General features: G+C 38.9%; 2 protein-coding genes and 1 pseudogene across 2 annotated transcripts; all 3 read left to right on the top strand.

The window, feature by feature from the left end:
- The first annotated feature begins 11,738 nt into the window (after positions 1-11,738).
- On the top strand, positions 11,739-24,052 carry LOC127757831 (ent-sandaracopimara-8(14),15-diene synthase, chloroplastic-like). Its single transcript, XM_052283416.1, is given in 14 exon segments — positions 11,739-11,850; positions 13,729-13,787; positions 15,038-15,095; positions 15,098-15,322; positions 15,982-16,162; positions 20,165-20,382; positions 21,309-21,429; positions 21,547-21,644; positions 21,737-21,948; positions 22,238-22,350; positions 22,445-22,540; positions 22,683-22,898; positions 23,021-23,162; positions 23,462-24,052. Coding segments are annotated over 14 exon segments (2,442 nt in total).
- A 10,828-nt stretch (positions 24,053-34,880) lies between these two features.
- Positions 34,881-43,118, top strand: LOC127756329 (ent-sandaracopimara-8(14),15-diene synthase, chloroplastic-like). Its single transcript, XM_052281698.1, has 13 exons — positions 34,881-34,992; positions 35,493-35,554; positions 36,098-36,383; positions 36,696-36,876; positions 39,735-39,952; positions 40,216-40,336; positions 40,451-40,548; positions 40,663-40,874; positions 41,228-41,340; positions 41,415-41,510; positions 41,629-41,847; positions 41,973-42,114; positions 42,528-43,118. The coding sequence occupies exons 1-13, from the start codon at positions 34,881-34,883 to the stop codon at positions 43,116-43,118; spliced, it is 2,451 nt and encodes an 816-aa protein (XP_052137658.1).
- Positions 43,119-44,080: 962 nt separating this feature from the next.
- On the top strand, positions 44,081-65,815 carry LOC127756328 (disease resistance protein Pik-2-like; annotated as a pseudogene).
- The last annotated feature ends 6,274 nt before the right edge of the window (positions 65,816-72,089 follow it).

Here is a 72,089-nt window from a genome sequence, read left to right as displayed (position 1 = left end):
AGCACAATGCTGTAACTCTCTACAAGCTATATTGGAATAGTTCCTTGTTTACTGGTCACTCTTCCATCATATATAATGGTGTAGGCAAGGCTATTATATTTTGTGCTTTTTCATATATGAAATTTCTATGCAGGTGAAAAATCAGAGCAAATGAAGATATAAAGTCAAAACAGACTATGATCAAAGAATTTCAGAACAGTGTGTCAAGCATTTTGCTCAAAAATGCAGGAGGACTCCATTTTTTTCATTAAGGGGAAAGAAAGAAAGATAAAATATATGTTAAAAATAGTGTGCAAAGATGAAGCCAAATTATGTTGTGGAATCGTAGTAGCACAATCGTTCAGATGCAGAACACACAATGATATGTATGTACCGTCAAGCAATTGTTATTGGGCTAGACATCATGGTTAGCATGGTAGTATCTCTAGCAATTGTTGTGTGTATGTCACTTGCATAAAGGTGATTGCAGATTACTAAGCTAAGGGAGCACAATGACTAATTGACAAGCAGTACTTGCAGCTACGTTTGGCTGCGTACATCTGTGTTGGATGTTGAGGCCAGGTTTTACCCATTATCTAAATAAAAAAAAAATAGTTGCAGCTATGCATAGAACAACTGTATATTGATAGGCTATGTTACTGTGTAAGCTTTTCTAAAGAAAACGATCGACCTATCATTAAAGGTCGATTTTAAACAAAGTTAATCCTGCTTGCTTGACTGTTTTCATAGTTGCTAATTGTTGTTGACTGATTTTATAAATGGAATTATGTTATGTCCATTAACAACACATACAATTTAAAGCCTCAGAAGGAATCATGGTAGAGTTATGCAGCATGGGTGGCCTAGACTACTCCTAGCAGTGTCGATAATTCAAAATCCCGACAGTTATCAGCATGTATGTACTATGTACTGTACCCAGATAGGGTAAGTTAGTGACTAGTTACTAGTATACTAGCCTGAATAATTTCAACTAAATTTCAATGTCAAATTTGATACTGTCAACACTATCTTCTCTGAATGAAAGCAAAGGGTTATATGTACAAACAAAAGAAAGATATCATTAAGAATGAAAGCAAAGAGTTATATGTACAAACAAGAAACAGAATTACAAATCAGACAAACAATTACCTACTAGTCCTCCTCTCTGTGGATTATCAGGTCTAAGCAGAAAAAAAAAAGAGAGATCATTCTTAACAAGACATCTCCAACCTATCCCCCGGTTGACCGAGTAATTTAATTTGTATAACCTCCTCCCTAAAGGAGAAGCACGGCCATTTCTCAACGCAAAACAGCAAAGTTCAAACAAATTCTAAGGTTGCTAGAACTAAGCCTTGAAAAAAAAGAATAGAGAATAAATTATAAAGTAATGGAAAATAGTAGATTCATAATTGTTTGGGGATAAAAGAAACTGACGTAATACCCCAACTATATATAGGGGCATCTAAACACCGGACGTATATGTCCCACGTACATGGAAACTCCAGCTAATACGATTCAATCTAGACAAATCAACAACCATAATATAAATTCCTGTTTTCTATCGCAGGTTTCATCACATGAAACACGGTGTGCAATCCTCACAACCAAACCATCTCCTACACGTCTCGATCGACTTCCAGCATGCGGCTCAGCACCAGATCCTCCATCCTGCAAACGGCGCGACACTTGGTCTCCTGCAGCGTACTCCGGACGCGCGTGCAGGGAGCCGAACAGCAACGCAGATGCATAATGCATCAACAATCTCCATCGCAAAGCAAAGCACCGCAAAACTACTCACCACCTGCCGCACTCCATCCATCGTGGAATCGACGCCATCGGTGCAGAAACCTCCTTGATTATTGCAACAAAACTAACTCATACCAATGCAAATTCAGTATCCTCCCAGCAACCAAATAATCATGCACAGTCATGTATCAGCCTACTGCTGAATGTGAATTAATCCATCACTTCAGGATGATAGCAATTGACCTGCACTCGAGTCCAAATTGTACCTCAAATTATCAAATAACCCAGCAAGCTATCAACCAAAATACTCTGCCAACCAAATGCAGCAAATAGCCAAATTACACGGTAAACACACCTCCCTCCCAATGCTTTTTTTTGTTTGTTCCTTGTCTCTTGGGAATACGTGGTGAATTATCTCGAGGAGCACCAGAGAGAAGCTTCAAAGCTGTCAACAACCACCTTCAAAGGTTGATGAACTCCTATTAATAACTGATACTAGGCATCATGCTACATTACTTTCCAGCCATGAAATCAGAGGTGAGAATAGGGTGTCTCGACCCAATGCTTCCAAAACCTAGGTTCTACAGAAATGCTCACAGCTCATTACAAAGAAATGGCTATGAAAACAGCTCCTATGCCTCCATCGTCTTTACATATACTCCAACCACTTTATTTGTAAAATGCATCTGAATCTTGCCACCCTCAATATATTTTCATAGGCATAACTCTCTTACTGCTTGCAAAACTAAATGGGAGGTGTTGTCAAAAATTGGTTTTTTTTAGATAATGAAAAAAATGGTTTTTTATAGTATAGGGTCTCAGGAAGTCCAAGAATTGACTCCATCAGCTTGGAGTAACATAGTTATAATCTGCACAACTTTTATCAGTTGAAAGAAAAATATATAGTGTTTTTCAGTGTACTATTTTTTTAAGGTTTCACTCCACTCCGCTCTGATATGGATGTGATCCATCCTCATATATCTACTCCTAACGAGTTCATACAGCAAGAGGATCTACTCTCAACTCTCGAGCTTTGCTGAAGAAGTGACCGATGGCACTTTTCAGCATGTATATAATTAAGAAGAAAGACGGTTGTCTTGTGCTATTTCATCAGATTCAAATGGGATAAAAGGTGATCAGAAAAATTGTTGTTCTGTGTTATTACTCAAATTCAAAGGGGATAAAGGTGATCACATCAACGAGTGTTCTTCCATTTGTGTCTTTTATCTTATACCAGTACAGCATTTATATCGATCTACATGTTATATATGCACTCCTGTGTATTGGTACGCCCTTGTGTTGACATAAACAATCTTTGATGTAATAAGTTCTAATTGGACAAATCACCATCACGAACTACATACCAGTGCCTTGAATGTACATTTATTCATCACGCGTACAAGATTTTTTTCTTCTTCTTGGTATTGTTAATTAGTCACGTTTCTGATTTACGGCAAAGAAAGGAAGCGAAGAACACTGGTATAGAAAACATTTGTGTAGGCGGTTAATAACCCATTTACACAGGCAAATCGATGATTTATGCAGCCGGATTCCACAGCCGCCGATGAAAACCACCCATGAAATGAATTCTCAGTGTTTGATTTCTGTAGCAGCAAAAAAGAAAAACAAAAAAAATATTTTACATTTTAGGAGGGATTTGTCCACGGCCACGCGTCACACATCATGCCATTTTACTTGCAAAATTTGTCTGCGTGAAATAAAGGATTTGAACCTGGGATCTCTCTCCATGTGTAGCCTCCGTCCCACCGCACCTATGAAGCACTCAGTGACTGTGGGATAGATACTGACTTTACTAAAACTTATAACATATACAGTATTTGGTACTCTAAATGACATCAAGGGAAAATTCATCAACAGCAAAGTTTGTAGGTCATGTTGAGATATAGACCCTTCATCAGAGATCATGTTGAGATATAGAGCCTTCATCTGAGGTCAGTCGAAAAACTAAATAGTTCATTTTATATAAAATTGCCCTGAGAGCGTGCAACAAATACTTGGTCGACTAAATGATCCCCAAACAAAAAACCCACTCAACTACAAAGAAGTTATTGATCTCATCGAGAGCTTCAGTTTTAATATCAAATTTGTCATCAGATGAAAGAGTGACGATTTTTTTCTTGAAATAGTATGGCACTAGATAATAAATTTTGCAAGCATTTCTTATCAGAGCCGCCTATAAAATTCATTTTTTAGAGTGATTGTTCGAGAAGTCTGCATGTGAAATACCCTTTTTGTTTAAAAATTTGTAGAAAATGTCACCTTGGTTCACCGATCAATTTATATGTACTTAAAATGAAATTGCTATAAATTTATAAAATTTGGACTTCCTACAAAACCATGTGTAAAACTAGATACTAAAGTTCGTAACGAATGTTTAGGTATCTAAACTTTCTCAAGTATAAACTGTTGTAGATCTAGTCGAGTTCTATAATTTTTATGTTGAGCATCTCTCCATATGAAGTCATTTGGAAAACTCAAAAAAGTCATTTTCAAAAATTGAACTGAGGGCTTCTAAATAATATTTGGGCCCCTAAACGATCTCAAATGAAAAGCATTCTACTGCAAAGTTTGTAGATCTCGCGGAGAACTATAACTTTTTTATAATATTTTTCATCATCCTAGCTACTTCATGTGGAAGAGTTACCTTTTTTCACGAAATAGTATTACTTTTATTTTCAAGGGCGGTTTCTTAATAGAAACAATCGCTAAAATTGATTTTTACATGTGTTTTCCTTGAAAGACAAGCTTTGGTAAAAACCATCAGATTCATACAGGTGGATTTCTGAAGATGCTGCCTTTAAATATTATGATTTTCACCAGCAGATCCTTAGGAAAAGTGCCCCTGAAAACATACCTATTTTTGCAGGGCGTAAAAAAAATGAATTATGGCCTGTACAAATCATTTTTTTATACTGGAGTTTGTAATTGAAGTCAATAGAGCATTTTTCGATCTTATATATACTAGATGATTAGCGAGGAGCGTGATTTGAAACTTTCCAATTAAACCAACAGAACTCTGAGCAAGGCCTTCCTCATTTGCCAAAATGTTTAAATTCTAGTTGAATATTAATGGGGATTATGTACCATTTTCTCCACCTTACTGTACAGTGCAGCTGATATACAGGATTAAGTTAAAATGGGCATGTTTCCTCCGGATCACACAAAGGATGAAAGGAGAATGCATCTTGGCCAACACGTGCGTCTGGTGTTGGTGCAGGTGGATCACTGGATCTATGAGCACAATTGATGATGCATTTACGGACCTGTTCAATCGTAACATGTCCCATCCAGAGCACTCATACTAGTTCATCCTATTGCTCACATCATATGGAAGAAATATCTTGAAGGTTTAGCAGCTCAGTGAGCAATGTAAGAAAGACCTATACATGCATGATCTTAAGACCATACAATGCACAATCATCATCCTATGTTGTTCTTGATACCTACCATACCTAGTAATGTATTGGATAAGATAGTTTTGTGAGTATAACATAGAATATTTTTTAAAATCCTCAAGGATGGATGAGAAAGACTACTATATATGTACTTTTTTTTTACCAGACTACTGATGTATTTTTTACCATTCATTGCTAACTAGGAAGGTAGCCCGCGCAGATGCGCGTGCACCCTATTTAATGTACGTAAAATTTCATTATGAATTTCCATGTGTGGGCGACTTTGTCTTAAAATATTCTTTTACTGTATCTAAATAAAAATTGAACTTATTTAATGTGCTTTGAATGCTGGTTATAATTTTCTTCTAATTGCCCTTGCAGCACTTAAATTCTAAACTAATATTACTCGAGACCGTACACTTCTCAATTATGAGAAAATATTATGTCGAAACAATATATATAGTTCCTATGAGAAAATTTTGGGTATTTTGACTTCCTACATAGATATCTTACCCCCCCCCCCCCCAAACATTTGCTCAAAATGACCAATCTTTTTGGTAGATGCTATTTGAAGTTTTACATATTTTCATTCCATTAGCGCTGGTAAAAGTGTGAATATTTCTATTTAGAATGGGTTTTAAAACCATTTTTTTTAAAAAAAATAGATACATTTTGTTTGTTTTCATGTCCATTTTTTAAACAAATTTGGAGAATTCCATTCTATGAAGCATCTTTGAAATTATTTGATCTCTACGAATTGGGTTGAAAACATAAGTGGGTTGAGCCTACAACCTGACATGGGGTAAAGTCTTCTCTTCTAAATTATCTCACTTCAATAGAGTAAACAATATTAAAATAGAGGTCATGTAATAAATACATATTTCTAGATTGTTCTACACTAAATGTTAGGAATTTACAATGTAGCGTAGCAACTTCTACCAAAAAGAAATAAATGAACATGATTTTTAATTCCTATATGGAAGTGACACATTATATGCATAAGGCCACCTCATCATTGTTTCGCTACTAAGATTCTTTGTTGCAACCCACATGCTTGTTCGATCAATATGATGTTCAATTGAGCATGTTTTTATTTTCATTATGTTATCTATAAAAAATAATATCATTTAAAGTTTTTCTCTAATTTATTAGTGACTTCATAGATCATATATATAATTTAGATGCTATGATCATCTAAAGATTATTTATTTATCTCCTAAATTGATCATTTATTGATAAAAAGCTCCAAGATCAAATTGTATAGGCAAAATAGCCCCCATATACATGTTGAGAGAAATTAATTAAGTTGGTTGAAAGTTGTTAGGTGTCTAGTAGGATATAACTAATGGATGTACCAACTTTATTAAAAATTAATGTGGGATATTCCGATTTTCAATGACGAATTTTGGTATCTTTTTCATTTAGTGTTGGCCTCAAGATGGATGTGGGTCTGGAATGTAATTTTTATGTTGGCTTTAAATATAGTCAATATGAATATTAAAGTATTGATTTCGCTAAAAATATAGTTCAAACATATCATAAGTTGAATATATGATTTGAAAAGTTATAATTATTTTATTTATATTGTTTCTATAAGTTCTAGTAAGAGGAGAAAGAGAAGAACATGGACAGTGGGATACCTGGCTAGACCTTATATGTGGAGGGTTCATCTGTGTTTTTTTCTCCATAAAGATAATTTTAATTTTAATTATCATAAATAAATGTTAAAATAAGAGAAAAGGAACAACACACACCCCACAGGGATAGAGTAGGAGGGAGGGGATGTTTTTTCGTAAAAAAAAATTATCTGACAACATAAAATAATGTGTTTGATGTTTAAGTCGAAACCAATGGTCGGATGTTTTGTTTTTCCTCTCATAATTTTGTACGACTTTTTTAACTTAAGAGAGACCCCTAATGGTTTAGAAAATTTATAGGATGTTTAATGTACTTTTAAGTCTTTAACATTGCAGGGGCAGGGAGGGAGAAAATGAGGTTTGGGAGATTTTTAAAATAAAAATCTAATAACAACCTAAATGATATGTCCATCGATTTAATTCGAAACCAATAGTTGGATGTTTTGTTCTTAAATTTTTATAATTTTCTCTAATTTAGAAGTGTCACTGGTGGTTTAGAAACATTTGTAAGATGGTTAATGTGCTTTAACGCCGCATGAGAGCGTGGAGGGAGGCTTGGGATGTTTTTTTTTAAAAAAAAGATATCTAATAACTTAAAATAATGTAAATCGATTGTCTAATGTTTTATTTTTGTAACGATTTTCTCTAATTTAATTTAAGAGTGCTATATACTTCCTCCGTACCATGAAAACTCAAATTAGAATATGATGTGACATATCAAGAACAATTCATCTAGACATGTGTTTAGAAAGATCTGTATGATGTTGAATGAACTATTTATTAGGAGAGAATATACGAAGAGTTGGCTATATCTAATAGGTTGATGGGCTTTTTAGGCCCATGAAAAAGTATTTAATTTTAATTGTTATGGGGATTAAAAAAAAAGAGAGGAACGATGGTTTGGAGGGATCGTACGTACGTGCGAATGAAGGTTGACGTCCGGACTTCGTATGGAGATTTTTTTTGCTGTGAAGATAAATCTAACGATCAAAATTAAAGGGCCCACCAATTTAAATGAAAATCAATGGTCAGATTTTTACTATTTTATTAGAGTGACACATGGCGACTCGAGAGCGTTTATAGGATGCCACATGGCAGCCTAGGAGCATTTGTAGGAAGTTTAATGGACTTTTAGTATATAATAGATAGATTTTGTCAATGAATGTTGGGAGGTTTGGGGGATTTCTCCACTATTTGTAGGCTTCACATATACATTCTCTGTACAATTTGTAGTACAATCTAGTTACGATTTAACGAGGAAATGGATTTAGATCTGCACATAGCTTTTTATGAAAAGTAAATTGTTTGGCACTTGCGAAAGGACATGTAGCCTAGTGGTTGCAGTGATCTGAGTGGCAAGCTAGGAAATACTTGTGTAGTTTTTGCTTTCTGATATGTCAAATTCCAAGCAGGCAAAATAAGAGAAAAGTTAAATTAAAAATTCATTGAAAAAACAAACAAGGGAAAGTAAAAACTTAACAAAAAGCACATGGCAGAGGAAGGAGCTCTGAACCGAGTGTGCAAACGTCAAGCTGAAATATTTGTCCTGTAGAACACACAACGACATGGACAAACTTTACAGGTCTTTTTCATGCGAACCTAATTTTTGTGTGGGAATTTACACTAATTGATAGTATTTCAGTTCCATTGGTGTCACTAGTAATTGGTCTATAGAAGCTGATAATCCTAGGCTCGATGCCATTGATCATCTTTTCTTTCAGTTACGCTGAATGGGGATTGCAGATGACATCACTACCAACCTAGAAATCCACTGGTAGTTCCATGCAGCAGGTGATTGCTAAGCAGGGATTGCATGATGGCTAGCAATTGATGCAGTTACGCATAAGCACAACTGAACTATATTGCTTGGCTTTGTTAGCATTGCAAGCAGAAACTATCGATGAAGGAGCACATTGCATAGGGTTCAATTCCCATGGTCTGTCATGTACATATTGCCTGACCTTTTCGCAGTTGCTAATTGGTTGTTGGGGATTTCAGGCAAAGTATTATGTTTCTTTAACAAAATTTAAAGTAATGTGTCGGAATAGGAACACCACCTGTTAGACTGGTTGCTATCAAAAGACACTCTGCCGACCAGGGTCAATTTGATGAAAAAGAACATCGTTCAATCGGCAACCTATGAACTCTGCCATTCAGAGGTAGAAATGGTGGCTCATCTATGCGTTCAGTGTCCCCTTGCAGTTGCCATCTGGAGGCTGATTGAAATTCGACCGAACATCAACTGTGCGAATGATCTACATGCTCTGCATCCAAGCGGCCGCCTGCCGACGAAACACTTCAAAGTTTTCTTCCTAATTTGTCTTTGGGGATGTGGAACCATTGCCATGATGTAATTTTTCAGGGGCAGCCCCCTTCCCTAACCAGAATAGCAGTGAAGTGCATCCTAGAAACAATTTCTGGGTAGTTCCGACAGGATAGTTGTTGAATCCAGGAAACATTCTCTCCTCTCTACTTCGTTCTAATGTAACTTGATACTTTGTAATCTGTCTCACTTTAATGAAAATATTCACGTGAGGAAGCTCCCCCCCCCCCCCGGGTTGACCAGTCTAAAAAAAATAATCTCAAGGACCTTTGGAGGAGAAGCGTCAAAGCAGTCAGCGATCACCTTCAGAATTCTAATGGAATATTTATTAGCACACTACAGAGGGGTCATGTTACATTATACCTACAAGTTGGAAAATCATAGTGGAAAACCATGTGGTATGGTGATGACGGATTGGATACAAGGACTCCCTAATGCCTCCCAAACCTATGTGCATACGGAAATGCTTAAACAAATCGTTACAATGAGATGATTACAAGAACAGTTCAACTCATTGGTTTTAAGGTAATATTTGTCATGGTTAGGGTAAGGCATACGGATGCACCGTTTTATTTATAAATATATAGCGTTGCAACGCAGCACGTATACAGGGGAGAGCTTTTACAAGAAGGCAGAAGGCCACCACGCGGAGCTCTCTGCTCTTCCATTGCTACTTTTGCTTCATTTCCCTGCCTGTGAGTGGTGCAAGGTACAATTCTGTATTCTCGTGTATGCTCCCTCCTGCTAAAAAAATTTAATTCCTAAATCTCTACTCTCCTATCTACCATCAGTCAAAAAATAGAGAAGTTTAGTGTCTTGAGTATATATGACCAATATCCTATTAAAAGTTTTATTGACGTTTCATTCTCGATAAATAAGATGTCACGTAAACAAATATGGTGACATGATAACACAGGAGTAAATTGCACACATGGTACATCAACTTAGCAGATGGGTGCAGTCTGATACATTAACTTGAGAAATAAGCGTTATAGTGCAACAACTTTATATGTAAGTGCAGTAGTATAAGAACTTTATAAGTGATTGTACAAATGCAACAACTTGCAAGGTTGGTACGATTTTGATACAATAAATTAAGTTACGCGACAACTTAATTATTTGGAGCATTTTTTTAATATAAATTGAATTTTTAAGTACTTATTTTGATAATATACTTGCGTGAATTTGTATAAGCGTATTTATATTTTTTTTAATAAATCGGATGTAGAAATTATTATATTTCGGTTGATATTTGAGAAGGTGAAGAAAAAAAATCTTTAAGGTAATTGGATGTAAATTGTATGTGCAATACAATTCTTATAGATTAAATTCAATATTATAAAGTAATATTCGCTGGATTATTATGTAGCATGTTGACATCGTGAAAGAAACTCACCTAGCATATGCTCAGCTAAGTTGATGCACCAAAATACTAATTGTCAAGTTCTTGTACTAGAACGCACCTACTTGTCAAGTTGTTGCACTTGGACGTTCAATTCTTAAGTTCTTGCAATATATCGCACCCACCTGCCAAGTTGTTGTACCGTAGGTACAATTTACTCATAACATAATTATGAAGAGGAAGAGGGAAAAAAATTTCATCTAAATAAAACTAGGTGTACGCTATTTCCAAGTCTATGAAACTAGTTAAACCAAAGAATTGTTTTCTAATTTGCAGTATCATATAATCGGGATACTACAAGATTTTAGTAATTACTATAAAAATATGTTGTATAAATTAAAGCATATAAATTGATTTCGATAAATTTAATTGATTTTTATGTAAACTTGAGCATATTTATTCATATTATTTTCAATCCACCTTATTTTAAATAGTATTTTATAGGATCATAGGGATCGTAGAATCAGGATACTATCTAAGATTTTATATGATTGTGTGTAAATGAATACTAAGATCAGCAGATCATAAAAGTTAGGAGGATATTATGTAGGATCAATATCATTTTAGCTTGGTACGATCATAGTATCTAAAGATACTATAATACGGATAGGGTACTGACAAACCTTGGTTGATAGTAACATTAGGGGCTAGATTGATCTCATTTGATCCGACTACATCTGTCATGACTAACCTGTAAAGTCACGCAATAAAATTGTGTATTGGAGGGCTTATTTCATTTATGGACTAGAATCTCTTTAGATGATATGGTACTGGGCTAAATACCTATCCACCTGCTACATAATTCAGAGTGGTTGGAGCAAGGGTGAGTGGAGGTAGGGTAGTGTGAAAATTAAATCAGAGGTGATTAGTAATAATACAGTACTAGTATATTTCGGATACAATTTAAACGCTACAAAGACCAATATTTTGATATCGAGGGCTACATAGATAAACAAATAGGCATGTAACTATAATATTTACTTGTGTATACATAAACGATGCAATGCTGCCGTTTAATTTTCAACAAATAAACGAGTAGATGCCGGTTAGAGATGATCAATTTGAAAAGATCTAAAATATTCTTAGGAGATAATATTAAATTGGGATGTGGATGGATCGAGTACGTATGTACAGGTAGATGCATAGACTCTCATCCATATACCATATTTCCATCTGACCTTGTTTTCTTTGTTAATTAATTAGCTCACACATATTGTATGGTGCAGGCAACTACGATGCTACCGAGTTCCATATGCTCCATGGGCCAAATCCCAAGAATTTCACTCCATTCCTATGGGATGCTGCCAAAGCAGATGAGCAAAGGACATCCTCCTATGATCACTAGAGGTACAATAGTTTTTATTGGGATTGATGTTACTTGGCATGAACTAGTCCCTCTCTCCTATACTAGTCATTCTATAATGTGGAGTAGTAGAGACAGGAGACAAATTATCTTAAATGACCAAATTATCCTAAATTATTAGTTGCAGATAGTTATTTCAATGCTTACTAAATTGTGAGAAAATAATTGCACCAGCCATGCCTGCTACCCAAGGAATATATTTCTAGCATGGAGTAAAATTATTTAAACAAAAAGTTCGAATACCCCTAAAATATTGCGCTAGTTCGAATTATCCCCTTTGAATTCAAATACTAGACATTTTACACCTGAGTTCTTAAATCCAGACAAATTACCCCTAACTCAATCCTATGTAGTTTTCAGCTTATGTTGCACACACGTGGCATCAGTCAGAAAAACAAATACTCCATAAAAATCAGGCGGGGCTTGTTGTCGGTGATGCTTTTTTCCACACCCTCAATGCCTCGCTCTCCACCAACAACTCGGAATCGACTAGCTGACCGCCACCCATACTCCACTGACAAATCTCTCCTTCTCCTCTGTGCGGTGAACCCCTAAGAGGAGGAACCCACTGATAGAGGGTGGTGGGACGCCGTAGCCTACTCGCCTTCCTCTTCCTTTCTTCCCCTCTTCCGAGCATGCTTGGGCTTTAGATGCTCACCGCTACATGCCATCTGCCCAACTGCCTCAACAAAAAGGTTGACGCGGATCCACCATCTCCATGTAGGAACGAGCTCCTTGGCAGCGACAACGATGAGCTCGATGCCTACTGGCCTCTCCTCAATTTGGCGCTGCCAGCTATCGATTTGACGGGGCGGCGCCTCGAACAGAAGGCTAGGGAGGGAGTGGGAGGAGGTCCAGGAGAGGCATAGCCAATGGCCGCAGGAAGAGGTACAGCTGGTCGATGGGGATGGGTCTCGATCAGAGTGGTGCCATCGATCTAGACAGCACCAAAGCTTGAGCCCACTCACTGAGGTCCATGGAGGCGAACTGCCTCCGAAGCCCAAGCCAACCAAGAGGAGGAGGTGTGGATCCGACCTCAGTTCATTGTCGAGAGATCAAGTTTGCTCTGCGATGGGTGGATCCGTGGCTGTGATGTTGCCACCACCAACCACCGCTACTGTTCCGCCTCTAACACCGTTCGCTGCCCCGTGCATATTTGTCCCACACAAGTCACTCTAAGTCCTTTCTCGGCACCGTCACTTGGGAATAAGGGGAGCTGAGGGGTACAAGCCCCTCCTAGGCAACGCCCTCCTCATCGGCAAGCGCATGCAGTGGAAAAGCTGTGATGCGGTAGCATGCTTGTGATGCTGATTAGGAGGAGGCGGCGTGACTCTTTGTCCATGTTGTGTGCTAAGGTGATCTTTATGTTGATTCGCCCGTCCGCTGCCTACTCTAACCGGCAATGCCGGCCACCTTCTCCTGGCATAACCCATCGCATAGAAAGAGAGAAAGAGCAAGGGTGAGGGATGATGGGTTTAGGGGGATATATGACAGGTGGGCCCGTGGATCTTTTTCTATTCACTTAGCTGACTAGTACTGCCATGTTGTGGCCATGTGTGCTAGCTTATATCAAAACCGCCCAAAATAGTGCTCATAGGAGCTATTTGTCTCATATGAATAGTTGAGGGTATAAATATCTTATATTTTAGTTTAGAGGGGTAATTCGGTCGAGGCGTTCAGGGGTCATTCAGATCTTTTAATTTTTCATTATTGAATTAACGATTGGTACTAGTAGCAGCGCTTATATAATATATAAATTAATTTTCTGCTATTATATATTGATGCTCCATAATCTAGTTCTGAATTTATGATTGGATTGGTTTTGGCAACGTATCTCAGTTATTTTCGTTTTGTTTCCAAAGCGGTAGGAGGTGTTGAGAAGGGGGAAGTCGGAGGAAATGTACAGAGCCTGCAAGTCATGGTAAGAACTAATCCATTTCGTGGCTTTCATGCATTATCGCTACTTGCGCCCTACATGGAAATCTGCTTGATCATTCTAATTTGACTATTGCTAGTTCGTATCAACGAATCTGTAAATAGTTAAATGAGTACATGATTCTATTAAAACCGTTGAAGAAAATCGATTCGAAAGTTTTTAGGTGGTTAAGGTTAGCCTCAGTGGCGGGCACGCGGATATAGACAAGTTTTAGAAACTGGAACAAATCTTACTAATTAAGTGTTTGATGTGAGAAAATGTTGTTTCTAATCTAAGAATAAAAAACATTCAAATTCTATTGCGGGTCTAACTGACTGGCCCAAGCTGCGGTTCAGCGTTGTCGGGCGATGGATCTGCCCCCCCCCCCCTCCCCCCCCCCCCTTTTTGTTGAAAAATTAAAATACTGTCATTATAGATTAAAACAGAGTTTAGGGGGGCACAAATCCCCCAGTACATCACCTTACAAAGCAGTATAAACAGAACAAGCAGAGCGTATCCCTTTGAAAGGTGAAGATAACTGAACTAGGCAAGCTATCCTCCTTGTAAATCCATGCAGCGAAAATAGATGGAATCGACAGGGAGCAGAGGCATTGCTGTGATGATTCCATCCATTGGTCTCTATTGACGGCGTGCACACCGCTTCAAAATTCGGTGGTCTTTTCGGTTGCCTCCACGGAAATAGCACAATTCGAGGTTTGTAGTTGAGCTGTAGATTCTCTATGTGCTTCACCAGACTAAACCAAATATTGATGGTGCTCTATGTCAAAATCTCTGATTCGACATCTCTAGACGACAGATCGACAGCCTCCAAACTAAAAGTTGTCGCCGTCAGATAATAACGACCATAAACCCTAAAGCGAGCCAAGCTCGACACTACAGGAGGACTTGAGAACAGTAAAGTAAAAAACTAAAACTAAACTACACTACACTACGAGAAGAGGAAGCCTGACCCTCCATCCATTCGACGCCAATGGAGAACTGCCAGAATCGAAGAGGGAAGAGGGGTCGGGAAAAGGGAATTTACTGTAGCATTCTTTCGCCGGGTGGAAGGTCTGCCCCTCCCCCCTCCCCTCCCTCCCTCGGTTAGCCTTAGCAACAACATCATGCATTTATGTCCTTGTAAAAAAAGGTATCACTCGTATTTAGAAATTTCGGAATAGAATGTGATATGTATGCAATGTCATTATGTACACTGATTCCTTGGTTGAGTTTATTATTCTGATGTAATATTGCAGCACAGCAAGGAACTCCAAGCTAAGATAAGAAAACAGTTGCAGAGAATTGAATTATCACCATGTTATATGACACAGCATGGGTGGCTATGGTGCCAGAGCGTAGTTCTTCTCAAGCTCCATGTTATCCGCAGTGTATTGAGTGGATTCTGCAAAACCAACATGACGATGGATCTTGGGGTATAAACTCATCAAGTTTATCAGTTAACAAAGATATTCTCTTGTCTACATTGGCATGTGTTGTCGCACTCAAGAAGTGGAATGCAGGCTCATATCACATCAGGAGAGGTAAAATTTAACTACTACTTCTAGTTAAAATAATATATAAGATTTGATTCTCTTATCACAGATTCGAAGGACATTATGATTGCAAGCTTATGTTAGAATAAGTTGGCAGCTTTGAATGAAAGAATTTGTAAAGAAATTTTATAGTATTGTGATATAACCTCATGGGAAGTTTTCTTTGAGTCTTTTATCTCTTATTAAATTTCTGTGTTTTTATGTGATCCTATCAAATGGCCATTTTATTATTTTTCATGTGTTTTTCAATCATGTATTTTACACTTTCATTCATGTTACAATCATGTGTTTTTTCTATTACTTTTGTTTTCCATTCACGATACAAGCGGGCCCTAACATTAATTTTGGGACAAATCTATGCACACCATTTTTTATACTTTAATTTACTTATAGCCAATGTTAAAAAAGTTTGACTATAGCCCCATCTGAAATGTCAAATATTTATAACAGTACTCCTCTACGCCAACTTGTGAGAATATATAGATCGATTTGGACACAATATATATTCTTAGAAGTTAGTTTCGTTAAATTATTTTCTAAACGGAGGGTGTAGAAAACTGCACTATCGATGCTGCTAGTCCTTTCAACGTACCTTCGTGTTTGATGATGAGACATTTTATAACGACATAACTTTATGATGCTGACAGGTCTAAATTTTGTTGGAAGAAATTTCTCCGTTGCGATGGATGTTCAAAATATTGCTCCTGTGGGTTTTAACATTACATTTTCTGGTTTAATTACCCTTGCCTCTGGTATGGGTTTGCAATTACCTGTTTGGCAAACAGATATTGATGAGATTTTTCATCTCCGGAAGATTGAATTGGAAAGGTTAGCCAATAAAATAAAATTATTTAGGATTCAGTTCTGAAATTTATATTGTGCCACTTCTTTTAATTAGTTTTTAATTTACATGTGTGAAATTGTAGAAGAGTGAAATTATTAGACTCAACACAACATCATGTTGGGATGTACTAATTAAATAAAAGTAAAAGTCCATATAGCCCCCTAAACTCTTCACAGAAAGTTCATCTTGCACATAAACATTAAAACCGAACAACCAACACTCTAAACTTATTGATAATGTTCAAATTACCACCTAAGGTGGTTTTGGATAGTGGTTTTGGGTATTTAGAAGCTTAAATAAATGGGGTTGAATAATTAATATAGTATTTTTACGTATCGTCAACCATCGGTTATAGTATAGCGATGCTATACATCGCTATACTAATATTATATTAAAATTCATTTATAAGCGAAAGAAAAAAATTCAAAACAAAATTTTTAACACAAAATAAACATATTGTCAAAATATATTTAATGTTAAATTTAATAAAACTAATTTAATATTTTAAACATTGCTAATTTTTCTATAAACTTAGTCAAACTTAACAAAGTTTGACAAGAAAAATAGTCAAACGATTTATAATATGAAACGGAGTGAGTATTTAGAGTTTTTCCTAAATCAATCAAATGTCTCAAACAACTGAATTTGCGGATTTTGGATCGCCTCGAGATACGTGTGGAGAGGATATAAAAACCAACCGACGTGCCTGCCAGAGGAGTGAAACCTGAGACTACATGAGAGTAATTAAGCTTCGCTAGCCAGCTAGCCGAGCGCGAGTTCACATCTGTTACATACAATTTTAATTTTTTTAGATAATGGCATATAATTTAAATATAAATTACCCTGTAGTAATACTAGAATAGTTTCAATGTAATAATATTTTACACCAAAACATTTCGAATATATATTGTATAGCTACTCTCGTTAGTTTTGGATCACGGGAGTCGGGAGCAAATCTTGTTACAGATTAATGGTGCCAAACAATGGGTGTACATGTGCATGCGAACACTTCGGATCTCATGCTACTATCTAGCTAATTACATTGGGAAACATAAATAGCAAGAGAAAGAGAAAAGATATAACCCACATATATTCTTTTCTTTTCGAATTGAGATGATCTTAGTTTCTTCCTAGTAGTATTCTAGTTATACTTAGTAGAAAGTTTGAAGGTTCAAACCGAAACACAATGGACATATCAGTAAAGTTTTGGGCCTAAGGAGCCCCTGAAAATTGGGGGCCTGTGCGGGCACGCTGGCTGCATGCCCCTATGGACGGCCCTCGAGTTTCTGCACTTTACATAGAAGTCTCTCATGGTCTGTTTTGAACAATCTGTACATGAAAATTTTAAGCTTAAGTAGAAGCTTTTTATATATTAGTTTATACATTGCTACAGAAGCCAAAACTTATATATACTTCCTTTGTACTCCCTCCATCTACTTTTGATAGTCATATTTCCAAATCTGAAAAATCTATTTTTGATAGGCATATTTCAATCCAACAACCTATCATCTTAATGACTTTCTTGGATTTAATGCATGACTCTCCATTCTTTCACACAAGATTGGTTGCATGGACATCGAGAAATATAAATATTAATGAATCGTTTGTTTACGAGAAATGACTAGTAGCATGTTTAAATGGATGATAAGTAGAATCACTTATCATTGTCTGTGTGTCAAGATGAAATATGACTATCAAAAATAGATGGAGGGAGTATAACATAATAGCCACACCCATGCATGGCCAACACAGTAAAGCAATTAACCTACACCTAAGTAACAGCTGCAAATAAGTCGGTCGGTCAGGGAGTTTCAATGGCCCACTGACAGGATTTGTTCGGCCTTTCTTGAACGAAATATTGAATTATACCTACTTCACTGTCATAATTTTGAATATAATAGGAAAAAAAATCTAAATTGCCCCTAAACTGTTGCGATCATTTGGAATACCATAAACCCAATAACAGATATTTGACACCCTGAACTCTCAAATTTGGACAATGGATGAATTAACCCCTCCCCCCCCCCCCCCACTCATGCGGAGCGGTTTTCGGCCTACGTGGTGCATATGTGGCGGTCCAATAAGCACAAAACTATCAAAATCGATGGGCCACACTTTTTAGTGCATCTTTTTTTTCCTCTCCTCCCTGGCTCGACCCCGGCAAGCAACAACAGCAAGGGGTGCTCAGTCGCTGCCACCCCTCTTCACCAGGTTTGCCTGGCAACATGGGCTTTGGTGATGTAGATGTTAGCCACCATTGACCCTCTTCCTCTGGATCGACCTCGGGAGGCACCGTGGACTCTGATGAGGTGTGGTCTCAACCACTGCCCCCCCACCCCCCCATCTTCCCCAGGATCAACCACGGGAGGCAACGTGGACTCCGACGAGGTGGGGCCTCAGCTGTCACCATCCCTCTTCCACAGATCAACCTTGGGAGGCGATGCGGACTCCGACGTGGTGAAGTCTTAGCCATTACTACACCCCTCTTGCTAGGCTTCGATGAGGTGGGGCCATTTCCCAGCAGCATGGAAGAAATGGGGAAGCGCGGCCGAGTCAACTAGGTAAATCCAAGGGGCATAGTTGACAATGGCCGAAAGGGCCATGATGTAGCCGGTGGTTCGGGCGAAGGAGGTGATGACGACGGCACCGGTCGGAGATGGTGGAGAGCCTTGTCAGTCATCACCGATGTAGGAGACGATGATAGAGAGACTCATGGAGGAAGAGGTGGTGAGGAAGATGTGACGCAGCATGGCGGCCCATCCGCCCATCCGTGAAGGTGGTGGTCAGAGGCGGCGGAGGAGCCTGAACTCAAGCGCCCCTTGTGGAGGATAGTGGAGGTAGCAGGCGGTGGCCGAACTCAAGCTCACACCGGGAGTGTAACAGAGGCAGGTCTCGAGCTCTCGTCAGGGGCAACGGTGGAGGTTTAGGGCATGCGACCAGCAGTGACAGGTGATTGTGCAACCGGGGGTGACGGGTGGACTTAGTGCTCGGGGCTGCTGGTGGTGCATCTAGCCACAACGCAGGGAGAGGGGGCATATCCCATCGCCGGCGCTGTGGGTCCCCAACTTCATGGTAGCCGCCGCCACCGCCTCTAGCTTGCAGGGTCACCTCCACACCACTATCATTAGTTATCTCGTCTCAACATCTCGGACGGCCACAACACTAAGGACCTGGACATAGATTGTAAACTGAGGGGTAATTCGGATTTTTTCCTATTTTATAAAGATACCTAAGGGTGTTCATCTACGGTTTCACTCGAACCGGCCAAATCCGAATTAAGCATGTTTAAACTGTACGCCATAAAATTAATATGGTGGGTTTGGCTGGGTTTTCTCCACCCATTGATGCATAGTTCTTATTGTATCCATGATTGTGGGAGCTGTATTATTTAACAATTACAAATTAGGTTAGAGTAAAAAAATCTGGACTCAACATATACATTTCTATGGTGTCCATATGAAGGGGTGGTTGTGAATAAAATTCTTTACTATGAAATTAGCGTTCCTCCATTAATACCAGCTAGCTATTACTTTCACTAGAATCTCTTATATTTGTGGATGAAAGGAATAGGACCTCAGAAAGACCAGAACTTAATTAGTACTACCTCTATATTTTAATGTATGACGCTATTGACTCTTTGTCCAACGTTTAACCATTCGTCTTATTCAAAAAATTTATATAACTATCATTTATTTAGTTGTGACTTGATTCGTCTTCAAATATTCTTTAAGCTGGACATAAATATTTTTATATTTGCACAAAATTTTTGAATAAAACGAATGGTCAAACATTGATTGAAAAGTCAACGGCATCATACATTAAAATACGGAGGGAGTAAAACTTATTGTAGTACCATAGGCTACTATGTTCAAGAATCAATCAGGTTTTGTCCTCTCCGCACACTGGACACTTCAGAACAGGATAGATTGACCTATCTGCACATATTATCTAGCTTTTAAGTTAAGTTTTGTTTACTTTGTAATCAGGGATGCCGGTGGAACAATTTCAGCAAGGAAAGCCTTCATGGCATATGTGGCGGAAGGGTTCGGGAACCTTCAAGATTGGGATCAGGTAATGGCATACCAAAGGAAAAATGGATCATTGTTCAACTCGCCTTCGACAACGGCAGCTGCAGCAATCCATAGCTTCAATGACAGGACACTCAATTATTTAGATTCACTTACGAACAAGTTTGGCGGCCCAGGTGCGCACTGTCTACTATCTATATATATATAGAGAGAGAGATATTTTATAGTTTTCAGAGTGGTACCGGTAGCTACTGTTTGTTACCTCCCTAATGATACTTGCGTGCACTAGTATGATATCTGCCAGGTACTGATGATAATACCGATATTTTCAATATCTAGGTATCTGATCACAAGATAGTATTACCTCCATATTTTAATGTATGACGCCGTTGACTTTTTGTCTAACGTTTGACCGTTCGTTTTATTCAAAAAATTTATGTAATTATCATTTATTTTATTGTGACTTGATTCATCATCAAATGTTCTTCAAGCATGACATAAACATTTTCATATTTTCACAAAAAAATTGAATAAAAAGAATGGTCAAACGTTGCTCAAAAAGTCAACGGCGTCATACATTAAAATACGAAGGGAGTAGATACTTATAGCAGACATAGTGTTTATTGGTATGAGAGAACTGGACTGGTACCTATGACATGAATACATGATACCCATGGTTAACAAACCTAGTATCCATATTTACTATTCATAATACCTAGGTATTAATCAGTTCAGATGAATATCACAAAAGGTTCGTGGTTAAAAAGAAAAGAAGAACCAAAAATCCAAAACAAATCAAAAGAAAAGGGGAAAACAAATCCACTGTATTAATGATATGGGGGATTGGGTCAACGCGTCGGGGGCGAGAAACCGAGGAAGGATGAGAAATACATACAACTTCGGTTTTTGTAACTCATAGCATCCCTTGCACGGTACAATGTTGCATAGTAGTATTTCTAATTAAAAAATATTATCTCCAATTACCTTAGTATAGTAAAACCATTTCTTGTATATCCAAACTAGTGATAAAAAAAAATGCCGGCCATGCTGCTAGCAGATATGAGACTTCTAATCGGAAGAAGTGTTTTCTGTTTGTCCTCAGTCCCAGCAATGTATCCGCAAAACATATACTCCCAGCTTTGCACTGTGGATGCTCTTGAAAGGACAGGGATCTCTCAGAAATTTGCACGTGAGATAAGAGACATATTGGACACGACATACAGGTGGCAGCAACTCATAAGACATTTTGCTTTACCTTCCAAACAGGATATATCGAGTGCAAATAATTTTTATGCGTTTTGTACCAATTCATTTTATCTTGATTTTTATTTTGTTTGCAGGAGCTGGCTGCACAATGAGGAGGAGGTGATGCTGGACATACCAACATGTGCAATGGCATTTCGCCTCCTTCGTACTCATGGCTATGACATCACCTCAGGTACTGAAATTTGAACATCACCCTAGATTATTGTCTGTATTCATTTGATTTCAAAATTATAATCATCTACATGCATGGAACTGTTGGGGCAGATGAAATGGCTCATTTTTCTGAACAATCCAGCTTTGATGATTCAATTCATGAATATCTCAATGATACTAAGACTTTGTTGGAGTTGTTCAAAACTTCACAAATCCGTTTCTCATGTGAGGATTTGGTCCTCGAAAATGTTGGTACTTGGTCAGCTAAACTATTGAAGCAACAATTATTGTCCAACAAGTTATCAACATCAGCACAGTCAGAGGTATAACTCCTAAACTTTTTTTTAGAGGATTACTCCTAATCTTTGCACGGACTAGCTAGTGATGCACACATCCAGGAGCTAGAAATTGCTGAAAACTAGAGAAAGAGAAACATCCTGTATCTCTCCAATATTTTAATAGTACGTACTTTCACACAATCAAAGTGGAGACAAACGTATGTAGGACTCGACCCCTAATTGCGCTAGGCTTGTGTCTGCCCCTACACACCATACTTGTGTAGTACTCTTAAATTGTACTTGTATCAGCAAAATGAGTCAATACATGTTTCAGGTGGAATATGTGCTTAAATTTCCCCTCCATTCCACCTTGGACCGATTAGAGCACAGGAGAAATATCGAACAATTCAAGGTCGAGGGTTCCAAGGTTCTGAAATCTGGATACTGGTAACAATACCATCGTCTCAGCCAAAGTATACCTATTGTTCTTGCTTTACATGTAATAGTATGATTAATTGCAACCATATTGTACATTGATCAGTGGCTCCCACTCAAACGAAGAAATTCTAGCTTTGGCTGTTGACTACTTCCATTCCAGCCAGTCTGTTTACCAGCAAGAACTCAAGTATTTTGAGAGGTGTGGTAGATATGCATCTAATCACCGATATTCATATATATATATATATATATATATATATAATCCATACCAAGAAGACAAACTAAATGTTGTTTTTTAACACTGGTTGCTAATATGGTGTGCACATGTGAGTTTGTTGCAGTTGGGTTAAACAGTGCAGGCTAGATGAGCTGAAGTTCGCAAGAGTGATGCCATTGATCGTCAATTTCATCTCTACTGCCACCATGTTCGCTCCTGAGCTTGCCGATGCCCGAATGGTACTTAGCCAGACCAGCCTGCTGGTAACTGTGTATGATGACTTCTTCAACTGTCCTGAAACATCAAGAGAAGAGAGAACTACATTGCGGCTGATTGAGAAGTACATACAACAATCAAACATTCTCCCACATAAACCCTATATATATATATATATATATATATATATATATATATATATATATATATATATGATGTTGTTGATGATACATTACTTAATGTTAGGTGGGATAACCATGCTGAGATTGGGTTTTGCTCCAAGAATGTAGAGATTGTGTTCTATGCGGTGTACAACACGTACAAGCAGATTGGGGAAAAGGCCGTATTGAAACAAAATCGCAGCATCATGGATCAGCTAGTGGAGGATGTAAGTTTTGAAATCTATGTGTCTTCCTCCTTTCCTATATAGGTAATTTTTAGTGGTATTGATCGGCTCATACTAGAATCAATATGGATATTTCATATTCTTTTTTATTTAATGAACTATATATATTTATACTGCTACTTCCTCAACTACTAATAGTAAAAAAGAAAAGTTTTGCCGGTAATACAGTGGAATTCATAAATCAATGGCTTAAATCGTTTTTATTGCTGACTGTAGATCATGATTAATTCATTTTACTATGCCCTAATTAAATTAAGATATGTATACGTACGTGCATGCAGTTGGTGAGCTCAGCGAAGGCCATGATGGTCAAGGCAGATTGGACCGCAACCATGTACATCCCAGCGACAATGGAGGAGTACATGTCAAATGCTGAGGTGTCTGTAGCGTTTGTCTCCTTCGTCTGTCCACCATTATACTTTCTTGGGCTGAAACTGTCGGAGGAGGATGTCAAGAGTCATGAATATACTCAGCTGCTCAATTTGACCAACGTCATCGGCCGCCTGCAGAACGACTCCCAGACATACAGGAAGGAGATCCTGGCGGGGAAGGTGAACAGCGTCTTGCTGCGCGCTCTCATTGACAGCGGCAACACCTCGCCAGAGTCCATTGAGGCAGCCAAGGATATGGTAAATAGTGACGCCGAGTCATCCATGGTGGAGATGCGGAGTTTGGTGTTTAGCGAGGGTGGCCCTATTCCTCGTCCATGTAAGGATCGCTTTTGGGAGATGTGTAAGATTGTGTTCTACTTCTACCGTGAAGATGACACCTACCTCACACCTAAGGAGATGATGAGCTCGGCAAGGGCAGTGATTCTCAATCCACTGAGGTTGATACCTCCTGCATCTTCTCCAGAAACGTTGTCCTCATGAACGACCACCTAGATTGGTTTGTGTACATGAGGTTATTTGCATTTTTAGTATGCCTAGGTCCCCAATATCTTTAGACATGTACTAGACTCTGTGTATGGAAGTGAGTGCATGTGAGAGTCCATCTTGTACTTAAAAAATAATTGCATGCACTTATGATGTCTTAAACCTTGGAAATTAAGGAGAAATTTTGATGGAAAAAAAATTTCATAAGAACTTATGAGATATGGCTTTTGGTACAACCATATGAAAAAAACATATTGGCATATACAGTCGATTATGAGTCATAACCTATTTCTAACACATATAGAGAGGGGTGAAGATACAGATTTAAGGTATTGTAGATAATATCATATAATAAATGAACAATAGATAAAAGATGCCACGGTTGACTCGCTAAGTTAGAAGGTGGGATCCACATGTCATCGGCTTCCTCTTTTCTTCTCATCTTCTTCCTACCCTCTTCTATCCCTCCCTCCTTTCCCTCTCTCCTTCCGGTGGCTCCATCAGCTCCTAGAGAGGGAAGGGGAGCAGCCCTAGCGCAGTCACCACCGGCCATGACTACCAGTGAAGGAGAGCATGGGGAAGTCGGGGTCAGGAGGAGGCAGAGATGGATGACGATGGCAGAGATCGAGAGCCACATCATGGAGAGAGAAGTAGGGTGGGGTGGCCCTGTCTCTGACTCGCATGCATCCTTAAGCTTTCAGCGCTGACAATGAAGGCGGCATCAACAGTTGGGGGATGTCAACCAATGTGAAAGCGGTGGTTAGTGGACACCCAGGAGGAGAGGAGGGAGGCAAGGTAGACAAATTCTCAGCTCGGCCTTGATTCCTATTTTTCCTCCGACCACACCACGCTTAGCAGCATTGTGGCTGCCGGAGCTCATTGTCATGGAGGCGAAGGCGGAGCTCGTTGGATGGAGGCATCGACGGCGAGCAAATCACAACAGTAGCAGCGGAGGCCTGGTCTGATCTTTGGGAATCGCATCCTTGGTCTCTCCCACCCCAGCTTCATCCCGTAGGTGGACTAGTACTCAATGACCTCACGTCTAGCATGGCCTTACCAGCATGGGGGCCGCATGCCATGGCAGGCAGTGCACAGTGGGTGTGTGCAGCGAAGGAAACAAAGACACCGGTAGAAGGCTAAGGAGGATGCAAGATAGGTGGAGGTCACCATCGATCCAGGAAAGCGCATCAAGCGATGGGTCGATAGTGCACATTGCGAGGCATGGAACATTGCTAGGACGAACAGGTAGGTGGCGGCTTCATTCTATGTGTGACCGGAAGCCAAGACCATGTCCACTAGACGCAGTTCACAGTGGCGATGGCAGGTTGCAGGTGAACAAGGGGAGCTGGTGGCTGTATCAGACCTATAACTCGCTGTGATGTAGACGGAGTTGGAGCTCGTTGGATGGAGTTGTCAATGGACCCTGCTGGCAGGATCAGGGCCATGGTCCATCCACCTTGGCTCTGTCTATGTCCCTCCTGTTATCGCTGTCAATGACGTTTGGTCGATGACTTCCAAACATATAGGTAGACCCATGATCTATACTACATTAAAAGATGAAAGTGGTGGTGGATGTGAGTCTACTACCACTATTGACTGACAATGGGCTCCATTACTCAGGATCCCCACCATCCCACAATTTCTCCTCGCTCTTTGCTCCTCTTCCAAATCGTGCATCAGAGAAGATAAGTGACACGAGTCAAAATCGATGGGGGAATAGAGAGAGAGAGAGAGAGAGAGAGAGAGAGAGAGAGGTTGATGGAGTTGGATCGAGGTTGGCGATGATGGTTCAAAGGTTGACAGTGTATGAATAGAGTTCCGCGACTCCGGATTGGCAAGCATAGAATGTGCGACTCCAACTCGTTGTCGACCTTTGCCGCTTGGGGTTGTTGGCACCCCGCATGCTCGCAAGTCGCGACCGGTGCTGCTTATGGATCTCCGTCGTTCCTAGTCTTGGATCCGTGTGCACTTATATAGATCTTTGACATTCACCACTCGAGGATCACATATCCCTTGCACGAACGCTCCAGCAAAGGGTCTCTGGTTTGCCTTGACAGCTTGACCTGCCACTCGCCCTCGCCACCCCATAGGGGAGAGGAAGAAAATGCAAGAGATCTGTGATTGCAATTTCGTTTCAAAATTATGGACCCCGGCAAGTCACCATATCGACCGAAATTATCAAATTTTCTCAACTATTTTTGAATTTGGTCAACGTTTATTCAAATAAAGTCAAAATTTGTTAAAATTTCCAAAATAAATCTGACCAAAAAGTGCCAAAAATCATGATTTTTTGTAAATTTCGGTGCTATGGAAATAACTGAAATTTTCATTGAAATAAAAAATGCAAACCGGGGCGAGGGAGGTGGTGGGAGGGCTCAGGCTCGGCTTCAGTTTTCGTGCATGTGTCAGTCGTCCTCCCGTACCTTGCCATCTCACCCCGTGATTGCTCTTTTGTTCCACCCCGCCTCTTCCCTTGGACCGGAAGCCATCACCACCGAGGGTGAGTGCCGATGATACCAGGAGCCACTCATACACGTCACTTCGATTATCCACCCTCCGTCCTCGCTACCACCCCTGTGCCACATCCTGCCGCCACCTATAAATTTCATGCATGCCTCACCATTTTTATTTCTCCCACGCGCTCGCGCCGTCGCCATCTCGCCACCCCGGGTGCACTCGTCGCCATGAACCGGAGCAAGCAAGCAAGAGCGAGCCAGCGCCCATGGACGATCCGTGCACGAATTGCCCGCTGTTGTGCTACTGCCGTGAAGTGCGCAGTGGGGGCACTTGTGTTTTGTCATTTTTTTCTTGGTTTCTTTTCGGTTTTTTAATACTTACATCTACAAATTTTGTATGGGTGTGTTGTATATAAAATTTTCTATACATAAAAACTGTATACGTATAAAAAAATTACATATATAAATATATAAATAGTATATATATGCATATATATAATTTATATGAATACGCATAAACTTTGTATACTACGTATGCATATAAAATATATTCATACGTATATAAGTATTGATGGGAGGGGGCAGGGGGGGGGGGCAAAACAGACCGTGCGGGTGCACAGCAACAATCCCCTATCCATCCGGTCACTACTACAAAATTCCTCATATGCATTGGCTCATAGGTGTCGATTTATTTAAAATTAGCACCTATACATCTTTTCATACCTCCATGGAATGGAAAAAAAAAAGAACCGGCACCTTTGGGAAAGTATAGATGCTGCTTCTAAGGTAAAAACCGACATCAATCTTATAGGTATCAGTTTTTTTAAAAACGGTACCTATAGTTTCCCAAAGGTGCCGGTACGCATAAAAAACCGAGCCAACCCAAGGGATTCATTCTTATCCATTCACCCCAGCCCAATGTGAATGGGATAATATTCTGCGAACAATTGTCTCGAAACATAGCGATTGGTGACAATAAACCTCAAAAATTTGTGGTACCACTATATGTCTGAAAATATAGAATTTTACGAAATTTACTGTTTGATGTTATCGCCACTTAACTATTAAATAAACATCGAAATATGTTGTTTTAATTTGGTGCCACTATATGTCTGAAAATCTAGACATTTTACGAAATTTACTCTTTGATATTATTGCTGATAAATGATACATGGAAACTTAGCCATAAATGATACTCCCTCCATTCCAAAATGATAATCATATTAGATAAGTACACCAACACCAAGAAAAGCTAATAACTCTCTCATACTATATTTACGCAACAAATTCGATGCATGCACCATCCCCACTGTTTTCTAGCCAATACCAAATCAAGATATTGCATGTTGGTCATAAATACTTGTGTGCATGGATGTATGCATCAATTCCATTTACTCCAATGCACGAATAATGAATAGACTTAATGAATGAATACAATATGATGATCATTAGGAATAACCTCAAAAAAAGTTGTATGATGATAATTTTGGAATGGAGGGAGTATTGTATTTCTTCAGTGAGATAAGCTACAGTAGCTCGGCGGAGGTCATGGTTTGTGTTCACAGTCGTTAAGTACCAATTTCGACCACCAACTAGAACAATGAATAAAGGGAAAATCAACATTTCTTACACATATATCAATAATACATAATGTAGTTGTATTAGGATTGAAAAACTAATATGGATGCAGAGAATATACATCAAAGTGAAGGAGAAATGGAGCCGGCATATGAAGAAACACACTTCCGGTGAATCACGAGCGAGAACATGGATTGAGGGGCCCACCAGTCAGCTCAAACCGACTCGTGGGGCTAACCACCTGGGAACCGACTAAGGGGCCTACCTGGCAGCCTCTCACCAAAGGCGGTGGAGAAAGGAGGTTTACCTGGTTCAGCTGAACTAGGCCTGATGGCGCCGCTCGGCCTGATGCCTCACACCTCGCTTCCTACGGCGCTCCTGATGGCGGCTATGCGTGGTTAGCGGACCAGTAACCGCCATACAACCGTCATAAAAGTGCTATAAAAAGAGGAGATCTCCCTCACTTGCAACACACACCTCAAGGAGCAATTCCCTCTTCCACTTTGTATTATCTATAGTTTCTAGTAGGAATAAAGCTCAGGAGCTTCAGTCCTATAGTCTTCTCGAAATTCTAGATATGTGTCTAGTACTTTACTCTTTGTGTAAGACTATAGTTGAATTAATAGAATGACCTTCATCCTAGGCTAGTCGATCCATGCTATAGTAACAGTCCAATGAACTTTATAGATTGCTCTAGCTCCAACTTGTCCATCCATAGAGTTAGAGTCCCAGGGGAGTTAGTGATATTATTTACTTGCATAAGCATGGTGCTTAGGTTAGATAAATGTTGTTGGATGCGGGTGTGCCCCACGGAAAGTGAGGTAGGCAGCAAGTGGTGACAGCCTTGTCCATCCCTTGTATTCCTCATGTTCGGGTATGATGTAAGAGCGCGTAAATGCCATAACCACGCTGGCAGACTAGCAGGGAGTGGTCTCTCGGTAGTACATGGGTGCCTGGAAGCATGCATATGTTAAGTGTATACTAGACATGATTAGTATACAAGTAGATATGAATTGCAGTTTCCTAATACTAAGTCCCTACTTGATGACGCTCTCTCTCGTGGCCTAATCTTCTGGTGAGGGAATAATTCTCACTTTGATCGAGTGTGATGTGTCTACCAACCAGAACAAATCTAGGACGTCATGCAATCACTACACCACAAATGATGTCATACCAACCGTGACGCGTGTTTAATGATCTCTACAATGCAAATGAGAGAACACTGCAAGAACAAGATAATATGCAATCTAAATATTGCGAATATGTGATTAATCACAAAGGAATAGTTGCGATAGAAATGGTAGATCTAATCGACTTGGCAAATCAACACAGCAACTATTGGGGGCTCTAAATCTATAGTCGCCGACTAATCGAGCGAGGACTAGAGACAAGGTGAATGGCACTTGGCAAAATTCAACTAAACAATACCCAATTGTTGTAGAGGGTGTATATAGACATCTATAATGGAAAACAGAGCTAGGGTTAAGTGCTGATTCGTGGAGGTGGAGGGAGACACTTCCGAGATGGCTCTAGTCTATTACAAGGTCCAAGGCCCAAGTTCGGTTTCAGCAATATCATTATCTTGTTTTGATGATTCCCGTTGACTCATGATGAATTTGGATATGAGTGTTAGTATTTCTTATGATCACAGATAAATCTTCAAGTGCACGGAATACCGTTGTAACACTTCACCTTCGGGTGACCCCAAAAGGATATTGAACTCAAGGAACGTGTGTAATCTACCTAGGGCTAAGACTATCCAAAGACAATAACTAATGGTAGGCTAGCTAGGCTAGAGAGGACTTTCTATGGGTTTTAATTATCTAAGCTAAGTAGAGGTAATTTCCTATCTGCTGCTTCGGGCACCGACCCCTGTTGGTCTGCCAGCGTAGTTCTGGCTATAGCTCTATGATGTATCCGAACGTAGAGGATTACTAGGACGTGATTCAGGGCTATCACCACCTGCCGTCTACCTCTAACAAATCCGTGGAATACACAACAAACAAAGGTAATCTCTAACCTAGACACCACGCCTAAGTTATTAGTTACTACTCTAATACTTGCGCAGGAACTTCCTTCTTTATCCGGAGTACTAGTACTAGAGCACTTAGTACTAATACTAAACAATGAACCCGCAAAGATGGAAATATAACTTACTTAGACTAAGTAATTAAATAACAAAAGAAATAATCCCGAATGCTTACTTTATAGAAGAAGATTCTCCGAACCAGGAGCAGAGTGTACCGACAGCTCCGGTACTCCTCCAGAATTCCTCCTAGAAAGCTACACTCGTCGAGGAAGAAGTTGGAGAGAGTGCCAAACTTCTGGGCACCCCTCCAGAGCTTCTCCTCACTCTCTACCTATTTCTAATGTACAAAAGATACAATAGAGCCTTTTGTAATTCAGCTTAAAATTGTGTGTTGTGAAGTGTGAAGGAGACATCCTTTTATAGGATCCAAATGACGGTTACAGGTACGGGAAATGACCAATGTGCCCTCCAACAGTCATTGGGACTTCATCAGCTGTGTACATGTGGAAGGCTAGCGATCAACGACCACAACACTGGTTCGGCCGAACTAGAAAAATGTCCTCCCGGCCACTCCTTTGGCCGGTAGGTAGCTTAATGGGCCCCCAACATCATGTACTATGCCAAAGCCCAATTCTAAGTGGTTTTGATTGACTTATGGGGACTCCAATCCGTGTAAACGCATCCTGATCGTGCTGAGGTGCATTTTGTCGCATGACGAGTGTGTTTCCTCCTTAAAATACCTGCATAAACATATTTCACCAACACTAGTGGAAATGATTAGTAATAAACCCTACCGCTAAGTTGGATACCATATTTTATCTCATTATATGCAGGTATTGATGGTCAAATATTATGATTTAAGGACCGTCAACAATGAGACCGGGTGCGTTTGAAAGGTGACGAAATAAGATTTGCAACAAGTCCAAGATCACCTAAATCGGAGTTGACATTGAAGGCGCTAAGTCCATTTGAAGTCAGTGCTATCTCCGGAGGCCGAACTAGACTTCGAGTTGTTATTGTAACTTGTGGAGTTATACGCTTATTCGATGAAGTGATGTCCTCATCACTACTAGATATTCTTATGCATGTGAATCTCCTGTGTGTGTCCACGACCTTATCATTTATTATCCTAACCCCTGTTTAGACTTTGGTAAAATAATTATAGATTGATTAAAAGATATAAAAGAAAATGTGTCTTTACCATCGTCTTCACAGTGTAAATATAAATACGATAGATACCCTTGGGAATACTCATGGGTGAAATGCTATAGTGTTATCCGCGCGCTAGCGGATTTATGTGTGACCGTAAGAAATACCAACAGTTTGCGGTGACGACAGGGTGGCAGCAACAGTTCTCTGGCGAGGTAAGCTTCGTCGGCTTGGTAGAGGTGAGGTTATGCGGCGACAATGAAGGGGCAGCGCGATCCTTTCTTGCGATGTCACTATGATTTTTGGTGAGATAAGCTGTGATAGCTCGGTGGAGGTGATACTCTACAACGACGATGGCATGGTGGCGATGGACACGTTCATGCGGATGAAGCATAAATTGTCTGGTCGGCATGAGGGTGGTGCTTGGTGACATGAAGGCAGTTGGCCAGACTAATTCTGTCCACTTTCTTTGCTCATGGTGGGGCGGAAGAGCTTATACGATTGCTGCAGCATCAACGACAGGGCGTGGAGGTTCCCGATGTTTGATGTGATGAGGATAAACTTGAAGCTAGTCTTCCAATCTTTTCTTTTTGGTTGTTTGTTCTTGTATGTATCTCTGTTATGTGATGTGGAGTGTATGTACTCGTGCAACCTTTGGTTGTGTGTATCCATTTATTTATATAGAAGCCGGATTTCTATCCATATCTAAAAAACCATAAATAATACTCCAATTGTTTCATATTAGAAGTCACTTTAACTTTTTTTCTAGTCTAACTTCTTTAGGTTTGGCCAAATTTATAAATATTAGTAACATCTATAATACAAATTTTAGTTTCATTAAACATAACATTGAATATATTTTGTTTCGTCAAATGTAACACTAGATATATTTTGATAGAATGTTTGTTTTATGTTGAAAATGTTGCTATATGTTTTATAAACGTAATCAAGTTGTTTAACTAAGGAAAAAGTTAATGTGACTTATAATATGAAACGGAGGAGTAAGTGGAATCTTACCAGTAAATGACACATGGAGAAAATGATGAATGATTAATCAAAGCCTATTTTACATTAATGTTTAGAAAAATACAATACTCCCCCGTTTCAAATCAGTTTATCCTAAGTCAATCATTTTAATTTTTATCATCAATTTCTATAAACTCTTATAGTTTAACATTATAAGATTTATATATTTTCAAATCTATCACTAAAAAAATGCTTTCACTATTATATAACTCACATGTTAAACTACATGGGTTTCTTAAAAATAAATGATTAAAGATGGATCTATTTAATTTAGGATAAATCTACAACGACAAAAGAGGAAGAAGCTAAGAAAGTTGTCTTGTTAGTAGGTCCTTGTCCCAACTGTCAAGGAGTCTTGCCGGCCGGCCGGCTTGGTTTCCTAGGAAAGCTGGTTTGTTGGCTGAAACCAAGTTGGGCGGCTAGTTTGACATACTTAACTCGTGAAAGCAGCCTTAATACATTAATTAATAATGTTAAGCAGCCAAGAATTTCTACTAGTTGCGACTTGCGACCTGCGAGCATCGGATAGCCTGGAACTTGGGAACACGTGGGTCGGCGAGTGTAGACTCTAGCTCGTTGCCAACAATTAAATTGACGATCATATATAAAAATTCATGAAAGCCGGACCTAAATATTCTTGAAATTTAAAAAAAGAACAATTATTGGCATACACTAGATAACCACCAAATGTCATGTTGGAACTCAACTTCTTTGGAAGAAAAAAAAAAGACTAGTTACGTCCCCTTACTATTTGCCTGAAATTTGTTTTTTTTCCCCACCTAAAATGAAGTTAGGTATGAACGTCAGATTGGGTGATAAGTGATGTAATTTATGTCTATACTTGTCTCTAGTAAATTTTGCATAAACTTAAAAAACTTTTAAGTCTGATTTTCATAAGGTTTAACTTATCTAATGATTCTCACCTGATATTTTGTTGCAATAATACAAGCCAGTCTGCATATCTACAGCAATGGTGTGAGAAAGTAGCCCTATAGCAGCCTGTATGCATAAATGAAACAATATGGCGTGATAAACTGATGGATTCTTTTTCCAAATCGAAATGTCTCCTCTACTGATCTTTTGGAAAGTCAAATAAGTACAATCTTGGATTTACATAGTGTTGGAATTTGTATTGAATATATGTATAAAGTTAACTATAATTTAACATTTGAAGTTATAATAGGTGTTTGGACATTGGTACAATTTATATATGACAACATTGTACTCCGTTCGTCCTTAAAAAAAGAATCTAGGAATGTATGTGACACATCATAATCCAACAAATCATAATATACTGGACATCTTGTACTAGACTGTTTTATAGGGACGGATGGAGTAAATTCTAAATTTACACACTAAATTAACACTGTAAATTAAAATATATTCTAAATACAAAAAATATATAATATACTTAACATTGTAAATTCTAAATTTACACACTAAATTCTATATATTTCAAATGTAAATTCCAAATTTTACACTATTACTTTGTATATATATATGAGATGTAGGACTAAAATCTATTAATTTGCTACTACCTCCGTCCCAAAATATAGCAATATTTAGCTGTGAATTTAGATACACAGTTGTCCAGATTCATAGCTAAAAATACTTATATTTTAGGACGGAGGAAGTACTTGTATACTAAATACAGATCAATCAATAGGTAAAAAACAACCAAAAACTGAAGTGAGAGAAGCGTAGGAATAATGAATGTGACGTGGAAACCCATAATTAAGTGGCATGCTGATGTTGGTCTGAGAATTGGACCAATTGACCGAGACCAGTCAGAAAACCTGGCGACAGTTTTTTTTTTTAGCGTTATCACCAATCATTTTGTGATATCCAAACGAATTTCAGCTCGTCGTTCATGCATCTATTGGAATCATGTGCACCTACCTCATTAATTACGAAACCAACAAAGAGAGAGGAAAAAAAAATCCAGAAAGAGAATCGTCCGATACACATTTTGTTTAATTATTTCTCTGCTGATTAATCAATCCTCCGATATATTATATCCATGGCAGTCCAAATTTGTTTGAACACTAATAATAATATTCCAATATTTGTTTGAGCATGTGTGCTATGCATGCATGCATGTGATGGGAGTTGGGCAAATGCATATGCATCTTCTTTACTTGTATATATAGAGTACACTGATGCAGCAATTGTGGAGGAGCATTACAAGAAGGCCACACATGTACGGACCCACGGAGCTCTCTTCTTCTGATAGTTTTGCTTCATCAATTTCCCTTCCCTCTCCAGGTACATTTCTTTAATTTCCTACGTCTATATATTGTTCCATTTTTGTGTACTTAATCATGTTCTAACATATATATATACACATATAATTAATTAGTTTTATACGTGCTCTATCCAAAAAATAAAGAGAGCAATTCTAGCATTTAAAACTTGACATGACTATTATTGTTAGATTGGCTCTTCTTTTCTCTCAGTTTTAATAATATAATTATATAGTAGATAGATTTATACCATGTGTCATGGTCTTGTTTCCTTTGTTAGCTCATGTAAATTATATGGCGCAGGCAACTCATAATACCGTGCGACTGATGAGATGACGTGGACGATGTTGCTGAGTTCCTCATGCTCCATGGGCCAATTCCCTAGAGCTTCACCCCATTCCCATGGTATGGTATCAAGGCATTTCAGAAAAGGGCCTCCTCCTAAGGTCACCAGAGGTACAATAGTTCTCGTTCAGATTGATGTTGCTATATATATTAATTTAATTATACCTATATTTAGTTTAATTTATACCCATATTTAGTTAGGCACTTTTTTATAAATTTTTTTAGAACAGTAAAAAATTTCAAAAAAAAAACTAGACTATTATACTATGAAAACTGAAGATACAATATTGTGATGGAATCTCTATATGTAATTTATAATTTTAATTTTTGGAGCTCCTAATAAAATGAGATTTTTTTCATCATTAATTATACTTAAAAATCTACTTATTTATTTTGTTGTGATATTTTTATCGTTTAAGTTACTTTAAGCTTGACTTATGTTTTTGTATATTTACACAATTTTCTTAATAAGATGAATGGTCAAAGGTATATAAAAAAAGAGTGCACAAGGACTGATATATATAATTTTCTGCCATTGAAGTTTCATATTCTAGTTGTGATTGGATTGGTTTTGGCGACATATTTCACTTATTTTCCTTTTGTTTTCCCAGCAGCAACAGGTGTTGAGAAGAGGATAGAATTTGAGGAAAATGTGGGAAGTCTGCAAGTCATGGTACCCATTTGGTGGCTTTGATCATCTCTACTCGCCCCACTTCTAAACGCGCTTCGTGCATTCTAGTTTGACTACCACTAATTTCTATCTGTAAATACTTGATCAAACGAACACATGATATTATAGAAGTCCATTGAAGAATATTGATCTGAAAGTTCTTTGAGGTCGTCAAGGTTTAAATAGCGTACCAACAATATCTTGCAGTTAGATCCTTGTAAACTAAAGTACTATCTCATTTTCAAAATATATAACACCGTTGACATATAGGTTTAACCATTCGTCTTATTTAAATATTTAATATAAATACGAAAAAGTATAAGTTAAGGTTATATTTTATTTGATGATAAAACAAGTAAAAAATGATATTTATATATTTATTAATAAAACGAATAGTCAAATGTTATGTGAAAGCTCAATGGCGTTATATATTTTAAAATGGAGGGAGTAGTATCATGTATTTTATTTAGAGATACACCCTAGTATATCTAATCTCTTATTATCTGATTCCTTGGTTGAGTTTAATATTCTGTTGTAATATTGCAGCACAACAAGGAACTCGAAGTTAACATAAGAAAGAAGCTACAAGGAGTTGAATTATCACCGTCCTTGTATGACACAGCATGGGTGGCTATGGTGTCAGAGCGTGGTTCTCCTCAGGCTCCATGTTATCCGCAGTGTATTGAGTCGATACTACAAAACCAACATGACGATGGATCATGGGGTATAAACCCATCAAGTTCATCGGTTGACAAAGATATCCTCTTGTCTACATTGGCTTGTGTTGTTGCCCTCAAGAGGTGGAATGTAGGTCCATATCACATTAAGAGAGGTAAAAAGTGCTGCCTATAGTAAAAACCGTATATGATATTTGACATTTTAAGAGAATTTAAGGTGTGAATTTGATCATAATTTTGTATTAGAATAAATTTATAAAATATAGTAAGTTGAAGATATTATAAAATTACTTTTTGAGAGAGATCTATATACACCAATTTTGTGTTTCCTACTAAGCATTTTAACCTTTGTTTCAAGCTTCAAATATTTATTGATGTCAAAGGGATCAGTAAACTGCCGCTCTCCGTACCTTAATGTTCGATGCTCTTGAGACCTTCTTATTGCTGTGAATTATGCTTGTTGACAGGTCTAAATTTTATCGGAAGAAATTTCTCTGTTGCGATGGATGTCAAAACTATTGCTCCCGTTGGTTTCATCATTACTTTTTCTGGTCTGATTAGCCTTGCCGCTGGGATAGGTTTGCGATTACCTGTTATACAAATATATATTGATGAGATTTTTCACCTCCGGAAGATCGAATTGGAAAGGTTAGCCAATTAGCGAAAAACTAATTAATAAAATTCAGTTCTGAACATTTATATTGTACTTATACTTCTTTAATCAGCTTTTGTATTTAAAAGTGTAAAGTCACTAGCGGCAAGACAACCACATGTCAGGATGGATTTACATCAAGCAAATATCATGCATGAAAGTGACAGAACTAATTGGAATTTTTAGCCGATTACAAGAAAACTCTCTCTTTCGATTGTATCCTTTTGTTTTGGGGAGTTCTAGACTCAGCATATCTATGGTGTCCCTTATGAATTAAAGGATTGCGAATAAAATTCATTACTCTATGGAGCACAATGAAATTAGCTTTTCCTCCATAAATAGCAGCTAAGAAAGACCGAGCACTTAATTATAACTTATTTTAGAACGTACCTAGGCAGCAAAATTCTGGAAAATCTAGGTTTTCTCTCTGCACACTACTGAGCATGGTAGATTGGCATATATCTGCATACTACCCACATCTATCTATCTATCTATCTAGTCTAGTCTAGTATATACTAAAAGTCCATTAAACTTTCTACAAACGCTCTCAAGCCGCCATGTGGGACTCCTAAAAACACTCATATGCCGCCACGTGGCATTCTAATATTTTAGAAACATCCTAGCCCTCGATTTTCACTTAAAACAGTGGGTCCACTATTTTACACCATTAGATTTGATTAGATTAGAAAAAGTTAGTTTCTCCGTGTACGTACGCCTCCCTCATCCCGTCGTACGCAGGTAATTGTACGTACCCATCTTTTTTTTACTTCCCATTTAATCCATTTAATTTTTTATATTTATTTTTTATTTGTAATATGCTACAGTATACTTATATCACATCTGTTCATGGCATTTGAGCATATATATTTGATCATTTGTCTTAGTATAAAAATTATGTAATTATAATAGGGAATACTAAAAATTCCAAAAAAAAAGCATCCAACCCTCGATTTTCACTTATTATTTTGTATCATTACATCAGATCTATTAAAAATAATGCCTCCTGAACTTAAAAAAATTTTATCCCGTGTACGTATAAATACATAGTAGTATTGTTGATCACCAGTGAAAAATCCAAAAAACATATCCTGTGTATACGTACTCCTACTATTCACTAAATAAAAACATTTCTTTGATGTGAGTTGTGCTTGATACCCTCCTAAGAAAAAAAATGCATGTATTTTAAAAGATGAATGTCCTAACATCCTAAACGTTATTTAAAAAGGGTAAGTTCATCCTTAGTGAGTTAATCACGTTTAATCGTATTAGTTCAGAGCTCATATAGCGCTCTTCCAGTTCGTTGCTGCCACAAACAGAAAACACCTGTTGTATAGTACTTTAATTTTACAAAGAAAAAACGTAAGATCTAAATTAGATCTATTACACAAGAGAAAAAAATATGAGTACATCTCACATTAACTATATTTTAATGAAAAAATATCACATGCATGGAAACATATTAGTCCTTCACGTCTTGCTCATCTAAATATTCTTACTATTTTTTTTGTTTTTAAGTAATTTGTAACGGGCACTATATTCATTATGAACCTTGACCACTCATCTTTTCAGTAGAAATTTTACAAATATATTAACTACATTTTGATTTAAAAATATCAAATATAACCAAACTATATCTCTTTTCATATTATTCTCATCCAAAGTCTTGCAGTTAGTAAAATGAAACTTACAACATAAATTATTCCATTATATATTACCCCAAGAACATTCATAAATAAATTTAGATCTATAATAGAAGAGAAAAATATCAAAACCCATATTAACTCACATATTTTCGATATCAACCCTACAGACATGCCTAGCTATATTATATATATATTACAGGGATGAAATATCAAAACACAAATTGACTCATTTGTTGGTTAGGGATTGCTGCTCAAGCAAATATTTTTTTCATATGATTCTGGCCACCAAGATATTTTAAGGCAAATTGTTGGACAATGGAATTGAATAAACTAATAGCTTTCTCAAAAAACCCATATTAGTGCTATGTTTTTATTGGGACGATAATTCTGGAAAGAGAGATTTTCTATCTTTTCTTTCAACTTAGGAGAAATACAATTAGGTTTAGCTTCTTTTTAGTTTAGTTAAGCCATTTAATTATGCGAAGTTGAACAAACTTACCTAGGCTATCAGGTGGCACTCGTACGAATGCTCCAAAACTGCCACATGGTGGAAATGCATGATTTTGTTATTGTATTAATGATATATTATGCTTATTTTTATCAGATGTAGTTTCATATGTAAAAAAGGGACTCAACTTACAGGACAAACATAATAAATAGCTGTGATTGGCGAGTGTAGATGTAATTGGGACAGACTGATTTTTTTTCTAATATAAGGGACATTTAGTATATAAAGTCTATAATATATTTCACAATATATATATTTATTTTCAGTGTTTTCTGATTATAACGTAGTTTATTGTAATAATAATGAATACGATGAGGTAGCCTTTCTTTTAGCATTCTTTCTATGATTAATACTCTATCCGCTCCATAATATAAGGCACAACGACCCTTAACATAGAGACCAATAAATAGTTATTATCATCTTACAGTTTGAATCATCTTAATAAATATAATACATGCATCCAATAAAATTAGATAATGTGATAGTGAAGGATTTAAAAAAGTAATAATTTAATAAAGAAGATGTCATAGTTAATTGCATGTATACTTTATATCATGGAACATCTAAAAAAAATGGATGTGCCTTATATTACAGAATGTAGGGAGTAAATAGCATGCCCGTGCATCTGCGCGGGCTTTCTTCCTAGTTTTATATTAAAGTTTGTTCATAGTTTCCCACTGACATAATTTTGACAATATATCAGGGATGGCGGTGGAACAGTTTCTGCAAGAAAAGCCTTTATGGCATACGTATCGGAAGGGTTAGGGAGCCTACAAGATTGGGATGAAGTAATGGAGTATCAAAGAAAGAATGGATCTTTGTTCAACTCACCTTCCACAACGGCAGCTGCAGCAATCTATAGTTTCAATGACAAGGCGCTCAACTATTTGGATTCACTTACAAATAAGTTTGGTGGCCCAGGTACGTGACAGCAGAAGCAGCAATCCATATGAATTAATATACAAAAAGTTTACAGTGTTTGAAGTAGTACTACCTCTGAGTACGTCGTTATTTTTATTAACTTTTTGGTGCTATAGTACGAAGAAACATCTAGTTATATATCGTAAAATATAGTATTTCTCATTACCTTGACAAGTACTGTAAAATCACTTTTCGTGCATATGTGAACTAGATAAAAAAAATGTCAACCATATGCAGCTAACAGACATAAGATTTCTCTGCAGTCCCAGCAATGTATCCACAAAATATATACTCCCAGCTATGTACGGTTGATGCTCTTGAAAGGACAGGGATCTCTCGGATTTTTATGGGTGAGATAAGAGACATATTGGACACAACATACAGGTGACAGCAACTCTGAAGAAATTTTAATCTACCTATCCAAAACAAAAGGACTACACAGAATTTATAGTGTTTTGTACCAATTCCTTTGATCTTGAATTTTATTACTGTTTGCAGATGCTGGCTACACAATGAGGAGGAGGTGATGCTGGACATACTAACATGTGCAATGGCATTTCGCCTCCTACGCACTCATGGCTATGATATCACCTCAGGTACTTTTGCGAGCTATATATATAGGATACTAAAATTTGAACATCATCCTTCTTTTTAGTCTACATTGCTTTGATTTCAAAAGTTTCATCACCTCATATGGAACTGTTGGGCAGATGAAATGGCTCATTTTTGCGAACAATCCAGCTTTGATGATTCAATTCATGGGTATCTCGATGACACTAAGACTTTGTTGGAGTTGTACAAAACTTCACAAATCCGTTTCTCGAGAGAGGATTTGATCCTAGAAAATATTGGTAATTGGTCAGCTAAACAACTGAAGCAACAACTATTATCCAACAAGTTATCAACATCAGCACGGTCAGAGGTATAACTCCTAAATTCCACACATATAGTACTAGCAGCTAGTGAGACACCCAAAAAGCTAGAAATTACTGAAGACTAGAGCTGATCCAATGTGTGATTGGCTAGACATCTTATACCTCCAAAATTTTCATAGTATTTTAATAAAAATGTGATTATGAGACAAACTTGGAACTCAGCCCTAATTGAGCTAGGCTTGTGTCCTCTCCTACACACAGCATACTTGTGTATACTAAATTATATATGTGCAAAATGAATCACTCGTTCTCAAAATCAGCATACTTGTGTATACTAAATTATATATGTACAAAATGAATCACTCGTTCTCAAAATCTAATTTTTATTTTTATTTTTCAGGTGGAGTATGTGCTTAAATTTCCCCTCCATTCGACCTTGGACCGATTAGAACACAGGAGAAATATAGAACAATTCAAGTTCAAGGACTCACAAGTTCTGAAATCAGGATACTGGTAAATACCTATTATTCTTGATTTACTAATAACAGTATGATTAATTCCCAACATTTATGTTGCACATTTATCAGTGGCTCCCACTCAAACAAAGAAATTCTAGCTTTGGCTATCGATGACTTCCATTCCAGTCAGTCTGTTTACCAACAAGAACTCCAGTATTTTGAGAGGTGTAGTACACATGTATCTAATCATACATAACCATGTATATAAATCCATACCAAGAAGACAAATGATAATTTAACATTGGTGGCCAATATATTGTGCATTGTGATGTGTTTATTGCAGTTGGGTGAGACAGTGCAGGCTAGACGAACTGAAGTTCGCGAGAGTGATGCCACTGATCGTCCATTTCATCTCTACTGCCACCATGTTCGCTCCCGAGCTCGCCGATGCTCGCATGGCACTTAGCCAGACCAGCCTGCTGGTGACTGTATACGATGACTTCTTTGACTGCCCCGAAACATCGAGAGAAGAGAAGGAGAACTATATTGCTCTAGTCGAAAAGTATATACAACAAATATTCACCCACTTGTACTCGCTTTGGTTTCACTAATCAAAGCTATCATTAATTTGTTATTTTCATGTGCTATATATATATGTATGATGATGATGATGTTGATTAATTGTAGGTGGGATAACCACGCTGAGATTGGATTCTGCTCTAAGGATGTGGAGATTATGTTCTATGCGGTTTACAACACGTACAAGCAGATTGGGGAAAAGGCCGCGCTGGTACAGAATCGCAGCATCATGGATCAAATGGTGGAGGATGTAAGTTCTTCTGTTTATTATTCCTCCTTTTTCTATATACTCCCTCCGTTTCACAATGTAAGTCATTCTAACATTTCTCACATTCATATTGATGTTAATGAATCTAGACATATATATTTATCTAGATTCATTAACATCAATATGAATGTGAGAAATGTTAGAATGACTTACATTGTGAAACGGAGGAAGTAATGTTTAGTGGTCTCTGCTGCTGATAGTAGAACAAATTTACACCTTCCATTTTTTTATGTATTTAATACTACTACTTCAACTCTAGTAGTAGAACTAATAAATCATAGTCTTGAATTGCCTCTATTATCGATGGCAATAAAAAAAATGATTAATTGGTTCTAGCTAGTGTGCCATAACAAAAATAGAGATGTAAACATATGTATATATATGTTTGTTTGCAGTTGGTGAGCTCAGCCAAGGCCATGATGGTCGAGGCAGATTGGACAGCGACCAAGTACATCCCATCTACAATGGAGGAGTATATGTCAAACGCTGAGGTGTCCGCGGCGTTCGGCGCCTTCGTCTGCCCGCCGGTGTACTTTCTTGGGCCGAAGCTGTCAGAGGAGGATGTCAAGAGCGAGGAGTACACCCAGCTGCTCAAGCTCACCAATGTCATCGGTCGCCTCCTGAATGACTCCCAGACATACAGGAAGGAGATCCTGGCAGGGAAGGTGAACGGCGTTTTGCTGCGTGCTCTCACCGACGGCGGTGACACCTCGTCGGAGTCCATAGAGGCGGCCAAGAAGGTGGTGAAGTGTTTCGCCGAGTCATCCATGGTGGAGATGCGGAAGTTGGTGTTCAGCGAGGGTGGCCCTATTCCTCGTCCGTGTAAGAATCGTTTCTGGGAGATGTGTAAGATTGTCTTCTACTTCTATCGTAAAGACGACGCCTACCTTACACCCAAGGAGATGATGAGCTCGGCCAGAGCGGTGATCCTGGATCCACTGCAACTGACACATTCTCCATCTTGTCTAGGAACATTATCCTTGTGACCGACCACTTGGATTGGTTTGTGTACATGAGGTTAATTATTTGCAATTTTAGGCTGGGCCTCGAGTCTGTTTACACATGTACAACAGTATGTGTGACGTGAGTGTAGTGTGACTGCATGCAATTGTCCATCTTGTAATCTAGAAAAAATTGCATGCACTTATGGTCTCTAAAGCCTTGGAAATTAAGGAGAAGGCTTGATGAAAATATGTGATGAACTAATTAGATATGATTTCTGGTATAGCCATATATGAAAAACATATTGTCATATACAGTCAATTATGAGTCATACAATACTTAAAGATATAGAGATGGGTGCTGATACGAATTTAAGTTATTACAAATACTACTATAGAACAACCTATCAGTGTTGGTTGGAACAAACCCAGAACTGATAAGGGTTTCGTGCCTCTGAACTCACCTACATTTTTAAAAACCCATCAGTGCCGGATGGGGAGAAAGCTCGGCAGAAACGACAAGAGCCAATGAACCGAGCCGAGTGAAAAAAAAAATCATGAAGTCAGCCGATCCAGTCTCTTCTCTATGCTTTCCTCGCTCACTGTCTCCGTCTTACCCTCTCTCATTCCAGGCGGCGGCACTCCTCCCCGCTCTCTCCCTGGCGGTGCTGGCTCCTCCACTGTCATGATCTAGAGAAGTACTGTGTAGGCAAATTTAATCTTGATCTGTCATATAAGCCTTTGTGCTTTGCTAGCTAGGTGTGCGTTTGGGTCTAGGAAGTGTGATCAGCCATGTGGGCTCTGTGCCATGGAAGGGCAGCTTATAATATAATTGGATGTAGTGTAGAAACAAATCATGAAATGAGATATTATTAGTTCATCCCCCAAACTCTCTCTGCTACTTCTTCCTCCTGTGAAGTTCTTCCATCCCAAACTCTTGATTTTTTTTCTCTTGAGCTCAGGATCTAGCTTGGCATGACGCCGGCATGTCACGTGTGTGTGACAATATGGTAGCAGAGCCGTCTACCCTAGTTGTGCACAACAGATTGAGGCAGAGCATCGTGTTGGTTGAGAAGGTGTCGACCGATTTGCACAAGGTGGCCAATGGGTTGGGTCGTCTCCAGTCCTCCATGAAGCTGGCCTTTGCTGAGAAGGTCTCCGCCAGCCGTGACACCATCTCCACCAGCCACGACACTGTCTCCTCTAGCCATGGTGCTGTCATGGTCACCACATGTTTGGCGTTGTGTTTCAGTGGCAACCTCGGTAATGCCCATGCTGATGCTATGTCACCGTCAACATTGGGCGTGCTTGTGGATGTTCCAGCAATATTGAACTCTTCTGCAGTGTCCTCATCGTAGCCACAGGCCAACTATGACCTCCATGGCATGGCGCCCACCAAGTGTTTGGCACAATGTCCTGACCACGAAAGCACAAAGGGAAAGCTCGGTTCAAGGTCCTGGGGGACAACACCAGCTCTGGGCATGCCTACTGTGATGGTGGTCAACTATGTTACCATTTTCTTCCTTTGTATGGCAATCATCAGCTTCTCCAAAGTAACACCCACCAAATGTTTGATGCTAGAACATAGCTTCGGTGATGATAAATATCATGCCAATGAGGTGTCTCTGCGTGAGCTGGACTCGTTCTATCTCATTTCAACACCAGTGACCAAGACTGACATCATATATATCACCCACCAAATGCTTGATGGTTTGTCTCAATAATCAAACATTATTGCCAAGTCGCAGCTGATGGTTATTAGTGGATTGGTTAACCATGGGACCAAGGCATCACTTAAGGCCTCCTCACTAAATTATTTATGGTCAACACGGACAACATTCACACCATCACCTCAGCTAGCCACACTACCATGGCCTCCAAATTCATCACAAACAACATAGGATGTTCACAAGTGTGGTTGGGCCTTTGATAGTATTGCCAATTAATACAATGGCGTAGGTGGTGTACACAAGGGAATTATGTTTGCAAAGAGTATGAGGATAGTCTTTTTGTGAGGTTATATATCTATCACAACGCCATGGGATCAAGGTTTTTTCACACTTTGGTTCTTGAATAGGGCAGAGACGGCTACTATTCATATCACCATGGAAATCATGACGTCAAATAGCTACGCAAGTATGTTTTCGAGGTTGTTGAAAAGTGGCACAACTTGATATCTTGATTATACCAAAAATTCACATAATTGGTGTGCAGTTTCTCATGTGTTTGGCTTGGTCCTGAAGGGTATAGAACTGTGCATTATGGAAATGATAGAAGCATGTAAGTTGCAACAGTATGGCAAATGCATCAGGGCTAAAGAAGAAGTTGAATATATGTGCTTGTACCTTAAGCAAAGAAAATAATCAAGAAACATGGGAAAACATGTGATGCACAAAGCTTATGTGCAACCAACCTCCTACAATGTATTGGCTCACGTGGTGCTTCTTCTTGTTGGGAGGACAACAATGGGCATATCTCCATTTCAGATGGAACTGCTTGCTGAAATCTAGTCCAAGGATCAATATGGTTGGCTCATTTTCAGTGATGTGCTCCACATAATAATCATCAGGCTTTATTGTGTCATTGAATAGAATGTTTGCAGGAAATACTTGTTGGCAAATGTGCTTTACATCAGGTTAAAACTGTAAGGATATATGTTGCTATATTGGTCATCAACCATGGACAATAGGATGAGATTTGAGTTTCAACTATTCCATTGGTGATCATTAAAAGATAGCCAAAACAAGGTGCAACTTGAGGCTCCCTGGCCATCTCCTATGGTAGATTATGTAACTGATGGAAGATTAATTTGGCTGCAACTGGCAAGACTAACACATCAAGATGAGATTGTTTTTAATCTTATACTATTGATGGAGCCCAGTTGCTACTACTATGTTGTGTATGGTGTCAATGGACACCTTAGATGCTCATTGGGCTATGTTACCAATGAGATCTTTGAGTGGCAAGAGTTTTATTTCAACAAAGTTCCATGCTGTGAAGGGAAGGCCATTGGCAACGGTAATGATCTTAAACTAGTATCATGGTCTCCACCACCTGGGCGAGCATAATTATATTTTCTACTTGTTAATGTTTGCAAATTGCTTGAACATATGATGGTATCATCAACAATATTAGTTGATCTCAAACCTGAACGTGCAAAGATGTAGCCTAGAGGGGGGGAGGGTGAATAGGCTTTCCTGAAAATTACAAACAAATTCACAGCGGTAAAATTCAGCAGGCCCAGAACCTCCTGGTGTAGAACACTGGAACTTCCAGTCTGCTCAGACTGTCCGGAACTTCCGGTGATCTTACTGCCGGAACTTCCGGGCAACAGAAAAACCTGAATATCTAACAAGGACTTGAACTAAATTGCACAAAATAAACTACAGGAAGACAGAGCAGAAACACAATTACAGCAACATGCAAAGAATCATCATAGAGAAGACAAGGACGATTTTTTCCCGAAGTTCGGATCTTGCAATCCTACTCTCCGTTGAGGTGCTCCAAAGAGCCGGTCTCGATTAACCCCTTGCCTCACTTGTGCAAAGACCCCAGAAGTAGTCCAAGGTCTTCAACTCAACACCCCTAGGTCATTTTCTAGAATTGAGTGACCACCAAGATCCATCTCACAAATCTTTCTAGAAAAGACCACAAGTGCAAGTTGCTCTACTTAGGAGAACCTCTGAAAACTCAGCACAAGAATCTTTACTCACTTACCTTGTTTCCTTGTGGAGGTGAGGAAAACCTTCACAAACCTTTCTGGGACATCCACAAGTTGTTTGGAAGCTCGCGGGCAACACCTAACCATCTAGGAGAAGATCTCCAAGAGTAATAAGCCCAAGTGACAGCCCACAAGATATCCAAAGTGCTCAATCAAACCTAATCTTCAAACCTTCTCCAAATCACTCCTACACTCTCATCTATTCATTCAATCTCAGAAGAATGGCTCTAGATTTGAGTGGAGGAAGCAAAGGGATCTTGGAAGAAGCTAGAAAAACCTAGGGCATGAAAGAACTGAAATGAAATCGCCAAAAAGTGAGCTGGGTGCGATCTGGATATATTAACGGCTAGGTGACGTCATCTAGCCGTTACTCACATTTTTGAACTGGAAGGGATTCGGAACTTCCTGACACCCGGAACTTCCGAACAACACTTAGGAAAATTTTCAACACACAAGGTCCAGAAGTTTCGGGTCTAGGGACTGGAACTTCCGGCTAGCCTTCTCTGTCCGGGCCAGGGCCATTTCCAAAAATAGCTCCTAAAAATATTCTACTACTTGGATCTCACTAAGAGCACTTTTTATATCCCAGAACAACACTTGGAACCCCTCTTAATAGTACGGTTTTTCCTAAAACTCGATTTCAAATATTAAACTATCCTATTGTCCTTCGAGCTTCAAATCAGCTTGAATGAATGTTATGGGGGTCTCCAAGCATCTCTTGATCACCTAAGTTCACCTTGGGACTAATCACCTGAGTAACTCAATAAACTCATTAGTCCCTTAACATTATTCATCATTAATCACCAAAACCCACTAGGGGGTTAAATGCAACTTCAAAACCTAGCCACCTCCTTTGTGCGTGGGAATGGAGAGATTGCTGCTGTAGTGTAAGTTGGATGTTGGTGGTGAAATGAAATGGCCGAAGAAAATATTGGAGTTTGAGATACCAAACAAAGTTGGGAAATGAACTAAGACGATTCTGTATAGTGGTATGGTTTACAAACAAAGGTCTAATGCCCCAGTAGCTCATTGTTTACACACTGAAGGCCAAAACACCCCCTTTGTGTGCAGAACACTGAGGGTTGGAAGCAGAGTCAGGAGTGTGGCTACCGGCCTCGTCGGATGACCACGGTGGTGAATGCACAGGACAACAGAAAATAGATTTTTTTTCTCGTTTCTTACTTGATCTATCTTGGGCTAGGGTTAGTTGGGCCAAGCAGGATATCATAGACTACGGTTAGTTGGGCCAAGCAAGATATGTGGACGCTGTGGACAAGTTCGTCCAGTTTGCGACGCTGACCACAATAACGTATTATGCTCTCCGGTAGTGCATCCTTCCTATTTCGCTAAATAGAAATTTGTATTTACCATTTGTTTAATTTTATGGCTAATCATTACTATGTAAGAAAAATGGGTCAGTGAATTCTGTCTCATAGTTTCAAGCAAAATGAGAAGATTAAACTAGGTTTCGAAAAGGTACAGAAATTTCCAAGATTTCCGGTTGCCGATTCCAGTTTGCACCATTCGTTTTAATCAGTATTGATAACCAACGGTGTTGGAAATGGAAATAGTAATATCTTCTGAAAATGGTAGTGGAAATGAGATGGATGTTTTTCCAATCGTTTTGTTGGTAACTGTATTTGTACGTAATTTCCGCCAGCCAGCCTAACCCATCAGAAGCCTATGAATGAATGAAGTCTGGTAGGCTTGCAGCCCATTAAAAAGGAGACTGACCAGGGAAAACACGGATCAATATGAATGTGGGAAATGGTAGAATGACTTATATTGTGAAATGGAGGAAGTTTAATCACTTTTTAGGAGAGCGATAATATAAAAAAGAAGCTATAAAGTTATCTTCATGCATAGTTAAATACTTCCTCCATTTCACAATGTAAGACTTTCTACTAATGCCCACATTATATAGATGCTAACGAATCTAGCCATATATATGTATCTAGATTCATTAACTTCTAAATGAATATGAGCAATGCTAGAAAATCTTACAATCTAAAATGAAGAGAGTATATGCTATGCCACACTTTGTTGATTCCGACATAAATTTTTGACTTCCGACCAATATTCCCATTTCCAATATACAGATATCGTTATTGTTTTCAGGTCTCTGGTTCCGATTCTATTTTCGAGAAAAAAATATGAAAATGAAATTGGTATAGGGTTTTTTCCGACCATCTTCATCCCTAGAATAAACCACCAATAAGGGGCAATTTTGCGTTACACAGTGAAACCGTTGACATACACAATGAACTTTTGATTATGCAATAGTGATTTTACTCTACGACATGTTTTTACACTTCATTCATCTAACCTCTTCAGGCAACCAAATATGTTTGATCAAGTTTTGGACTTAACCATTTTAGAAGTTGATGCAGATAAAAATTAAGTTAGCCACCCTCAGAACCAAAACACCATTAGCCAATAATTAATCAAGTTTTAATTATTACAAATTAAAAAATGAATTTATTTGATACTTTAAAATCGAAAGTTTTCAAACAAAACACCCGTTTAGCAGTTAAAAGTTAAAACAGCATGCTAACAAGAACCGAGGAATTAATGCAGTTAGAAAGTTGTAGCAATGCATGCAGCTTGCATGTCTCCATCGACAGTAAAGACATAAACAAGCAACAAACAGAAGGATGCAACTTTGTGAAAACATAATACCAGGCTAAAAACCACATGAAACTCCTTCAGGATTAAAATGAGCAGACATTGCTAAGTAGAAGCTAAATAACCCAAGACAAAAGATAAATATCCTGGAGGAAAACATTAGATTGAACCAACAAGTGGCCTTGTGGTCTCAAGGGCTTTTCAGCTGAAGTACTCATGACACTAGCATTCTTATGAAGATCATATTAGGTAGATATATTAGGTAAAAGATTCTCATTCTTTTCCTCACTCCTCATCCTCGTCACCACCACCATCGCCACTGCCGCTAGCCTTCTTCATGTTCTTTTTCTTCACTCTGCCAGGGGGCCACCTCCGAATGGGCTCGTCAGTGAGAAGTCGATGTGCTTCTCAGACTCAAGCCTCACCATGAAAAATGGGATGTTGACGATTTGCCTACCAACCCAGCAATGTGGTTTGATAAAGTAAATCATCCATCACTTGTTCAAGAGTTCAATAATAGATAACAAGAAAAACTGAAAAGCTACAGCTATAAATCAAATGAACTATGTTCTTATTGGTGAGACACATCTGCAGTTTGACATAAATTTCTCGGAAGGAAAATCCAAACAGCTAAGGAAGATTCCATTGTATGTAGGTATCAGCGGAAAGATTGAAATAAAAGGTAGAATCCACAAATTTGGGTGAAAGAACAATATAGAGAGGCATCGATCATACTCCCTCCGTTTCAAAATGTTTGACACCGTTGACTTTTTAGCACATGTTTGACCATTCGTCCATTTCACTCTGGTCCCATCCATCCATGCAAGGTACATGTCCTTCTACCTCAGTGTTAGGCCAGGAGACATTTGAAACAAAGAAGTGTATATTATCGTATCCTTTCAAATTTCTATGGAATGGATAGTCTCTTGAAAACTTTCATTTGAGTTATATCTCTCATGAGCTTTTTTTTCTGCGGTACAATCTAAGGTTATTCATGTGTTTTTCTTACATTTTACGAACCTCTTTTTTATGTACTTGTATTCATATTAGAATTTTGTTTTTTTTCTATTCCTCTGTTTTTCATTTCCAGCTGCAATTCAAAGGGCCCCATTGGACTAATAGGACATGTACAAAAGATACAGTCTAGTAGAGCTCTATGTATTAATTCATGTTAATAGAGATAATTCTTTTCACCACCCTCGTATAACAAATTTTTCATTAATAAAAGCTAAGAGTCGACTATGAGCTGTTGTCACGTTTAGAAACAGTGTTTCTCTTTTTTCTCGCTTTCATCCATGTTACCAAATTGCTTACATGACAACAGCGAGAGTCCGCTATTTGACACCATTCTACACGCCTTTAGGTTGGAGCGACCGGCCGATTTTTTCCTCGAAGCATCAGGCGCCCGGGAGAAAGTATTCTCCCACATTATGTGGACGAGCTGTCTATCTATACAATTCTAAATATTTAAACCATTTTGGTTCTTTAAATTATTTCCTAAATACATGTCATTGCATATGACCCTATATATGTAGAGTTGGCACCAGCCCGGAAAGCCCAAGTCAAACATATGCATGCATTAGTCTTTGCGCATGGTTTGACACATAACTCACCCGATAAACAAAGTTGTCGGAGCAAGTTAATAGATCGTGGTATGGACTACAAAATACAAACCCATCCCATGAGCAACACAGGAAATTGCTTCCCATCTGCCCTCCGAGCAAAAGAAAAAAATCGAACGCGCTCCATGCACGCCTCTGCCTCCAAGTGTGCAAGGGGTGTGGGACCCATGGGAGAGTCAACCGGCATGAGAGGGACGTGTCGTGAATTGTCTTCAAAATTAAAATGATTTTTTATGTTAAAACATTTTTCTGATTTTAGATCTAATTGTACCGTTAGATTCGTTTCAATTAAATCTTCGTAACAAGATCTCATATGATAGTATTCAGATTGATTTTTGATTTTTTTTTCTGAATGTTGCACATCGTGTTATTTTGATGTTTCAATATGGATTTCACGATGTTTCACTATGTCGTTGAAAATGTTCCAGCAAGTATTTCTTTTTCTACAACAAATACAAACACGATATTTCATGTGTGATAAATATTTTAACAAAATTAAGTGTTTTTGAAAATAAATTATATGTTGCGTATGAATCTTTTTTATGTTTCACTTGTTGGGACTTAATGTTTCGTGTAGTGATTACCTTTGTTGCATTTAGTATATTTTCCATGTCACACTTCTGTGGAACATTTTACCAAGTGGTATGAAACAATATTTTATAAGTAGTGAAACAACATTGATTTTTTTTAAAAAAAATACACATATATATTTATCAAAATATACTCATGTGAGATCTTGTTATAAAGATTAAATTACAGCGAATGTAATGACGTAATTAAATTATTGATCGGGTAAGTAAATTATGAGAAAAAATCATTTAAAGTTTTGAAAGAAAGGTTGTTAGTATACTGCATTGGGAGGAGTGAGAGTTCAACTATTTAATCAAGATGCATATGCCATGCAAAAGCAGGGTGGAGTAGCTGGGGGTGTATTACCAGCAGGCTTTGTGTGTACAAATTAAATTGCTGCCAGTCATCGGATGAATATTGCACGGTCAAACATTGAACGTTCCGACGCGTAGTCGTCTCTGTAGTACTGCTCGTGTTAGCTACCTTTGACCGGCCGGCCAGCTAGCCGCCGGCGAAAATGATTTTCCATCGCGAAACAAAAAAGAAAGAAAGATTACCAATTCCTCGTTTACAGATTGCGATAAAAGGAAATTGGAAATGAACATGAACACATGATGCAACATCAATCCACAGCCAGAGAGACGGATCGATCAACAGGAAACACATCAACAGCGACGTACAGAACATCACAACGTACCATCGTCGACGTCGGAGCAGGAAGCTAGCTCGATCAGCTCGCACCCTCGCATGTCGTTGCCGTTGTTGTCGTCGCCGCCGTCACACACCGCCCAACCGATGCTAGGGAGGAACAGATCCGGCCGCCTCTAAAATGTGAGTCACTAGGTAGACGTAGAGGAGGTGCCAGCGCTGGCCCACCGCACCCCATGTGTTAGAAGTAGAGGTGAAATCGGGTCGGGTTGGGTCGGATTTCACCTTTCCCATATAAACTCGAATAATATCAGGCAAAAATATACGACAAATACATATCAAAACGGATACGTACACTATCGATTACGAATACTTATTCGGATATGAAATCGAAGCAACAATCATAAATACCATATAGACAATAATCATTTAACAATTTTATATATCTATAATAGGATTATATTAGATCATTAGGGGCTTAGGAAACATGACACAGTAGTACAGTACGTAACAGGCTCATAGCACAAGCTAAAAGTAGTACAGTACGTCACAGTTACAACCACAGGCCAAAATATCACCAATTCGTTGGGCTGGTCCAGTCACAACCACAGCCACAGTATTGGGCCGGTGGGTTTATGGGCCTGGTGGTTGGCCTTTGGTCTTGCCTCAAGCCGGTCTGTGGCTGTACTGTGTAATACGGGTACTATCTATATATATACTAGGTGAAACCCCGCGCATTGCTGCGGAAATTTAGTATGATAACAATAAAAAAAATAACGTGTAAGATAGCTAGATAACATCAGATTAAGTAAATTAATGTGGTTTATGATAATTTAAATTTAAATAGTATGTAGAATGGTGATTCAAATGTAAAAAGTAAGGTGGTATGACTTCATAGAAGAAAAAAAGTAGGGAGATAGTTTGGAACGTAGATTAATCATCTAAAGGCTAAAAGCAATTAATGTGATATGACTTAATTAGAGGAAAAAAAGGAGAAAGATAATTTGGACCATAGATTAATCATTTAAGCACTAACTAAGTGAAGATGAACTATATTAGTATATAGGATATCATAAAACGTAATAAATATTTACATTGAAACATTATGTGAATTATGTTGGATGATAATTTAACATGTTTGTATTTGAAAAGCTCTTAAATTATAAAAACTATAAAGATATAGCATGTTTGCATGATGTTTAAATGTGATGATTGTTAGTGGATGATGATGTGTCATCTTGTTAATTAGTGAATAATGATGTGGCATCTTGTTAGTGGATGATGATGTGTCATATTTGTATGTTAAGATTAAGGAGTTAGTTAGAGGAAAAAAAAGAGAAAGACAATTTGGATCATAGATTAATCATTTAAGCACTAACTAAGTGAGGATGAACTATATAAGTATGTAGGATATTATAAAACATAGTAAAGATATACATTGAAACATTATGTGAATTATGTGGGATGATAATTTAACTTGCTTGTATTTTAAAAGCTCTTAAATTATAAAAACTATAAAATTATAGATAATATAACATATTTGCATGATGTTTAAATGTGATGATTGTTAGTGGATGATGATGTGGCATCTTTGCATGTTAAGCTTAAGGAGTTAGTGGGGGATAACTTCATAGTAAGATAGGATTCGGGTAGTATCCGTATTTTTTACCAGATAATCCGTATCCGTCGGATACTGCGCTCCTGAACCTGATCCCATATCCACCAAAAATAACCCGCATTCGAACACTATATCCGTATAAAATTCCGGGTACCCGAATTAATATGGTCGGGCGGTTGGTCGGGAAATACCCGTCCTGTTTTCACCCTAGTTGGAACTCCGCCGGATATGCAGACCGCCCCGTGCCTATCATGTCTTGATAAATTCATCGTAAATTAAAAATCACCTTATAAAAAAGTAATACTCCCTCCGTTTCATATTAGGGATTAGCTTAAAAAACTGTCGAGTGTTTTTTAAGGAAAACTTTCAAATCTAACTGTAGTATATAATTTCACTAGAAATATACTATAATAATAATAACTTGTATATATGTATTAAAATAATATATGCAACTTTATATCTAATTTATATCTAATTTATGTGGAGATAACAACGTGGCAGAAACACATCTAACCGTTAATTTTCATTTAAATTGGTGGATCCGTTATTATGTATCATTAGATTAGATTTAAAAAAGAATTAACCCACCCCTTCTAATATTCTTCCGCCTATGTATGACAGTACGAGGGTGTACACGATAGAAACCCTACTTCCTTATCTACGTACGATGGTATGGGAAGAGGAAGAACAAATTTGACATACTGCCATCACATGAATATCTTATACATACAACTACTCAGCACGATACATAATCTGCACAGTAATTTGTGCACCTATCGAAAAGCATTTATCTATAATCACAGCACAAAACTGTACTATTGTGATGTACGTCAAGAAAAATACATACGTACTGTTCACCGGACGAAAGTAGGAATTAAACATACATAATACTTCTGTACAAGTGTAAGATTAGGAAAAAATGTTAAAATCCTTCCGTCCTAATAAGGGAAAACAAGGTTATGCACATGAATTAAGTATTAGATTTTTTAAAAAATAAGTATTAGTTTAGAAAACATAAAAAGGGTTAATATGATTTTTTACAGCCACTTCTATGTAAAATTTGTTTGCAAACAAAATACACCGTTTAGTAGTAGCGGGAATCGTACCTGCGGGAAACGAGGATTAGAATCTAGACTTGCGAACACAGTCAAAAGTTGTTATGTTTGTATACGTATCTACCATCTGTCCCCCCAAACATAAGCACACGTGGTACTCGCTATTCGCTGAAAAAAGCAGAAAATAAAACATGTAGATACAGTTGGGAAAAAGAAAATCCATCCTTCCCTCCTAATTTTCAGACACAAAGCTGTTATGTTATGTTTGTATACATACTACACATGAACAATTCGTGGTCCGCACCCTTCTCTATGGTTCCTTTTACACTCTATATTTTCTACCATAGTGACTATTTGAACCATAATTCACTATTTAAAATAGGATCTGTCTTCAGTATTGTAACATACCCGAAATTCTAGGACTCAGAAATTTCTTGTCAAAATAATTAGAGGTTAACTTCTCCAATTTTGAGAGGCAAAAATTTCCGTTTTAAACTTAGGTGATGACCAACTTAAACCATTGCATGATTAAAATTTGAGAGCAAAATAAAATCTTTTCATTCCCAACGTTAGACTAGAAATGTCACCAAGCATATGAGCATACATGTACATAATGCATGCCTAGGGTCGAGTTCTTTGTGCATTTGGAGTTTTGGTCTTGCATTCCATAATAGGTCCCATGAGCATAATCTAAAAGAATTATTTCACTAAACAAACCTATAGTTAATCTTAGGTGATAACATGTGGACTTAATATTAAACTCAAATATCATCTTCTCAGTCTAAAAGAAGTTTAATGTAATCCCTATAATAATATTATATGCAATTATGAAGTGGGAACACATATACAAACAAAGGTCATCCTAATTCTCTAAAATATTTTGTGCAATATAAAATCATGGAAAAATTTATGTGGACAATGATTAGCACAAACTTATCCTCTGTAATTTTGGTAACATGTTAACATTCAAGTTGATACCTCGAACTAATCAATCAAAGCAGACAACTTAAAGAAATCAAATTAAATTTTAATCGGCTAAAACCATATTTCATCCAAAAGTACATTTAACTGCACATAAGTGAACATGGGAAATAATTTATTCAAATACTAGATTATTTATCATGAATAAATATAATTTTTCTAGAATTTTCCTCCTCTGTTTAAGCCTCCTAAAATTTCAATCTAGCTTTCTAATAGCCCATCTTTGTTTAATTTCTGTGAGCAGTATACCCATTATTTTTAAGTGCAACCAAAGCAAATGGAATCTAGGTGTAATCATTTACCTCCAGTAAAATCAACACTAGATAATCTTGTCTACACATTAATTTATGAAGCTACAAAGTTAGAGAAGAAAATAATTACGAAAAATGATCTAAAAATCAAGTTTACCTAGAATCTTACCCAACCCTCTCACCCTAGCCTAGTTTGCCATGACCTGGACCCACCTGGCAGCCTCTCCAGCTCGCCCTTCCTCTGTCCCTCATCCTTAGCCGACCAAGAAACACAGAGAGGGAGAGATCGATAGCCGACCGAGGCCCTGTTTGGTTACGAGGGCTAACGTTTAGCCCTTATCTTTTAGCCTCAAATTAGCCCTCAAGGATCCAAACATGTGGGCTAATTTTGAGCTAATGTAAATTAGCCCCCCTCAAAACATTAGCCCCTCCAAGGGTACTAATAGGGCTAATTTTGTGTGGGGACCATAAAAAGTAGCTCTCTCTCTCCTTCTCTCTCCTCTCTCTCCACCTTTTAGCATTGAATTAGCCCATGGATCCAAACATACCTCCCTAGGCTAATGTTTAGCCTACTAATTCATGACTAAACATTAGCTCTCAAAATTAGCCCTGGGCTAATCTTCCAAACAGGGCCCGAGTCCTGGATGCGTCGACGCGTGGTGACGACGGGTCGACGCGTGGTGACGACGTGTCGACGCCTTCAAGTCACTGAGTCATGCCTCCATCTCCTCCAGACCGAGTCGTCCAACTCCACACATCACTCTGGAGCTGAAGAAGCCGAGGGAGAGGTCCTCAGCCTCTCCGTCATCCTCAACCTCGCCGCCGGTCGTAGTGGCGACGACCTTCGCCAACGCCGATCGGGTCGAGGTCATCTCTATGTTTTTTGCGTTCCCTTATCTCCACACAATGCCGAACCATTTCTCTTTTGACCACCTCCCGTTTTGTGCATCACAGCCACCGGAACGCGACCACGCCGACGACGCCCTGGAGCACGCACCGGAGTGCCGCCGCTTCAATCATCGTCGTCGTCTAGCCATCCTCGACCATCTCGGAGCAAGCCGCTGCGCCAAGAATCTCACCTTGAACTACTCTTCAAAACGCCTCAAGAACCCCAGCCGAAGACATCAAGAACACGGAGAACGCATCTTTTCTTCCCCGGCGCCGATTTGAATCCGCCGCCGTCACCATGGTCGATTTCGCCTTCTCCGGTGAGCCATTGTCTGATTATTTGCACGTGAAGCATCCTTGAGACCTCGCTAACAACGTATGACCTCATTCATGCCAGATGGATTGGTAGATCAAGTCGTTGACGTCATCCCAGAGTGAAGCGCCGTCGCCAAGCCATTTTCGTGTGCTGCCGCCATCGTCTGGACCTCATCAACTCCGGCCAACACCATGGTATATACCCATGAACCTGAAATACTCACATGCATGCACCAACTTAACCAATACATGATTGTAGATGCACATGCACCATCACCCGAAAACACCTTCCGCTCACACTCGCCATCGGCGCTACTTCGATGTCCCCTAACCAAGAAAACTAGAGGAATGGAATCGCGAGAGCTTGTTCTTCATTTTATCTTTTGACCTCAACCTCAAACGAGCCACCGTTTGCCGCCGGCGAGCTCGAGATCGAGCTCAGCCATGGCTAGCTCTGCTCTGTCTAGAGCAGAGGGATGACTCCCGTGAATTAGATTAAGTGCAGGGATCCGTTTACAATCGTAGAAACACACTGACATATGGCCCTAAGACTACGGGTTGATTCCTAGAAACCTCAAGGGCCTTTTTGCATATTGGTCCCTCACAGCCATGTGGACCCATCCTTTAAAAACTGGAGAATAATTAACGCAATGCCCAAACAAATATATGTTTAACAGAAAAATGCAGAAACTTGTAAAATCCATAAGAAATCAAATATAACTTATTTTGAAGTGTTTCCAGTTGCTGTAGATTCTTAAGGTTATGAACTTTACTCCAGGAATATAAAACTTGACACTCACTGTACAAACTTTGCCTCTAACATTTATCTAAGATAAGTCATACATAAAGCATATACAAATTTATAAAATACATAGAAAATTCATCTAAACTCATTTTGAAACAAAATCAAATTCTAAAAATTCATCATCATGCACTCTGTGATTAGATGAAATAAAAGAAATTACTTATTTTGCATCAAAAGCCTCTAAAACTATTATCTTTAAAATGACTAGTTTTAGATAAGCTAAACTTTAGAAATTCATATAAAATTCAACTTAGCTTCAATTTTAGTAAACTTAAGTTCTGTAGAATCATCAAAATGTGTATTCCCAGATTATGAAATAAAATTATATACTTACTGTGTAGTAAAAGTCTCTAAATATTCATGTAAGGATTTACCAACATAGAGCAGCCTTTAATTTGTAAGATTTGTATAAAATTCATTTTTAGTCCAAATGAAATGAACCAAGTTTATATAGAACCAGCAAATGGTTAGCTTCAACATAATAAAATAAAATATCACACCTTTTGTACAAATGATAGCTCTAATATTTAAATAGATAACCTAGGAGTTAATTACTTAGTAATGGTTAACCAAAATATATGTGTAGAAGTATTTATAATGCACTCTAGCTATGAATAAACCTAAATAAAACTTGTTAGAACAGTGGAGCCATAGTTTCTTTCCCATCCACTAAAACTTAGAAGAACTCAGCTCATATAATAATTTCTAGCTATGAATAATTGCTAGTCTAGATCAGAGCACCCCTAGTTTATAAAGTATGAACCATAGTAGTAAAAACCATAAACATGTGAACTAAAAATGTTTTAGCAGGAGGTAGCATGTTCTGAACCAACAGCTCTAGAGTCATGCACATATAAAACACTACACCTATAACACGTTATAACTTGTAAAATGCATAAAGAATTCATTATAAATCCAAAAATTGTGAAACCAAATGTGTTAGTCTTAGAAAACACATCTCCACACCTCTGTGAAGTCTAATATAATAAAAATCACTTTACAAAAGTATTTTGTAACAGTACCTAAGACTATATTACTATAAACCGATAAAACTTCTAAAATTCATAACTCCCAAATGGAATAAGATAAAATAAAAATTCTTTCACCTAAATTCATTTTAAGACCAGTACCTAATCACTGTGCATAAATCATGCATTTTAGAGCATTTTGGATTTTCAGCTATTTTGGTGTTTAATTGCATAACGTGTCCTTTATCTAGATAATTGCATAATCAGTGAAGGAGTGGATTAGGTGTTAACATTTCTCTGATCAAGGCAAGTTTTCTCCTTCCATCCTTTGAACACATTGAATCCCATGATTTCAGGAATGAAAATGTTTGTTTGCAAAGTTGCATGTGAACTTAGCCTATATCGGTATTTAAAATTGGGTTAAGGTAGTTATGGCCTATTTGCTGCATATCCCACCTTGAATAATTGATCCTCTTGCTGTTTGAACCCCTAGAAATGGTTAGAGTACACTCATTGTGCTCAAATGGGTTTATATATGCTCTATGTGCAACTACTTGCTTAGCCATGCATAGAACTATGCAAATGCTCATTCCATCTATAATTAAAATATGATTTTGATACATGAATCCTTGCTAGAATAAAATTAATATGATAGGTATTTGCGAACTAAAATGTGTAAAATGTGATTTTATACTTGGGGCGGCAAGTGGTGTGCATATGGTGTTAGTTGCATACCGATAGGGGGAGTGTTTGCCAAAGTCCATAAGGACCAAACTTGTGTCACCCATTTAAAGTTATTCGTACATCCACATGTGCTAGTATGGGATGGCCTAAGCTGATTAATCTATTTAGGACTAGACTTGCATTCTGGTAGGCCGGTGTGTATGAGTTAGTCCATAATTCTGAGGAATTAGTTGATGATTCAGAGGAACTTCCTATTTGCCCCGACGTGGTAGTTTAGGTGACTAAGTCTGTCCAATACAACGGTATTGTGCCACATGGGTGGGGTCCCGTTGTGTCCGCCACCACGGCGTTAAGTTTAAGGCGTGGGCCCGCCACTTAACGGTTCTAGGCATATTCCAAGTATGTCTAGGATGGAGGAACACGTATCGTGCTGGTGCAAGGTTAGGCTCTAAGTAGTGTAAAGGCTTCATTATGGCCTCTAGATCACATTCAACATGAAGAGTGTGGTGGAGTCTTGCAAACTCAAAACAAACTAGAGAGTTCATATCATGCGGGTAAAGCTGTACAAACTCTGCAGAGTTCTTTAAACTAATCGATTAGCCGTGCTCACGGTCATGAGCGCTTTGGTGAAGTGTCATGAGTATAGACTATGTTTTAAAATGTGAACATATGACCTTGGTTTGAAATTGATAAATGTGTTGAGTTGTGTGTGTGTGGTGATATATTATGACTTGTTGTCAAAGGATGACAACAAGAGATTGATAATGATGGAATTATGATGAACTTAATATTGAAACTTAAAATTTGTTTTGTTAATTGAAGCATCAACTCCTTTACAAAAGAATTGCGAAACAAAACTTGCTTTATGCTGAAATTGAACTACATATTGCCTTCCTTTGAATATATGCCTTACAATGTAGTATAGTAGGATTGACTTGTGCTTGCTAGTACATTAAAATATGCCTTACAATGTAGTATAGTAGGATTGACTTGTGCTTGCTAGTACATTAAAATATGCCTTACAATGTAGTATACTTCATGTAGTATAGTAGGATTGACTCTTGCTGTTGATATAACCTTTTGTTTGTAGGTTTAGACTTAGTCTTTGAGTGATGCGGGTTCCGATTGCTTCTTCTAGGATGAGAACTTAATAGGGGTAAACCCCTAGTCGGTGTGCTTGTGATTGGGTAGTCAAGCTTCCGTTGTTCTCTAATAAGTCTATTTGGCCGGTCGGCCTATGTAATTATTAAGTTGTTGTAAGTCTTAAGTTTCTTTCATCTTAGTTGTGTTTGCTATGTATAATCATACTTAAGATGAAAGTGTGAATCTAGTGCACATCCTGGGAACTAGATTCACATGAGTATGAGTTAGGAATATTTGAGAGGTTGTAGATCTTTAGCCATTTTTGTCAAGTCTCCTGAATGTGTAACACATCTGGTCGCCGCCTTTGAGTGGTTTGACGGGCACATCTCAGGCTAAAGTTGACTGGCAGGCTAAGGGCTCAGCAATATCTCCAATATTTCTCTCTCGAGGCGTCGGATGTTTCATTATGTTTGTTTGATGACTTGAATTATTCACTTCATCTCTCAAATATAATGGAAGGTCCGAAGAGCCTACGACAAGTATAAAACAGAAGAAAATATATTGCATCCTATATTAACTATATTTTTATACTAACTACATTTTAATTAAAAAATGTTCACATATGGAATATTTTATTTATTTATTTTATACAGTAGACGAACACGCACACAGACCACTATATATATACGCAACTCCACACTCACATCCCTACAAATGCGTCTGTAACACACGTTTATATAGACGGAATCCAACATCACATATCTGATCTCACTAAAATCCTATTTAAAGCTCACCTACATGTACATAATATTCATTGTCCAAATATTTTATTATAGCCTTTCTTATTGAAATAGCCTTTAAAAATTACTCCCCCTGTAGTTGAATAACTAATAGTGGAAACCATATTCATTTACAAATTTTCACCGGTCATCTTTTCTGTGGAAATTTATAAATATATTAACTATATTCTAATACTAAAATGTCACATTATATCCTTTTGCATGTCCTTGTCACGTAACAATTAGTATTGACAACCATTTACTCACCACTAACATGCATAGCTAAATTAGATCTATAATAACCACGTGACACTGCGTGAGTATTCTTTGATACAGCTTATCTTTACATTTTCTTTAATATAGTGCGGGGTTATGATATAAGTATTAAAAAAAGTATCTAAAAACTATTAGATCCATAATAATATCAAAACCCGCTAACTCATGTTAGTGAGATTATTACTCGAGCCAATATTTTATTCCATGTGTTTATCGCTACCACTGAGTCTATTAATTTTTTAGGCAGATTGTAATTAATTTGGTCAATATGATTGAATAGTGTGCCAGCTAATTTCTCTTAAGAAAATATGTTAAGCACTATGCTTTAATTTAAAGAAATGCACATGGAACTATGTTCTAACATTTTACATGAATAGTCACAAAAAAAGTAGCAAACTTGACAACATATATTGTACCATCGTATATCACCTGTCTATAAACGTCCATAACTTTTAAATTATACATGCAATTACCATCATGTTGTATTCCTTTAATTAAACAAGCCATTAATGACTCATAATGGCTATACTATAGTGCTAAATAATTTCATGTCATATTTTTATATTTGTATGGTGTCAAATATCACTGGACAAATATTCAACGCTAATTTGAATTTATATATATGTAAAAATGGAAAAAAGGAAATTTAGCTATGTTTTTCATGCTTATAAAATTTAAATTTAAATTTCAGGTATATTCTCACAATTTGTTTTGGATGATTCAAAACTATTTGGATGGTATTTGAGGAGCGATAAGCATACATGATACATAGAAAACATACAAAAATAACATTTTCATCGGGAGAATTATGGTCATACATGTAGGCTTTTTCTTTGCCAAATAATTTTTCAACGATTGAACAATCCAGCGACAACCGCATAAACTACTTATGTCATATTTTGTTGTAGTTGATAGAAATTTCAATATGTCAGGTATAAGTGATGGATCTATGACATACACCCCACTGACGTGAGTACAAATGCACTCCAACCATGCTCATTTTTCAAAAGAAAATATTCTAGCTATACCACTAAAATTTAGTATAAACAAAATTGTGTCTGCTCTCTATCACAAATGGACTCAAAACTAAAAAAAAAAGAAATATTTTCATCACATCCATCTTCTTTCTTTCCTTCCCTCGAAGACACCAAAAATGAAAAAATAGAGGTTGCTATGCTGCTGTAAGTGTACTGGGATGCTGAGTTGAGGTGGCCCAAGTGGAAGTCAACTATTGGCAATATGGCTCTGCCGGCATTCTTATCTATGCCATGCTCTATAAGTGTACATGTTAATTCTAAAGTAGGCATAAAGTATCTGTGCTCCACGTCGGTTATGAGGGGCACAACAAAATCAATATGGGATGCATATTTAAAGACATCAGAGAAGAAAGTCCTAGCTGCTATAGTCGTTTCTCCGTTAGAGGGCCATTCATATATAATTTTAACGATGCTATTCTATTGACTGGTAGAAACAATATTTTAGAGTATTTATAGCATACATGAGACATGCACAATTATGTGTGAAGTGTGCATGATATTTTTTTCATTGTATTATTGATACGTTAGGCTTATTTTGATGGTACAAATACAATTCCATATATTGAAAAGATCTAGCTTTCAACACAACGATAATATATAGTAGTGATAGACGAGTTTACATCTAAGTGGGGCTAAGTGATTTTTGTTTGAATTTGAGAGAGATTCTTATTGTTTATATCAATGTCTATGATCAATTTCATAGCATATATATTTTTTCTTTTTTACTTACAAATAAAAGGTAATCTACTTTATGTTATCCATTATACTGAATATGGTGACGTACTTCTTTTAGCATTCTTTTTCATCATCAATAAGCAAAATGCCCGCGCATCAGCGCGGGCTTACTTCCTAGTTAATAAAAATAAGTGTAACATGTTTGCAGTATTTGTTTGTGCATGATATATTGTTGACAAAATCTTTTGAATTGTTCATTGTATGTCCAATTCAATTAGGTACCTCATTGTCATTGATGATGTGTGGTCAATAAAAGCATGGGATTCAATCCGAACCAAACTGCCAGAGAACAACCACGGCAGCAGAGTCATTGTGACCACACTAGGATAGAGACCGTGGCCAAAAGTATGCATCCAGGCTAACACTACTCAAACAATATGTATCATGTCAAGCACCTTGAGTTAAAAGACTCCGAAAAGCTGTTTGTCAACAGAGTTTTTGGCCCCAACAATGCTTGTCCTCCAGAGCTGGCAAAGGCAAAGGATAGTACCTTGAAGAAATGTGGTGGTATGCCCCTAGCCATGTTAGAATTGCCAGCTTTTTGGCGAGCTACAAGTCACCTGGAAGCATATAGGCATGTGGGATCGAGTTAGCAACTCAATTGGTTTTCAGATGGAGAGCAATCCTACCCTTGAGGGGATGAGGCGCATAATCACACTAAGCTACAAGTCTACAACCACCTTCCTCATCATCTTAAGGCTTGCATGATGTACCTCAGCATTTTTCCAGAGGATTACATGGTGCCAAAGGGAAGGTTACTGGAAAGATGGATCGCCGAAGGCTTGGTTCCCGAGATACGGGGGTTGACATCACGAGAGGTCGCAGAGACCTGCTACGAGGAGCTACTGAGCAGGAACATGATCAAGCCAGGTCAGGTGGAATACGATGGGGAAGTGGTACAGTGTTGCGTGCATGATATGATGCTTGAGGTCATTGTGTCCAAGTCCCTAGAAGAGAACTTTGTTAGACTGATAGGAGGCCAAGGTGGAGGGACGACATACAATAACGTCCGTCGCCTATCTATTCAGGGTGAAGACTCAAGGTCACTTATTCTGGAGACAGGCATGCGACAAATCCGATCTCTGACCACATTCCGCCCTCAAGGTCACCGCAAGGTGCTTGATGGACTGCCTGATTTCACCCTACTTAGGGTACTAGACCTAGAAGACTGCAAGGACTTAAAAGACCAAGATATTAAACATGTTTGTCGATTGTTCCTCCTCAGATACTTAAACTTGAATAATACAAATATTTCTATCATGCCCAGTCAGATTGGTGAGTTGTTGCACCTGCAGATTCTTTTGTTATACAGCATACTCCTTGAAGCGATCCCAAATTCGGTAGTCAAATTAGATAAGCTTGAGAAACTTGGCCTTTCCAAGAGGAACGCCTGGCGGGTACACTTGAGGCTGCCCCGAGGGATAGGGAAGATGAAATCGCTAAAAGGTTTGGCTAGGCTGGAACTCCGTAAAGATGAAGCTGAAATTGCTAGAGATTGGTGACCTGGTGCAGCTGCGATACCTCGATGTCATCCTCAATTTCTGCGACTGCTATGATGGGCAAGTCCTCAGAGAGTTCGCAAGCTCCATTAGCAAGATATGCTATCTAGACGACTTCGGTGTTCAAGACATGTCACGTGGTGCTAACAATATGAAGTTTCTACACGATATTCCTAATCCACCTTTGCATATCAAGCACCTTCTTATAGGTGGCACCATTGACAATTTGCCAGATTGGGTGAAGTCACTCACATACCTCACCCATATAGAGCTTTGTGGATAGATCTTCATGGTGACGAAATTTACAGTGTCTTATGCAAGCTTCCTAACCTGTTGAAGATTAGCTTAGATAGGAGTTGTTGCAAAGATGAAGAGCTGGTGGCACGCACCACCTTCAAGTTCCAGGTGCTAAGGGAGCTTTTCTTTGTCCCTTATGGCGATGGTGAATTTAAGCCGAGAGCTATCCAGTTTGAGAATGAAGCCATGGAAAGGCTCGAGAAGCTCATCATAAATTTCGAAGATGTAGAGAGGAAACTTGTCGGTGTGGAAAACTTGATAAGCCTCAAGGAGGTGGAAATCTGATGTAAGAGAGACAACAAAGCATTGCATAGTACAGTGAAGCAGCTGAAGACTGAGAGTAACAACCGGGAGGGATCAAACCAATCATTCAAAGTATTGCTGAAATATATGTAATATCAACATGTCAGACTGCTAGTTGTCTTAGAAAATGTTATTTTTGGTTAATTTGACTTGAGAAATTTATCGTTGATTGTTGTTTCTTCTTGCTTGTATTGATATGCAAAATCAAAGTGTGTTTGATTATTATTTTGTGATGAAGAATCGACATAAGAGATAATTGGTTTTGATATTTGGAGATTATTGGCAAAGTGGTTTTGGAGATGTGTGACTTTTAGATGGTGAACAGGAGATTGTTGGATGGTGGTCCTGCCAGACCGGCATGTGTTGCACGGTCAGACTAGCTAGCCTGACGGTCTGACCGGTCGACTCTGTGTTCGTTTCAATTTCGAGTTGTTTCTTTGAATATCTATGATTAAATCATGTTTAAGGCTTCTAAATGGATTCTATGCGTATGTAATACTGTTGTATGCTAATGTTTAGTCAAGTTGGAGAGAAGGCTTTTAAATGGATTCTATGCGTATGTAATACTGTTGTATGCTAATGTTTAGTCAAGTTGGAGATAACTTGTGCTCATATATGGTTTCTTTGTTTGTTCATGTGTAGGTGAGTCTTGATGCATCGGGAGAGCGTTGCCGGTGATGGATTGGGAGTCAACTTGGGAGAAGATGATACCCGGATGATCATAATATCATGCGGGATGCTACCAAAGATCAATGCACATGGTTGGTGAAGATTCCATATAGCATACGATGGTGATATTGTGTGCATATGGGATGCGGAGTCGAATTTAAAGGAGTCCAAATTTGGTATGATTGGAGTTTGTAAAGTTTGTTTCTTGTACGATAAGATTTCCTAGGGGATTAGGACTTCTTGCACAGGTTGGGTTCATGGCTTTAGGCTGGCTACCTCGGGTATAAATAGAGAGGGAGGGTGAAGCCTCCCGGTATCTATTTTGAAAGAGTTAAGTTGATTGAAAAGTTAGGGTTTCGAGTTTAGTCAAGATTTTTGTAAGGAGTATTATTATTGCACTTTGTAAACACGAATAAAAGTAATAAACTTTCAATCTAATTTGAGAGGTTTTCAATTTGTGTTTGCTCGGGCTTGGCGGTTTAACTGGCAGGATACCGACAATCAAACCGGCGGCAATGCACTGGTCAAACCACCAAAAGCATGGCGGTTAGACCGACGGCGGCGACAAGCAACAATGGCACATCGGGCGGTTAGACCGGGCGACCTACACTGGTCAAACTGGCGGCACAAGCACGATCACACCGGCGCAGGACCTACAATCAGACCAATCTTCATCGATTCAAGAGTAACCTTTAATTTCACTAAAAGTTTTGGTTTTTGGGTACTAAAACCATTCACCCCCCCTCTGGATGGCTTAATTCGTGCTGTGCGATCCTTCATAATACTCTCATATTGCTTGTGTAAGGGCAAATGACCTAATATATGTAAGTGGAGGAGCCTCTCACCTTATTGGCTAGCTTTTGGGGCAGGAAAGTCCTTTGCAATCATAAAATTGGTATCCGAGCTTGGCTAATTTAATATCTTTGGCTTGAGGGACACTAGAGTGTGAAGGCCTGATGTACCGTGAGTGCCTACAGGACATGTATACTCAAGGGTTTGTTGGACTCAAGGGTTTGTTGGTGTACTGTGAAGGGGCAGTAATTGGCTAAGGGACACCAATGTGTGAAATGGGAGATTATTGAGTAATCCCACATTGGTTATATGTAAGGGCAATGTGCCTATAATATATAAGTGGAAGAATCCCTCACATTACTGGCTAGCTTTGGAGTAGGAAAGACCCTTTGCGATTATACAACTTCTTGTTTGCCGTGACCGGACAATGAGCTCAACAGCATGAGCGCAGGAAAGAGGAGTATATGTGCATGGCATATGTGGAGAATGACGGCCATCCAGAGGTAAACATTGGCGGATGTGGCGGGGCACTGTTGAAGATGGCGCAGCGATGGCATAGAGGGAGAAGCGTACATGGGCAGGGCAGAGTGGTAAACTGCGGGCACGGAGAAGGGCAGACCATTGCTGCCGGCAAGGCCAGTGTAGCGAACGGGAGTGCGGCCGCCACCCACTAGCATTGGCCAATATTGGCCTCACCATGCTGCCACCATAAGGCTTTCAGTTTCAAAGGAAGGTTACCGTGCCGTGGGGTATGGTGAGTGGAGTGCTCTCGATCACCGTGGTGTGCAAAGGTGAATTCGAGTAAATTTTGTCATTGCTATTGCTATTGCCATTGTCCACCGAAATTTCACCCTATTTGAGTAAATTCCAAGTTGTGTTATGGAACCCGCTCAATATGTTTAATCCTAGGCAAAAGTATAATAAACATGTGAAATATTGAAATCATAGCCTGTTTCTTCTCTCTCTCTCTCTCTCTCTTTAAATCTCCATTGACATTTTACTTTCACTACTTCTTCTGAGCAAATTTCTATAGGCAAATTTTGCTATAGGACATCACGACTTCGTGGTTTTAGCTGTGGGACACCGCACAAAGTCACTTTTGGGGGAAGAACCGGCACCTTTGTGATCTCTGGAAAGCAAAAAAAAAAAATCGGCTTGATGCATCGGCTCAAATCGAGCTGATGCATCAAGCAATTTCCCCCTCCCTGTGGACCCCCGTTTCTATAACAGGAATCATTCGTGTAAACAGTACCATTTCCCTGGATCAAGTAGTCTGCTACACACGAATTCATAGCTGAAATACCAAAAGCACATACACGAGAGTCTAGTGCTAATTATTACATCATAAGCCCGCAGGCATTCTCTTAAATCATCGAACCGAGCGGTCCGGAATACATCCAAAAGCAGAAATAGATGAGGCAGCGGAATTCAGGCAGCGGCATGCCATTGCCACAGGCAACGACCGTAACTAAGACCTACTGAGCGCCATCGTCTTCTTCTCCCTCCTGGTAGTAGGCATAGGGATCCTCCGAAGCTTCATCTCCCGCTTCTGATTAATTTTATATTTGCAAGGGTGAGTACCAACCGTACTCAGCAAGCCACCACAGCAAGAAATGCACATGATAGGGGTATTCAAAGGATAGCTATGGTTCCTTTGCGCAAAGCCGGTTTTGTAATTCTTTTCACAAGCCTAAGACCTAGCACAGACTAATCAAATTTTAGTACCAGTGTTCATATTAAACAATGACGGTTCTGTCCACCATCCATTGTGATCCCAAGGATAGCTTCCCGCCATTGAGTCGTCATGGTTTTCTGAGGACGTCCACCTTCCTTCCTCTTAGGAAGTGGCTCCATCAGCATAAAAATCATCATGCAATATCCCATCCCACACAGGTTAAGAATTTAGAGTCTAGCCAAGTGTAATACATGTCCCGGTGCTCAATAACCGCGAGCACGGCTATTCGAATAGATTTGGTTTACTCACACTGCAGTGGATGTACACTTTACCCGCACTCCGCAACTGCCCAACACATGAGCCTCGTCCCAACACATGAGACGCGTCACGGCAAAGCTTTTCGATAACCTCGCATTGGCAGTACCCGCTCCATGAACTTAAATCCTCATGCACTCTAGGTGTCCATGTTTCTAGCAGTGAGAGGAGTTCTGGCGCTCCCGGGAAAGAGAAGTCTCACACACATATTAAATTATAGTTCAAGTTAAGTTCTCTCTCTCACACACTCATGGCAGTCCTACCAATGGCGACACCGATGTAGGGCACGCCTCTCGGCCCTACCTCAACGGCTGTCCCATCGTAGCGCACCTGCCTCACTCAGGGGTGAACCATCTATGCAGGGATACTGCCTCCGCTCGGCTATCTAATCCGCTAGGTCTATACCCATTCGAGAAGTACGGTTGTACGGGGGTCGTTTCATGCTTAACTTCATGGCTCGGTCCTTAATTGACCGGGGACGGTACTAGCCTTTTCCAGATACCACCCAAATCCTCCGTCCGCCCCAGTCGAAAATAGTTGTTTAGTTTTATTTTTTTTTTCCTTTCCCAAATCATGTCATCAATATCATTGCCGCATCTCAATTACCTTCCCAAAGGTAATTGCCCAAGCATATAGCATTTGATAAATATGAGTATGCATAATTCTAGAATAGCATTTCTAAGCAATTGTCATAATTGACTAGGGACTCATACGTAAACATGGTTACGAAGGAATAAGGGCAAACAATAATCAAGGCATGGCATAATCACAAGTAGGATGTTCATCATTGCATGCAATTTTATTTGTAAACAAAATAATTTCGCAATTGGGATCAACATGTTCAAGGAATAGTGATGACTTGCCTTGCTCAATGTCTTGCGGGTCTTGACCTTCGCTTGGATCCGCAACTCCCTCGGGCTCTATAGTTACGTGCGAAAATTGATTTGAATTCGGTTAGAATTCAAATTAAAATCCAAATAAATCCAAATAAAGGTCGAATGCGAAAGTCGATTTCTTTATATTAACTTTATTATTCGCGAACTAAGGCAAACCCAATTTCGATTCAAACTATTTTGCGGGTATAAATATTTTGTTGTCATAAGTTTTTAATTTAATCTAACCGAGCATTATATCCATATAATAGGTTAGACATTTCTATTGCGAGCTAAACATCGGACGGAATCCTAAAATTATCTTATAATATTATACGATTTAATTTAGTCTATGGCTAAATGATTAAATATAATATACGTCTAAAATTCCTAGTGATTAAATCCGAATTTCTATCGTGAATCGATTTCTTATAGAGATTACCCAAATATAATTTATAATAGCCTATAAGAATTCATCTAATTAATTATATCTAAATTACTACCGCGAATTGATCATTTGTAGAGATCATTAAAAACAATCTACAATAATCTATATAATTCACCTAATTGTTTAGTTTTTTTAAATACATCTATGATTATAGCATTATTTTGCAAATACTATATTTTCGTTAATCCTATACTTAAATTCTAATATATTTTTTTAAGTGTCCTAAATTTCTCCTAATTTTTCCTACTTATTTCCTTCTCTTTTCCCCCTTTTTGTTTTCCTTTTCTTTTCTTTTCTTTTTCTCTTCCTTCTTTTCTTTTCTCCCTCTCTCTTCTCTCTTTTCCTTCCTTCTTCCTCTCTCTTCTCTCTTTTCTTTTCTTCTTCCTCCACCCGGCTCCTCCCTGTCTCTCTCCCTCTCGGCTCCCTCTCTCCCTACCCAAGCGGCGACGGCGGTGGACGCGAAGGGGAAAGGCGGCTCACCGGTGGCGGCGGTGGCGGCGACGACGGCGACGGCAGCGCAAGGCGGCGACGCACGGCGCGGCGGCTCCGGGGCGACGGCGCGGCGGCTTCGAAGGTGGCGGCGCGGCGGCACGACAACGGCGGCGCGGCGGCACGACGACGGCGGTGCGTGGAGAAGGGGAAGAGGGAGAGGAGGAGGGAATGGAGTGGGGTGGAGGAGGGGATTGGGCCGGGGTTTTTATAGGGGAGAGGGGAAGAAAGAGAGGGAAAGGAGGGGGAAGGGTGAAACGACGGCGGCGCGGGGCGCGAGGCGGCGGGCTCGCGGCGCGAGGCGACGAGACGGCGCGCGGCGCGCAGCGGCGATGGGACGCGCGCGGCGACGGGACGTCGATGGCGACGGCGACAGCGGTGGCGCGCGGCTCGGGGCGGGATGCGATGGGCGGCGACACGACGGCACGGCGCGACAGCGACGGCGCGGCGCGGGCTTGACGGCGATGGGCGGCGACGCGGCGACGGGACGGCTGCGCGGGGCTCGAGGCGACGCGGCAACGGGACGGCAGCACGCGCGGCACGGGGTGGCGATGTCGGCGCGGGCTCGTGGTGGGATGCGATGGGCAGCGACACGACGGGTGGGCGGCGGTGGCGATGGGCGGGTGGTGCGGCGCGGGATGGCGACGGCGAAAGGACGATGGCGCGGCGACGGGACGAGCGCGCGGCGCGGCGACGGGATGGGCGCGTGGCGGCAAGCGGGCGCGCGGCGCGGGGCGCGAGGCGGCGGCACGCGGCGCGAGCGGCGCGCGCGGCAGGGGAGGGGGCGGGGCTAGGGGGACCGTGTCGAGCACCTGGAGTGCAATGAACAGTGACTTTTCTATTTATCCCGATTTTTGTGTATTTTCCATATAAATTCGATTCAACAATTCCTAATTTTTGCATATAGGAAGTTTAATCAATATTTGTGTTATTTTAACTAATGAATCCACCCTAGATTAATATTACTCATATTTTATTTTTATATAATTTATTTGA

This window comes from Oryza glaberrima, chromosome 12, assembly GCF_000147395.1.
Source record: "Oryza glaberrima chromosome 12, OglaRS2, whole genome shotgun sequence".
NCBI classification, from domain to species: domain Eukaryota; kingdom Viridiplantae; phylum Streptophyta; class Magnoliopsida; order Poales; family Poaceae; genus Oryza; species Oryza glaberrima.
Note: the sequence above shows the minus strand (reverse complement) of the source record. Positions and strands in the feature narration are given on the sequence as shown.

Excerpts from the sequence above, each read along its gene's own strand:
- LOC127756329 (XM_052281698.1), top strand. The coding sequence starts at position 34,881 with ATGTTGCTGAGTTCCTCATGCTCCATGGGCCAATTCCCTAGAGCTTCA. Across the intron at positions 36,877-39,734 it reads CGGAAGATCGAATTGGAAAG|GGATGGCGGTGGAACAGTTT; the intron begins GTTAGCCAATTA and ends ACAATATATCAG. Across the intron at positions 41,341-41,414 it reads GTTCTGAAATCAGGATACTG|TGGCTCCCACTCAAACAAAG; the intron begins GTAAATACCTAT and ends CACATTTATCAG.